At 41.5% G+C, this 72,089-nt stretch overlaps 1 protein-coding gene and 1 non-coding gene across 2 annotated transcripts; one reads left to right on the top strand and one right to left on the bottom strand.

The window, feature by feature from the left end:
* Positions 1 to 2,001: 2,001 nt before the first annotated feature.
* Positions 2,002 to 30,626, bottom strand: LTA4H (leukotriene A4 hydrolase). Its single transcript, XM_029205129.1, has 19 exons — positions 30,306 to 30,626; positions 25,803 to 25,933; positions 24,248 to 24,368; positions 21,873 to 21,941; positions 19,483 to 19,587; positions 17,762 to 17,814; positions 15,022 to 15,094; positions 14,611 to 14,751; positions 13,518 to 13,541; positions 12,955 to 13,025; positions 12,388 to 12,499; positions 11,689 to 11,833; positions 10,621 to 10,724; positions 10,118 to 10,188; positions 8,080 to 8,134; positions 5,757 to 5,852; positions 3,733 to 3,815; positions 2,975 to 3,079; positions 2,002 to 2,294 (listed from the first exon to the last, which is right to left on the bottom strand). Exons 1-19 carry the CDS (start codon positions 30,462 to 30,464, stop codon positions 2,177 to 2,179), a joined length of 1,836 nt encoding a protein of 611 aa, XP_029060962.1. The 5' UTR covers positions 30,465 to 30,626; the 3' UTR covers positions 2,002 to 2,176.
* A 356-nt stretch (positions 30,627 to 30,982) lies between these two features.
* TRNAD-GUC lies at positions 30,983 to 31,054 on the top strand. Its single transcript has one exon. It is a non-coding gene; the product is annotated as a tRNA-Asp (tRNA).
* The last annotated feature ends 41,035 nt before the right edge of the window (positions 31,055 to 72,089 follow it).

A 72,089-nucleotide genomic window follows, 5' to 3' on the forward strand; every position in this document is an offset into this window, starting at 1 on the left:
CCATGAGAAAACCCAAACTACTTGGGCACTCCAGTTGCTGGCCCCAGCTGAGCCCAGTTTGAGTAATCCCAGGCCAGACATCAGACGTGTGAGGGAAGAAGCCACCTGATCATACCAGCTCCCAGCAATTTGAGTCATGCCCAGCTGTTTGAGGATTCCCAGCTCCGGCTCTAGACACCATGGAGCAGAGACAAGCTATTTCCACTGGCTCTGTCCAAATTCATGACACAAAAACCCCATAAGTCAGTACCTTTACTTATGTTATTCTTTCTTCGTCCAGATGGAACACACTTCCAACTTTCTTTGATTGGCTAGATATTTCTTATTCCTTAAGACTCAGTTTAGGCCTTCTCTTCTCCAGGAAGCATTCCCTAAATGCTTCAATTGGGGTAAGTGGCCCTTCTCTGGGGTGCTTTTTCTTTAGCATTATGTATAAATTACTTATTTTTGTTCACCCAGAAATTATGTGTATATCCAGCTTGGTACAAAGACATTCAACATATGCTCATTAGCTGAAGTAAGTGTAGACTCTACTGAGTGGCCCCCAGGTGAATCCCTACAAACGTTTGTCTGTAGCACCTCTTCCTCCTTCACAGCGTCCTTCAAGACCACCCTCAAGCATCCCTTGCCCCAATTCACTTTCAGTATCACTAATCAGTGTAACTGAAAAATGACATTAGCTTAGAGTATGGGGTACACTTATGGGGGGGCAGCCTCCAAAAGCATCATCTGGGTCCATGGATTTGCTAAAGTCTAGTCACTTCGACTGTGATTATATACCAGGGATTTGAGCTGAACTCTCTCCTCTGATATTCCTGGCGTGGAGACAAGTGAGAGCAGAGCCTGAGAAATAGAAGCACACTGCAGTGTAGAAACATGTCCAAAAGGAGAGAACCATTTGGGAGAGTGAGAACAGGGGAGAAGTCAGGATTACAGGAAGGCCAGAGTGTTTCCTCCTATTTAAGACTTTTTTTTTTTTTTTTTTAAATACTACATTAGCACTTCTGGAGGGTATTTAGCGATGATATGCCCCCACCCACATTTATGCTCTAAGACACTATTTCTCTTTGCTAGAGTTTATTTGGCCAGGGGTGGACCAAAGCTAGGTCAGAGCCTCACCTTTGGGAGTTTGGAATTGAGACAGTCTCTCCATGTGGTAAGAACTATTGGCAACAGTAAAGCTGGGGTAGCCAGACTATACAATGTAGACCAGAGAGACAGAAATGGGAGATAAGAGTATGGACGTCTCTGCTGTCCTGGTGTCAGTTCCCTTCTGTCTGTCCTCAGATTCTGGTAACCTCCCCCTCCCCTGTATCCTTAGTATAATCCTCCTTTTCCCTTTCTGACTTCTAGTCATTGGGGTTGCTGTCACTTACAATCAAAGAATCCTAACTAATACAACAGTGGCTCCCAAACTGTGTGCTGAGGCACCCTGGGGCACTGCGTTACATTCATAGGGGTTCTTTGTTACTCTCTCACTTGGATAAAGTTATTGTTATTTTTAACTCTTTCTTTCTTTGTGCTGTATGCTGTTTATGGATGGAGAAAGTTTGCTGACCACTAAGGAGCTGAGGCTGGTTGAACAGACTGTCAGGTATAACTGAGGGGAGAAGCAGTGGTATTCAGGTTGGCCATCTGACCCTAACGGTCAGGAAAACAGGACAGCAGGTGGATCCGGGTATGAGAAGCAGAGCGCTCCCACTAGTTTATACATTTTGGTAAGGGAATTCATCCTATGTCCACCAGCTGGGTGATGAGCAAATCTAACCAAGTATTTATCTTTAAGGTTATTTAAAAAGCAAAATCCTAATTATGTTGAATTTTTGGTGTGCAACGGATGCAAATTAAAGAGCTTAAAATAAGAGGTAAATAATATGTTGACATATCTTGTGACCATAGTGGGAGAAAATGAATATGAAATTAATGAAAAAAATCAACATTTATAAATCAAAAGGTTAAACTTTGCTAAAATTCTCTTTACAAAGAACATGCCACCAGGGGTGGGAGGGGAGATAGATCAGCTTTATTTATGAAAAAAAAAAAAAATCACTGACCAAACAATAAAAAGCCAAAACTAAAAAGACATTTTAAGTTACAATGTGAGCTGAAATTTTGTATTTCTTTATGAATTCAATTTTAAAAAGAGAAATGTCTGAAATCAGCAATGGACAGGTCCTTAATCCACTTTTAAATCTTTCCCCACAAGCATGGCAGTCACAGGGTGCATACACGCCTTGTGCTCTTGGTAGGTACGGATGGCTTGATCGTGGGATTTGTCAAAGGCAGCAAGGTCCCTGCATTAAAAAAAAAAAAAAAAAAAAAAAGAAAGATGGATAATGACTTGACTTATTTCGGCAAATTTTATTATACTTGCAAACAGATTAATAATAGATATTTATGTCTTGGTTATATTTTTTTCAGAATTCCTGCCAAATTCATAGTCAAAACAACTTCACTGAGATATTCTTAAATTGTATCTTGTTGCCAAGATACAACTTTTTTCACTTTTATCAAGCATTCCTTTAATATATGTCAAGCAACCTAGTCTACCTTATTGCAACATTTGAAGCAAAAAGGTTTGGGTTTACCTGTTTGATCCTTCTTGCATTTAACTTCAGACACTTTTTTCTTGTCCTTCCCTACTCATCTTCTACTTGCTTTTAAAGATCTTTTTGTGTATATAAGATTATCTTCGATTTATTTCCTTTTCACCAGGGTCTAACCCTATTTGGCCCATAATAGGTAATCCATATATAATCCTTCTAAAAAACTAACGAAATCATCTCAAACTTTAAATATTTAGAAGTGTTAATTCCTATTCCAAAATTGTATCTATAATCCTTAACAAATTTAAAAATATTATTTTTAGATTGCATTTTTTCAAAGTATTTTAGCAACATCAAAAACATCTGTTTAAGATTTTTCTTCCCCATTCCTTATATAAAGTCAAAGCATAGTGAGACTTGGTTCTTACTTGAATAAGGGTCGTGTAAACTTCATTCTTCCTTGTTCAGTCGCCATTTTTAGAGCCAAAGGAATTGCTTCCTCCCATTTCGATTGAATGCAGAGTCGTAACCATCTAAAAGGAGGGTTTTTAGGGGGTATGGGGTAGGAAATGAGGAGAAAGAAGCAGGATATGACAGGTATATCTGAAAATTACTTTTGTAATGATGAATAATCCCATTATACTTACACTGTACACCACTTTATATTATGTCTTTATTCTGAGAATCTCAAATCCTTATACATACCATTCAATAATTGGAGAAGAGAAAGAAGAATAGTTTGTTCTTGAAAAAGATCATACGTTTTAAAGGGTTTGGATTATGTAGGTGCCTATAGACCTTACGTATGCAATTTCGGAAGGAATAAAACTTTGATTTAAGCTCACGCTACAAATTTGAATTAAAAAAGATGAACAGAATCAAAGATTTCTAACTATTCCCATTTCAGAGCCCAAGAGGAAGAATGCCTATTTACCAATGAATCTTTAATTCTAATTTTTTTAAAGGCAAGAGAAGCTTAGAATAAATTCTAACAAAAAAATTAGTACTGTCATCTTACAGATATTGCAACTACTTCTTAAAGACCATTATAATTATGTATATAGATGCAGTAAATTTGAAAAGGATTTTTCAAGACTCATGTATGTCTCATACGCTGCTTTCCCTTTCTCCACTTTTTAAACTAGTTTTCCACTTTCTTCCACAGAGACAAGTTAAAATGATGTACCTGAATCGTATTTCAGAATTGTTAATGGCATTGAAGTTGTACACCTCTTGCATTCGCTTTATGTGCCCCAATGGAAGAGGTGCCTAGAGCAAAATAAAGAAGTATAATGTATCATTTCAACAGGATTCCTTGGAAGAAAGGAGCTGGAGAGAAATTCTTAGCCAGATTAAAATCCTCAATATTTTATAAAATAGAAATAAGTTAGATAAAAGAAACAAATGCACACTAAAATAAATTTTGTGCAAATTTATTCTGAATAAGGATATTCTACTAGGAGCCAAGGGATAATTTAATTTGCGAGGTACATGGAGAGGTAAATGAGAAGTACTCTCTTCAGACTTTCTGGTATATGTAAAGCACTAACTTTCCGAACCTCTCCAGAGTCTTTCAAGTTCTTCCTTATACCTTAAATATCTTAAATTTATCCTGTTCTCCAGATTCAATCACAGTTAATTTTTTTCCTCACTGATTCCCCCAGCTTTATCTTTGTATGTTTCCTCCGAAATCCCTTTTGAATGATCTATACCCCTACAAAATAGCAGTTTTTAAACTTTTATATTACAGACCCTTTTCAGAATCTGATGCCTAATACGGACCCTTTCCTGAGGCGGGTGGGATACATTTACCGTATAACACCAAGTTGTATGTACAGTTTCAGGGGGTTCATAAACTCCCGTGCCCAGGTTAACCCGCGCTAAAGGGAGCACAAGCTTGGGTGAAGGAGAGAAAGCAGCGCTCAGTTTGGGCAGGCGGAGCGTCGGCGGTGCCCGCGGGATGCAGGCGGAGGAATCACGTGGTAGATGGAAACCTCCCGCTCCAGCCACTTCCGCGTCTTACAGAACGCTCACCCACACTCGGCTCTCACTGACTGCTGGACCCGTCCCAGATTGTTTCGTTTCCACCAATCTCCAAGTCCAGCCGGGTAGGCCGGCTGGTTAAGGTCACCTCCTAGGTCACCTCGTTACTTTCGCGGTGACGGCTTCGTGCCCTAATGGGTTCTCTAAGACTGCGGTTGCTTTAAATTCCTGATCCTCATTTTGCATCAGTTCCATAGGAAATTCTGTTCAAAGTCTTCTTCCATCCCTCCCAAGGTCTTTAGACCTAAGAGCTCCCTGTCATGTAATAGTAAAGACCCCATCACTGTCTCCCTCTCAACATACAGCATCTCCTCTCAGCTTCGCATATTCTTTTAGTCACCTGGCTTTGAAACCTTCAAATCTGCTTGGACTCCTTCCTGTTAACACCCAACCCAGTCAGTCCCCAAACCCCATGCTCCATCCTATGTGTTCTCCCTCTCACTGTCCTGCTCTTTCCCTTCCCGCCAGCTCCCTCCAGCCTGTCCTGTACTCCTCTGAGTCTCCCAACTAACTTCACCCCCAGCGTTCCTCATGTCAATCCAGCCTCTCCAACACCAGAGGAATGGTCTTCGTAATCACCATTTCATCAGATGACTCTCCTGTTAAAAATGTTAAATCCTCTGCGACTGCCTGGAATCAAACCTAACATTCTTAGCTTGGCATTCAAGACACAGCACATCAGATCCCAGCAGTGTTTCTAGCGTTCTCTTCATTAACCTCTTTTCCAGGGCCACGACTTCCTCCTCCTGCCACGCTGTCACTTGCTGCTCCTTCTATCTCCCTGCTGACCCTGCTCTTCTCAAATCAAGCCCCACTCCTCCGAAATCCTTCCTGATTACCCCAGTTGGAAGGGAGTCCTTCTTCGCTTTTTTCTCAAATGACACCTAAAATCCCTCCTTTTATTGCTAAATTTTGCACTTGAGACCTTTCCTACTAGATTATAAACTTTTTGAGGACCCGGCATATTTCTTTCTTACGTATTTTTATATTCAGTACAATACTAAACATAGCAGGCATTCAACAAATGTTTTTAAGTAAACGAATGGATTTTACCAAGCCATTTTTTCTGTTAGTTTCCACATGGATATTTTTTCCAAGTGGGGTTCAACCATAAATGCTGCGCCTTTATGCCCATTTTAATTTCTAATATTTTGAGCTAGTACTTACTTTCTGGAGCATCTGTGCTAAAAATTCATTCACCTGATGAGAAGAGAAGTCTTTTAGGTCTGCTGAGCTGAACGAATTTAAATCATCTTCTTTGCCCTGAAATAAATGTTGCCTGATTACTCTGCCATTCGTGTACGATTCAATAATATGTATTGGTTTATCTGACATAAAAGTAAAAGTTAAGAAAGAGAAATACAAGGATGTATAAGATTATAAAAAATAAATTTGAACGTTAGCTATTTTAATCATTCTGAGATGGCATAACTATAACTTAGAGAGCTGATATGACACCTAAATCTATGTTACTTAAGACAAATTAGACTATTAATAGTAACAGTGGAGGAAACTTTTGACAACGTCTGTACAATTCACGATATATGGATTTCCAAAGCAAAGAAATGCTACAAAAAAGCATGTCAACTGTTTATAGGCCAATTTGAAAATGTGGGTAAATAATCAAATTGCATATTCTTTTAAATATCACACGAATGAACTCGTAAGGCCACAAACAGATCTTTCCCTTCATCTTCACACATTCTATTTTCCCCACTTAATCTTGGAAATCATTTAAGGAAAAAGAAAAGTGGGTCTGTACTTTTCAATTTAGGATTCATTGCAAATTATCTTTGAGGAAATAATTGAGGAACATTAAAAAAAGCTTATCAAAATAAGTATTTTAAAAATCTTTTAAAATAGTTTTAAACTAGGGTTTCTTTTAACTTTAAAAGAAATATATGCAAAGGTTAAAAAAAAATCAAATAGGACCAAATGAAAAATTCCTTTGCTTTTGCTCCCTGTCTCCAAGTCCCACTCCTCAGGAACCTATATTAATATGTATATCCTTCCAGAAAATTTAATGTATGCATATACATCCTTGTAAAGAATCATTATTTTACATCTTCCTCCCCCTTCAAAACACCCTTAAGGACGCGGGTTCGTGCCCCGGTCCGGGAGGATCCCACATGCCGCGGAGCGGCTGGGCCCGTGGGCCATGGCCGCTGGGCCTGCGCGTCCGGAGCCTGTGCTCCGCAATGGGGGAGGCTGCAACGGTGAGAGGCCTGTGTACTGCAAAAAAAAAACAAAAAACAAAAAAACAAACCAAAAAAACCACCCTTAATATCAGAACTTCCTCCCTCTTAAGAACCTCACCTAAATATTAAAACTTACAGATCTCATTCTCTGCTCAAAAACATGCAAATTTAAACTACCTATTGAGGATATATTTATTAGTGGTAAAAACAAAGAGCAGGGGAATGATAAACCAAAATTCATGGTCATGGTTACATGGCAGGGCAAGGTGGGTAGAGAGAAGGATGAGATGGGGAGGGCAAAGTATTGACAGAGGAGGTACATATGTGTACAACCAGCCTACTGCTCTGATAAGAAGTTGTTAGAATTTTTTCTTTTTAGATGTTGGGGGTAGGAGTTTATTAATTTATTTTTGCTGTGTTGGGTCTTCGTTTCTGTGCGAGGGCTTTCTCTAGTTGTGGCAAGCGGGGGCCACTCTTCATCGCGGTGCGCGGGCCTCTCACTATCGCGGACTCGCTTGTTGCGGAGCACAGGCTCCAGATGCGCAGGCTCAGTAGTTGTGGCTCACGGGCCTAGTTGCTCCGCGGCATGTGGGATCCTCCCAGACCAGGGTTCGAACCTGTGTCCCCTGCATTAGCAGGCAGATTCTCAACCGCTGCTCTACCAGGGAAGCCCAGAAGTTGTTAGATTTTATATTTGCTTACAAAAAAATCTTGAACTTAGATCTAAAAAGTCAGTAATGCTCTAACTTTGTTATGATGTTATGAGAATCTCCAAAAAGATGTTTATATTTTATTTAAAATTAGGGTCTCTTTTGCCATGGTTTCTTGTTCCATTTCCCCAATTTGCCTTACTCCTGAGTTGGTTTCTCTTCCTTCCTCTGACCCTTAATGGGTCTCCCAATACCTGGAGCTTTCTACTCCTCTCTCTTATTCTCCACACCCAGACAAACTTTGGTGCAAACTATCATACCTCCCTATCTATTCTTCTAAGAGCCCATTCATCTTTCCTAAAAATCACTTACTCTCCTCTAAGAGGCCTATATTCCCCCACCCCTTTCCCTTTTAAGAGCAAGAAAAATCAGAACTAATACCATCAACATCCATTTGTTTTCCCCCTCAAACCTAACTTTACACATTGAGGGCTGGTATAATATCATTTTGGATAAACTTGACTTAGGAATAGTAACTCCAAATACATGAGTTCATAAGTAAAGCACCACTCCCCACTTCATTGAGTAGAGACACATTTGTACAATTCAAAAAGGAGTCAAAAATCATACATTACTACTCACAGTAATCCATCTTTGACTTAAGGCAATACAAGCATTTGTCAGAGTCATATCATAGCTGCAAAGATTCAGAATATTAGAGATTACATTTTATAAAAAGGCACATGCTTTTGCATCAATGCCATTTTGAAGTTACAGAACATACTTAAATTTCAAAGTTCTTTGAAAATAAAGATAAACAACTCCAGAGTGATGGAAATAGGAAATCTTCTACCTGACTTAAAGATTACTGGTCTCCTCTAAGAACACAGAAATCCAACTGGATACCAAATTAATGAAACCCTGGATTATTCTTTGGAGAGAATGCCAGAACATCTCAGCAGAGACAGTCACATGCTTCTGCAGTATGCTGAAGGGGCTGGGGCTGAGTTGAGCGTATTGTTTCCCGGATGGTAGGAACAGTTCCAGGCACTCAGGACAACGTGGTAAACACCACAAAGTCCTTGCTCTCGTGCCTTTTCCTTTCTGTCGTTCCAACCATCTAAACATCCAACAGATCTGCGAGCAACTGCTATGTGACAGGCACTGTTCTAGACAATGGGGAAATAACGGTGACACCCTTGGGAGACTCCGAAATCATGTGATTTTGATCCTCTCTTTTCAGAAGAAAGCAGAATTCACGAACTCTGACCATTAAGCAAAGCAAGCTGTGCTAAGGTTTATGTGTTCTCAACTTGGAAAACAAGCCATACATTTTGCAGCAATGCAGGAGACCATGTAATGTGTGCAAAATTCTTGTAAAACGTCCTTCTTTGTCCATAAGTCATGCTTACTTGCTGTGAAATGTTCTGGTAGAGAACAGAGGGGTACCTGCCCTGCAGGGCCTAGATGAGGTAAGTTTTGATTAGAAGTGATCACTGAACTTGCTTTCAGAGAGTTTGTGCCCTGGGGGAGATAAGAAAGGGGTCAAAGCAGTGACCTTCTTTGAATCAGCTTCCAGTTTATCTTCATGAAGTGGGCTGTGGACAGTAGGCAAGCCCTTTTGTTTGCCCTCAAGACCAAGTGGGACCAGAGGTCCTTGACTGTGCAGGCAGTTCCTCACCTTCAATTAGAGCATGACAGCACTGATCTCATAAGGAACACCAGGAGAGTAAAAAAAAGACCTTTGGCTGGTCTGTTTCTTGGTGCCCGAAACTTCCTTCTCATTGTAATGAAAAAAATTAAATAAGGATCAGCCCAGGGAAGGGGAAGCAACCCTTACTTAGGGCAGGGTCCTAAGAAAAGTAATGAGTGAATCAGGTATGAGCCCTGTTTCTCATAGTGCTTCAGTGTAGTGAAGGAGAAAGATTTAATACTCACACAAATCTAAGATTACGACTGTGGAGCTGTGAAGAGGCGACACACAGCACCGAGAAACCCGAAACGGGAGACTTGGCCTAGTTAGAGAGGTCAAGGAACGCTTTCGTCAGGAAGTGGTTCTTGAGTTGTGCTTGGAATTAAGTGGGTAAAGGGTGGAGGGAGCAGCAAGTTCCTGGCTGCAACATGGGGTAGTTAGCATCTCCTAATGTGACTCTTGGAAGACCAGGGTTCAGGTCCCTGATTTGAGGAAGGTGTTTAGTTTAAAGGACAGCGTAATGGAGCGTTTACGATGACGAGGATTTGAATCTCAACTCTCATGACTTGCTCTGCAGCATTCAGCAAGACACGTTGCCCTAGCTGAGCCTCATGTGCCTCCTCTGGAAGTGAGGGTGGTAACTTATGACACTGTTGTAATGAGGGACATGATGCTTCTATGTTATTTTTCTTACTGCAAACGTTTTCAAGGAAAGGGCAATATCTTTTTCTTTTCTGTATCTCTCACCATCCTTGTGCAGAAAGGGGGCACTCAATAATTACCTGCAATGAACTGAACTAATTTATATTTATAATATCATGGAAATGACTTTTTGGACCTCAGCGTTAAGGTTCTAACTCCTATGAACTCAACTCTCATCACAAACTAGTAATAGCTTAAGGAAGGCATAAAACCCTTTCAGATATTTTGAGGAGCTCTAGGATTTAGGAGAATGAGAAGGAAAAGCATTAGTAGGTAAGTACTGACTTGGGCTTCACAGGGGGCAGTCCAGGAGAGTACAGCCAGGCGTTCCAATCAACTTGATTTAGAATATCAACCTGAGAACAGAAGGAACACCCAGTTTGCTACAGAACAATCTTTTCTCTTGAAAAAAACAAAAAAATCTAAAACTGACTTTTAGGACCTCAAATCTATAATTTTGTCTACACTGACATGTCAAGATAATTTCTAAGTCTCTTTTCTAAAATAAATTTATGTTAATCAGTAATGTTCTTTTAAATAAAATAGGAAAATTAAGTACACACACAAATTTCTGAAACATACCACTGTAGATTGCTCTGAAATAGGAAAATTCTACACATTAGTTCATACTGTTGAGATCACATTTTAAACAGGAAAATACTGAATGAAAGATTGAATCTTAAATTCTAAACTAATACTACTATTAAGTAATTCAAATCAACCTAACAAATAGCCATTAAATAAAGATATATTGAACATGCACAATAAGAAAGGTTTTAGAATCCAACCTTATCCTTAAAGTGGGAATACAGGAAATCCTTCCAGTCATCAGTGGTTATGCTCTTGTAGGAAAATTTCTCAACATAAGCCTTTAAGAATCCTAGGAAAACCTCTAAGAGTTTTTCAAAAAGAAGAAAAGAAAAAAGAAGTCAATTAATAGAAAGGTAATTAGTTAACACATTCTTTGGTGCCTTGCATTGTACCAAACCATGGAGAACAGAGAACATTCAGAAAATAGGGAAACCAATGAGGACTTGAAGAGTAAAAGAATGTTCAAAAACAGAGGTAGGACTTAAGTTGTACCTTGAAGAACATATGTAATTTGTTGGAAGGCATCAGAGAAATCCTAATTAGAGGTAAGGGGATGACACAAGACACACAAAAGGAATACACAACACAAGTTCCAAGACCAACGATCTTTGTATAACTTGAAAAGAGGAAAATAAGATTGGACAGACAGAATGGATCCAGATGAGGGAGGGCATTCAAAGTCCATTGACTAAGGAGAGTACTTTTAAATGCCCATCAATGGGGAAGGATACGTAAACTCAGCACACATATATAATGAGATACTATGATGGCATTAAAAAGCACAAGATAGATTTGTAAGTTCTGACATGGAAGGATGTATGTAAAATATTGTTGAATTAAAAAATAAATGTAGAAGAAATATATAGTATCCATTTTCTGTAATTAAAGTAACTATATGTATATATATCTATATATATCTGTCCACTTAACTTTGAAAAAGATCTGGAGCCATACACACCAAACTGAAGGACTCTCACTTATGACTCTTACAAATTTCTGTACCACACAAAATTTTTTTCAATGAGCACATACTAGTTTCCTAATTTTTAAAATACTGATGAGCTTTTTATAAGTCAAGCAGCATAATTTAGAATGCAGAGGTTAGTCAAGGTTTTAAGTAGAGAGGAAACATTAGAAAACGATACAGATTTCTTTAGCAGCTACATAAAAAATGAACTGGAAGAATAAAATGGAGCAAAAGCAACAGTTAAAAATTCTTTCTGTTACCCTCAAAACAAAAAAATCAGAAAATGCCAACTGCTTGCCTGGTCCTCCAAGAAGCTGTTCAAGGTAAAAGAGTAAAGCAAAGCCCTTCTCATAGGGAACTGAAGAATAAGCCACATCAGGGTCTACGTTCGTCAGATCAACCACAAGTTTGGTGAAAGGATGTGTCTCTCCAAAAGTCTTTATCTGTGAGACGCAAAATTAGAGGAATGTTCAAATATGAAGTCTGGTTACCACCATGTACACAAGCTACTAAGAAGTGTTACTACACTCCGTGGCATAACTTTAGGGGAATTTAGAACTTAAACTAGAGACTGGAAACTGTAGGATATGTTAGTACACATTTCTGGAAGTCTATTAATGGAATGCCTACTAGCGCAAGGTTCCATGATATTTCTTGCTCAATAAAAGACTAGAAAAATGTTTTAATGCCTGGTTAGCAAATTCAGCTCTCAGGAGAGAGCATTTAAAAATGACATGAATACACCAAATAAAATTCAAACAGAGTCACCAACTATATTATTGCAAAGCCCCAGTGAGGTCCTACTGGTCATGAACATGACCTTACACAGGATAATGACTAACAGGTAACAACAGAACATCATACCAGTATCTGCTTGATTTCCCACACTGGTAAAAATGACTTTCTTACTGCTACTTAGTAAAGCTGCTTTACAAACTGAATTTTTGAACATCTACACAACTTGGGATGAATGCTTTTAAAAGTATGACTCATTTACCGAGTTCTGGAGTTCTCCCCATCCTCCCAGAGCATGAAAATGTCTGAACTTTTCACCAAACAACCGTCCACAAATGTGGCGTTCCAAGTATACAGTATGTCCTTCATTTAACCTGAAAATAATTGAAAAATAAAAACACTGACACAGCTGAGAGAAAAAGGCACTGCAATCAACAAGGTATTTTCTTTTTGGTGTTTCTACAGAGCAAAGCAATTGTAAAGTATGAATACTCAAGTCTAAGCAGACTGCTCTGCGTGGCTTCCTTGCATTCAGTTCAGAACAATGGGAAGCCCAGCCCAGAAGATGGAAGCAGGGGAAATGAAGCCAGGGCTCTGGTTTTATGTGTCCATGTATTAAAATGTGACCATACCAGGAACTAAACAGCATCAAACTGAAAACCTCTATTCTACCTGACATTGTGATAAGTATTACAGAATTTTTAAAAAATCCCTGTCTACCAAAGAGATGATAACAAAGGTATACACACAAACCAATTCAAGGTGGTGGAAGGCAGGGAAAGAAATCAATAACTAGAACCAATAAAGAAATAATAATAATAAATCTTACCAAAAGTGATCCCAAGTTTTGTTGGTCACTAGATTTCCTGTCCAACTATGAGATATTTCATGTGCAATAACCTAAAGGAAATAGTAGAAGTGATTAATGGTGAAATTGATTATCTTAACCTAAAATAACTCATTATGTAAGCATTCTAGTTCTTCCAATTCCACGTTGTTCAATTTATTTTTTTCCACATTGTTCAAGTTTTTTTAACATTAGCTGAGATATTCAAGGAATTATTCAATTAAGCAAAAAAAAAAATCACAATTTAGCCAAAGATAAAAAAAAAGTATAGTATAGTTTACAAAATTAGAAACAAAATATTATTTAGAAAATAATAAATGGATACATCACTGCATTAAAAAATATTTCATAAACATAAGAGATCAAACCATAAAATGTTCTTAAATCTGTTAAATCCTACTGATTATGTAGTAATGTCTTGCAACTAGAATCCCCAAGTTATCTTTTATAATCATGTCTTCAATATAATGACACAATGGATATTTTAAAATCACTTGACTTAAAACTTCTTGAGGATAAGACCATGATAATAAATTTTAACTTACGTTGGAGAGTGACTTGTCACCTGCCTAAAAAAGAAGAAGATTACCTTCATATTTCAGAAATCAAATTACAGACTATATCTAAAAGACTGCCTATGTCAAGACATAGTATTCCAACATTTATGGTCCACTGTATTTCTGCTGTGGCACTCCAAAGAGTTCAAAAGCAACATGTACTGGAGAAATTTTTTAAAATGCAGGATTAAAACACAGCATTATTCTTTCTCTCCCTAATCTTGGGAATTTTTCCAATACCACAGGAGCCAGTATACCTGTCTCTAACTTGCAGGAAACATTTCTTCTCTTCTATTTTTTTTTTTTTTGTGGTACGCGGGCCTCTCACTATTGTGGCCTCTCCCGTTGTGGAGCACAGGCTCCGGACGCGCAGGCTCAGCGGCCACGGCTCACGGGCCCAGCCGCTCCGCGGCATGTGGGATCTTCCCGGACCGGGGCACGAACCCGTGTCCCCTGCATCGGCAGGCGGACTCTCAACCACTGCGCCACCAGGGAAGCCCTCCTCTTCTATTTTTTTATATCCGCTCTTACTCACTCTTAGGTACCTTCATTCACTCCTTATTACCTGCAGCATATTTAAGAAAAGTCTGTAGTGTCCTATAGTGTGTTTTACTTATTTAGTTGCTAATCCATTACTCACTTGGTTCTAGGAAGGGTTTAAAGTAGCGAACAAAGGCATATAAAATATAGCTATATACTGTGGGCTAATTCTTTCCTTGTTATGGTAAACTGAGTTTTGTTTTGTTTTTTAACCAGTACCTATATGCCAAGTGTAAATGGTATAGTTTCTTTGGACACACAATTCATCGATAGACTGTTGTTACATAGCCCTCCTCCCCCAGCATCCTAAAGCACCTTGAACACTATGTTCTTTTCTCCCAAATGGCCAAATTATTTTCTTTAGAAAGTTGAGGTGATGATAATAACCACAATAAGCGTCAAATAAGAAACAAGGGTTACATAAATAAAAGACTTTTATTATTTAAAAAAGTCTTTTTATTATTAGGAGTCTAAGGCTCTTCATATCTAGGTTTATGTTTGAGGAAAAGTCAACTTCAAATGAAGAAAAATTTACACTTACCAGCAGAGTAGGAGTTACAAAAGTGAGGCAAGGATGTTCCATGCCGCCATAAGGGAAGGATGGCGGCAGGACCAATAGGTCATACTGCCCCCAAATATATGGGCCTCCCAGATCTTCTGCAATTTTAAGCATAGATTCAGTCTGGAAAATTAATGTATATATATTTGTATGTCTTACAAATTGCCATAATAAATTTCTTTAAAGTGTACATTGCTTTCTGTGAAGGCTATGAATTAATGATGCTTATTTTAAATGAAAATGATACCCAAAAATGCATCAACTGCAAACACCTAAAATAAGATATACTATTTGATTCTTTTACTACATTACTTAAAAGCACCGCATTTCATACTCAAAATCTTAAATCTACCATCTACCACAGTTGTTAAAAAGGGTAACTTTATGACGAACCTCAGAAAATTCATAAGCAGACTTTTCCACCTGCTCCTTCTCAGACCACACCAATGTCCTTGGGCCAATCTGCCTGCAAAATGGAAAAGCTTAATAAAAATGAAATTCAAAGCAAATTACCTGGTTCTAGGAACGATTTAAACTGTTGTACACGAATCCTTACAGAAGCAGTGTGATGTACTACGTGCTTATGGGGAGGAGGTGAGGCTAAGCGGCTTCTCTGAGGTACAAACCTCCTGTTGTAAACGCGGCAATAAGTCTGCATGTCTATAAGGGGGTGCAGTCTGGGCCACATGAAAACTTGATGTGAAGCGCCCCCAAAGGTTAGCTTACTGGCTCTGGTAAGACCTTTAGGGATCTAGTTTCTTCCCTCAATCTTACAACTATAGAAACCCAGTCACGGCTCAGTAAGAGATTATTCCAGAAGGGGGTGGATGTAAACTCTGTTATGCACTTAAAGGTTGAACACTTTTAAATAAGAAGAAACAAACAGAGAGAGACGGAAATCCTGTCACATGCTGTAACATGGAAGAAACTTAAGGACATTATGCTAAGTGAAATAAGGCAGTTACAGAAGAACAAGTACTCTACGATTCCACTTACGAGGTATATAAAGTAGTCAAACCCAGAGAAACAGAAAATAGAACAATGGTTACCAGGGACTGGAGGGAGGTGGAAAGGGGAGTTGCTGTTTAAAGAGTACAGAGTTTCAGTTTTCCAAGATGAAAAAGTTCTGGAAATCTGTTTCATAACAACATGAATATACTTAACACTAGTGACTACTGAACTGTACATTTAAAACTGGTTGAGACAGTAAATTTTGTGTTTTTTTTTTTAACCACAATAAAAAAAGAAGAAACAAATAGAACTATATATCACTTATATAGGACTAGAACTCAAAAATATTTTTTTCATGTAAATTTCATCTTAAAACTGTTATGCAATGCCAAACCCCAAACAATAAGTCTTTGCCTTGATATCCTGGCCCAGAGAGGCAGTGGATTCTAGGGCAGGGCCTCTCAGACTTCAGTGTGCATACAAACTATCTGGGGGGGTTGTTCAGATACAAATTTTGATTCAGTAGGTCCGGGGTAGGACCCAAGGACTTTCATTTCTAACCAGCTCCCAGGTGATGCCAAAGCTATTGGTTTGTAGACCACAGTGAGTAGCAGTGGTAGCCAGTGCTAGCCAATATAAATGAATGAGAGCCACAAATGTGGGCCACGTGTGTAATTATAAATTGTCCAGTAGCCACATTTTTTAAAAAAGGCAAAGTGAAGCAGATGAAATTAATTTTAATAATATATTTTGTTTAAACCAATATATCCAAAATAGTATCATTTTGACATGTAATCAGCATGAAAGATTATGAATGCAATACTTTGCATTCTTTTTTTTCATATGAAGTCTTTAGAAATCCGGTGTGTATTTTACACTTCCAGCACATCTCAAGCCTCATGTGGTTAGTGGCTGCCACTCCAGACAGCAGAGTTCTATGCCGCATGGGCTCTAAAGTCAGATGGTCTAGGACGGGTCCCGGCTCTGACATTTCCTAGCTCTGTGACTCTGAGCCAGTTATTTAAACTCACCGAACATCAGTTTCTATATTGGTAAAATGAGAAAGAGTAATTGTATCCATTCCACAGAGTTGTGAGAATTCAAGGGCATAATGCCTTGGAGTTGGTACCTAATGAGACCTGGTAACTGTCAGCTGCTGTGACAATTATTATAATTATCATTTGTGAGTGCCTCCTATAGGCCAGGACCTTTACATATGTTAGGTCTGTTAATCCTCACAAAAATCCCTTGAAGTAAACATGATTATTTCCAGTTTTTAGGCGAAGAAGCTTAAACTCAGAGAGGTGAGTTGCCCAAGGATGTAGATAGTTAACTGCTACAGCTGGAACTGGAATCTATATCTATATCTATCTATCTATCTACATATATATATATATATTTTTTTTTTTTTTTTTTTTTGCGGTACACGGGCCTCTCACTGTTGTGGCCTCTCCCGTTGCGGAGCACAGGCTCCGGACGCGCAGGCTCAGCGGCCATGGCTCACGGGCCCAGCCGCTCTGCGGCATGTGGGATCTTCCCAGGCCGGGGCACGAATCCGTGTCCCCTGCATTGGCAGGCGGACTCTCAACCACTGCGCCACCAGGGAAGCCCTGGAATCTATATTTGCCTGATTTGTCCACTGTGTCCCCATCCCTGGCAATTTAAAGAATGTGATTACTATAGCCACTCTTAATTTTCAGTTGTTTAGAAATAAGAACAAACGAAATTAAGAAAGAAGGGCACTCTAGCTGCTGGTAAAATTGTAACAAAATATCTTATATTTCTGTAATATTTATAGGTTTCCAAGTGCTTTAAAATAATTTATCTCATTTGTTGCACATAACCACCCAATGAAGTAGGAAAGGGGATATTATTATTTTAAGGATGAGGAAATGGAGGTTATGAGAAGTGACTTGTTCAAACTTAGATTCCAGATCTATAAAGGTAGGTAAGACCATGCTCACTCTATAATACTTGGAAAGTCTAAGGGGTGAGTGGTAAAGTTTTTTTAATTTAAAATTAATTTGTTGCTTACATTTCATGATTAGATTTGAATGTTTCTAGAGCTGTTGGCTTGATATCTTGAGAAATACAAAAATGACCTACCAATTAATCCGACAGAGGTTCAAGACACCTAAGGTTTAATCTTTTCATAAACTTCAAAATGTGTTCAAAGGCTCACCTGCTTTCTAAAGCTCCAACAACCAAAGCAATCAAGTAGCAGGGGATCGGAACCTAAAGGTGGCAAAAAAACCACACCAAATGCTCGAATTAGTGTTTAAAAATATTACAGAATAAGACAGTTCGTATTCAGAAGTAAGTAAATTTCCTTTCAAATCTCCAAACATTAGTGTGGATTACTTTCCTTTTGTACTTCTCAAATAGTTCTCATTTTTGAGGGGGTCAAATAGTTCAAAACTGCGATATAAAGACATTTCAAAACGTCTATTTCCCTTTCATCCCATTAGCAAGGGAGGATTCTGAAATGTGAAAAACATGATTGCACATAGTATTACAAGGTACATTTTAAGCATTTCACAAAATTAACATATAAAAAGGCAACTATGCTTTTAAGTTTCTTGTCATTTTCTCTTGAATTAAAAAACTTTGTTTTAAATTCCTTCTTAAAACCACTCCTGGTATATTTGAGAGACATACAAAGCAATCCAGCAACGAGAGGGTGCTGAAGGTTTTGGAATCCCAGAAGCTGCGGTAGGGGCAAAATTGTCCACTGTGGCTTAGTTGCCTGTTCTGCTAAGGAGGACGAAAGAAAACCATAATTCAAGAAGAGTCATGCACCCCGATGTTCACCGCAGCTCTATTTACAATAGCCAGGACATGGAAGCAACCTAGATGTCCATCGACAGATGAATGGATAAAGAAGATGTGGCACATATATACAATGGAATATTACTCAGCCATAAAAAGGAACGAAATTAAGTTATTTGTAGTGAGGTGGATGGACCTAGAGTCTGTCATACAGAGTAAAGTAAGTCAGAAAGAGAAAAACAAATACGGTATGCTAACACATATATGTGGAATCTAAAAAAAAAAAAAAAGGTCCTGAAGAACCTAGGGGCAAGATGGGAATAAAGATGCAGACCTACTAGAGAATGGACTTGAGGACACGGGGAGGGGGAAGGGTAAGCTGGGACAAAGTGAGAGAGTAGCACTGACATATAAACACTACCAAATGTCAAATAGATAGTGGGAAGCAGCTACATCGCACAGGGAGATCAGCTCGATGCTTTGTGACGACCTAGAGGGGTGGAATATGGAGGGTGTGAGGAACGCTCAAGAGGGAGGTGATATGGGGATATATGTATACATATAGCTGATTCACTTTGTTGTACAGTAGAAACTAACACAACACTGTAAAGCAATTACACTCCAATAAAAATATATAAAAAAATAAAAAGCATCAGTAAACACACACACACACACACACACACACACATACACAATTCATTACAGGTCAAAGATACAAGTCAAACTACCAGCTACTTAGGAATTTTAACTTAAAAGTACTGTAACAGAGTGCTTTCTGGTCTAGGACAGCTCTTCCATCTGTAAACAATACATCACCACACGCCCGAGCTCTGGTACCAGGGCAGGTCAAAGTGTAACTTAGAAACAGGAAACCTGCTACTGACTGGGATGTAGGGAAATGGGACCAGGCACGCCCCCTGCCATGCCTATCCAGCACCCTCCTACTTCAGTACAACACTGTGAGCAGAACCGAATATTTTAAAAGCGCAAAAGAAAAAGAAATGAAGAAAACAAAAAGCAGGAGCTGCTTTCTAAATTCTGAAATATTTCAAAAGCCATTTTGCTCTCTGGATGGGTAAAAGCTATTTGTAGTTCACCACCAACTAAAACAAAATCTAGACCCTAAGATCTTACTTTTTGGCTGAATCTGTATATCTTCCTGCTCGCGTCTTCTGGGTCAGGTGCTTCTCCATCACGAATGGCACTCATGAGTGCAACCAATTCTTTAGGGACAGACACCTAATTGAGAAGGAAAAGATATAAATAAAGATATACATGAAAAGTTCTATGTAAAATAACCTTTCCCCCCGCTTTTTGACTATCGACACAGTAGACTATGAACCCAATACATTCCTCTGTATCACTTTTATAAATAGAATTGGCAGTATGTAAAACTGGCTTCTTTAAAAATGATGGTGACATATCTACCTATCCATTCATCCATCCATATTAAGAGCATTTGGTAGAAACTAGGTTAAAATCCCAGCTCTGCACTTACTAACTTCATGCACTTGGGCAAATAACTTCCCCGAGCCTCAGTTTCCCCCATCAAATGAGGGTGATACTTCATAGGACTGTTGCAAGGAATAAATAATATAAATGAAGAGCTCAGCACCATGCCTGGCAATGGTAGCCACTGGCCCTGCTCCCCTCCACACCCTCAGAAGAGATTCAAAAGGATGCTATACTCACTTTAGATCAGAGAATACAATTCTGAAAAATTTAGTATTTAAAACATAAACTTGGAGTTACAAATTCTACTTTTTAAGGGTCATGAGTGTGAGAAACTTTTAAACTTATTACTGAGAAATGTGAAATAATTTTCTCTGGAAGTTTGTATGGAAAAGGTCCTTATGGGACAAACTGTATGGTCACTTAAGTGTGTACCGTATCTCCATGATTCTCCAAGTCTTACTTCTAATGAATGCCAGAATAAAGGACCATCACCTGAATATTAATGATCTAGCAAACATCCATTCCAACAGTGCTAGGCTTTCATGTTCTTCCTGCATGGCCCAGTCCTCAAAGCTATTACTGAGGCAGGCACAGAATCAGGACCTCCAGAATCAGTGCTGCAACAACCATAGATCCTAGAGCTAAAAACTATTCAGGAAGTACCTTGGTTCTGCTTCCTCCCTTCATTTAAGCAGTGATAGGTTATACAGATGAGACAACTGAGATTGTGAGGTCATAAGACTTGCCCAAGGTCATGCAGTTATTAAGTGGTGGAGAAGAGTCCAGGGATTCTTTTTAAAAAAATTTTTTTTAACATCTTTATTGGAGTATAATTGCTTTACAATGGTGTGTTAGTTTCTGCTCTGTAACAAAGTGAATCAGCTATACATATACATATATCCCCATATCCCCTCCCTCTTGCGTCTCCCTCCCACCCTCCCTATCCCACCCCTCTAGGTGGTCACAAAGCACCAGAGTCCAGGGATTCTTGGCCTCCAAGTAAAGTTTTCTGCAGCACTATGCTAGGGGTGGTTTGGTTGTGGAACGATATGGGAATCAAGAAGGCCCCATAAATACAGGTTGGTCCTCAATTCTATTTGCCTGGTCTAAGTAAGTCTAGCCTCTGGGATAGTATTTATTTATTAATTATAGTCTACCTTTTCCTAAAAGGATTAGCAGTACCTACAACAAGAATAAGTTGGAAATGTATACAGATAAGTCTGCAATATATGCCCATTAGGATACCTAGATAGATATTTACAAGGCTGTAGAGTACATTTATAGAAACTTTAATCCTACAAATGTCAATTTTTTTAAGTTAAAAAGAGTTGCTCCCAAATTCTTGTTTTTAGGTCCAGAATTCTAAATTCCTTTTAAAATCAGAATGATTTATTTTACTTCATTTCATTTTTGGCTGCGCCATACACCATGTGGGATCTCAGTTCCCCGACCAGGGATCAGACCTGCACCCCCGGCTGCGGAGTCCTAACCATCGGACCGCCAGGGAAGTCCCTGACACCTCTTTTTTTTATACTTATGTTTGCAACTGCCTTTAAAGCAGAGATTCAAAATGGGATCCATAGCCTTTTTCTAACGTATTTCAGGTAGGTAGAATTTAATTAAGTAAAGTATTTCTAGCTATAAAAATTCAATTCTGGGCTTCCCTGGTGGCGCAGTGGTTGAGAGTCCGCCTGCCGATGCAGGGGACACGGGTTCGTGCCCCAGTCCGGGAAGATCCCACATGCCGCGGAGCGGCTGGGCCCGTGAGCCATGGCTGCTGAGCCTGCACGTCCGAAGCCGGTGTTCCGCACGGGAGAGGCCACAACAGTGAGAGGCCCGCGTACCGCAAAAAAAAAAAAAAAAAAATTCAATTCTTATCTCTGCTTATCATTTATACCACATTTACTTATATGGATCATTTTGGAAAGATATCCCGTGTTCATGGATTGGAAGAATTAATATTGTTAAAATGTCCATACTACCCAAAGAAATCCACAGATTTAATGTAATCCCTATTAAAATAATTGTGTGGATCATTTAATTCAGTGAATAATTTCAGTGATGTTTACCTCTGAACTGTAGGTTAATTTCACAGAAGGAGTGTCCTGGCAGGGAAGAACTGCTCTACAATGGATTGCCTGGGAGAGGGAGGGAAAAAAAGAAACAGCTATTTCCCTGTCTCATAAATCAAGTCATTAAGAAATCATTACAATTGCAGCATTGTTCTTAGACACATTCTTTTTAAAGATCAAAATGTCTCACATTTCTTCAGCTCTTTTAAAGTAGCAAAAGTAGATCTGTGGATTAAGAAAATCTGGTTTTCCCTTTTAATGTAATGGTCAACCTTCACATTTCAGCTGACGCATGAAGCAATGTTAGGCAGTGATTCCTGAGTAATAGTAGTGCCCAGTGAGAAGCTGTTAGGAACCCTGACAAAAAAGGGCTCTTTGGTGAAGTAAATTTGAGAACCATGGCATATTGCATGCCTGGGAGAGTCACTAGGAACATTAGCCTCCTGAAGGCTCTGAAAAGACCGATAATAAAGAAACCTGTTCGAATTCTCATACTTATTTCAACACAAAACCCATTTTCCTCTGGTTAATTATTAACGTCTAATGGGGCGCCAGTGTTCTAAGGAACTCTGCTTGGGAAATGTGGTTAGAGTCTTGACATTTTGATCTTGCAGCAAACTTTGAAAGTAAACACTAGGAAGACAAGGAAGGAGAAAGAAAGGTCTCTTTCAATACCATCTAGACATATTCATTCACATAATATGTAGAGTGTTTCTTTGCTTCCGTATCAATCTGTCATAAAGATCAGTTCCATTAAGAATGACCAGAGTACCTATGATTTTATACCCTGGCCTGTTTACAGATAAGTCTGCATCTATTGCTGGTGAGCAAAGGAATCCCAGCCTCACTGAGATGGTCTACTGAGCTTAAAGGAACACTGATACTAACATTTCTCTCTGAAGTTGTTATAAATCCCAGACCTACTTCACGCCTCTGCAAACTTCCTTCTATCCTCAAACTCCAGCCCTTTTCACTTCAAATCTAACAGATTCTCCATAGATAGGAAATCCCAAATGACCTCTAGGTGGATTAAGTAGAACTAGAAGAAACACCTGGTTCTCTCTCCCAAAATAAGTTTCCAAGACCATATGCCTTTAGGGTTCCTTAAAGGTCCCTGGTTATGTGGCTCAGCAATGCCAGGGGTGGGGTTTATACGTATTTCAGTTGATAAGACCAAACCCAGAAAAATATGCATAGAGAACGGCCGTAAGCAAACTCATCACACAAAATCATGTCTACCTGCTTCCTATCAACTATAGTAATTTCTTCATTTAACTGAAATCTCTTTTCTCTGTTTCAAAAACTGTGTCCAACAAGAAATGGAGTAGTATGTTCAAAATTCACATTCTTCTGACTCACAAATCTTGGCATTTCTTGCCAATGGACATTCCATACGAATTACTGATGAAAATCAGATAAGAGACAGAGACTACATAATTGGTACATTCTTGCCTAGAACATGATATCTCTTCCAGATTAGTGAACTATGAGTTTCTTAGAAAAAAAAAAATTTCAATTGGCAATAGAAAGTAAACACGTCTATACAGGTGTCAACATTGCTTCCTTTTTGATAGACTTGTTTTCAAATGTGAGCCTACCATAGTATCTATCACAGAGGAATATTAAAAGGATTAAATATGTGAAGTACCTTACACAGTGCTTGGAAATACAGTCAACGTTTAATGAAGCGAGTTCCTGTAATTGTAAACTATTTGATTACTAAAAGAATTAGTCTTTTTTTTCAGGAGAAAGTTTGATACTTATTATCCTTGTGACAGATTGTCTCTATGTGGTTCTTTATTCTTAGTTGTTAAACAGAAAACAGATGTAGTCTAAATCATATCATATTTTAAAGGTACATTCAATATATTTACATAATATGTACACTTGTAAATGTATAAGAAAAATCTGGAAAGGCTACACGCCAACTCAATGGTTACCTCTGGGCAATGGTGTCTGGAGAGGAATGGGAAATCTGATCTTTCCCTTTCCCCTTCTTTATTGTTAGCAATTTTCATAACCGGTACCTACTTTGTTTAACAGTGTTTTCCTTTCATTTTATGACCATTTATTGAGTTCTCACTCTATGCCAAGTTCTATGCTAGGTGTTGAGGATGTGAATGTAAATATGACCTAGATGGTCCAATCTAGGTAGACATGTTTTCAAATTTGAAGGAAGTTTCTTTTTAAAGGTAATATATGAATGTGTCAATAATGACAGGTATAAAATGAAAATATATGTAGTTTTAATAATATAAGATAAAATAAAGTACTATCTTAGGTAAGACCCATGTATCCATAAGACCACTGTCTACTTTGCTTCATTCAACTGCATGAACTGGGGATAATAAATCATTCCAAGTCCTTTTTACCTGGCACTGACTAAAGAGATAGGGGTGCTCCTTCCCAGAAGTTTGTTCAGGAGTGAGCCACTGAAGAGCAGAAGATTTTGGAGATGTCTCAAAAGAAATTTCTATAACAATTTCTTGATTTCTGTATGAAAGGAACAAATACATTAGTAGAGTACAATTCAATCTAACTAAAATTTGAATTCATAGTACATAAATAACACAAATAATATAAATAATATTTTATGAGGTCTCATCACTGATTGAGAGTAAGTTTTAGGAATGTTTGCCTCACATATTCCTACCTGAATGCCAGCCTGTGGGTTCTTTTCTCTACATGGTAACTACTTATGAAGATGTAACAGGAACTAATATTAGTTGAACACCCCAACTTTTTTTCTGTGATATCATGTAATCTTTTATAGTGGTGGGAAGGTAGAAGGAATAATTTTGGAACTTCAACTACCGCCGTGGTGGGTGCCAGAGCATAACATAGGGCAGTGCTAGTCTGAACACTGTTACTGGACAAGTTAAGTCAAGAACTTGAGAATAAATTCTTAGGTCTGTTGAACCTATAATAAGATATATGTGTTTGTATTTAATCTCTTCTTCCTAGGAATTCATTCTTATTGCATTTCACAAAAGTATCAGCCTGTGGCAGACTGGAACTAACAAAAACTGGTCCTTCACCCCAGATAGATTGGGCAGCACTGTTAATGAGGAAACAGCAAGAGCCCTGGAGACCAGTGGCTGTGCCTGTGCTTGAATCTACCACTAAGTGGTGCCGTGAATTTAGACAACTTATTTGACCTCCCTATGCGGTAGTTGCTTCATCTGTACAATATGGTTAATGATAGATCTCACAAATTATGTGTGAGAGTTTCCTTTCTTTTTCTTAAATGGGAAGAGAATGCATGAAAACACTGACCGCTGAAAGATGGGGTAGATTGACCTTGTTCTAGGCCAATGGTTTCCCACCCTTTTTTCCCTCCCCAGTATATCTTGGAGTGGGATATACTCCCAATATGACAGCTCTGGCTACCACTTTCTTAAATAAGTTACCTTGTCTCTCTGAGGTTCCCTTTCCCCGTCTATAAAATGCAGATCATACCACAAAGGGTTACTATAAGGATTAGATGAAAGAACACATTTCCAGCACTTTTTAAGTACATAGAAATGGTTCTATGTTTGCCACTGTTGTTATTCCACTAATAAAAGTGGCTGGCCTCTGGGAGGTGAAAAGTGTGCAGCTTGTAAAGCCTCCCAGGTGATCCTGAAATGCCTCCTTAAGTGGCATGCTCCCACCATCACTCTAGGTATTACTAAAATGATGAGTAAAGAAGTTAACAGTTATCAAAAGTCCTATTCTGGAGCATCTTATACAATGAATTTCTTTAATAGCTTAAGAACATATAATTTTCACTATAAGCTTCAATCGGAACAGCAGATTGGTAGGAGTGGTGTACCAGTTACTACATACACACAAACTGAAAATAGGAAATGAAAAAAAATCTAAATTAAATAAAAATACGTATCCCCCTTATTTAGCTATAAAAGAGAAAGATGAGAACATTCGTACTTGCACAGAGCAATAGGAAGAGAGATTTCCATTGGTGATCCTTTGTAACTTTGTCTTTCTCCAAGAGCATATTTGACTTCTTGTCCATTGATGACCACTTTTTCTATTGTAAGGTCCTTTGTATCCAGAATCTAGAATTAAATTAATATTTTTATATGATAAGAATATAGTTTTAGGCACCAGAGAAAACTAATATAGCATATAGGCTAACTACAATGACTACAGAGAACTAGTTGCTTAGGGAGAGTAAGATAGTGAAAGACAGGAATTAAAGGAGTTGAAAGTTAGCATAGGTCCCAATTCATGGGACTTTAAACTTCCCTAAATTTTTGGGAGGCTCTAAGATTTGCATATATATCGTTAGGTAATTCTGGGACACTCACACATTTCCAGCTTTAAGTAAAAGTCAGATCTAAATTAAAACGCCTTTGCTTCTGTCTCCTAAAACTTAACTTCTCTACTAGGAAAAAATCCATCTATAACTTGTTTCTTTCATCATGACTCCTCAATATTTCTTACCATATATTTCTACCTGGAATTCATGTAGTCCTACTGCTCTGAACTACTTTCATATATCCCCAAATTAAAACAAACCTTGGAACCTGTTAGGCAAATAAGTAGACTGTACCTCACTGCTGTTGTGTATCTAGAAAAAGCCCAACTTGGTATGGCAACTCTAACCAAATGACCCTATAGAGGAGTGGGAGAGCATTTCTACTTGCTATGGCCGATTAAAGACAACTGCTCTGGGCAGGAAGGGAGGGTCAGCAAGTGTCTGAGGATTTTCCATCCCAATAATCCTCTATCTGTGCCCTAGAAACCATACCCTTTCATTATCTCTCAACTACTTTTCTAGAATCTTCAATCTTCCTACACCACAAGACTGTTTCCAATCAACCTAAACCAGCCTTCCATATTATTTTTAAAACTTCACTCAATCCTTCTGTCACTCTAATTATTCTATTTTTCTCCTTCCTTTCTTAACCTTCAAGGGCAATCTATGGCTGCTATTTCCAATTCCTCATCAATCTCTCCTCCCTTCCCCCTCTTCAATCTGTCTTCTAGCTCCTCTGCCACAGAAAGGGAAGTCCTCCTGAACAACAGGTCTTTTCTGTTCAGTAACCTTGACCTCTGCCGCTCATAGCCCTAATGGACCGCAGCATCTGTTTGAAGCACTCTCCTTGGCTGCTTTGACTTTACACATCAATGGTTCTCCTCCTTGTCTAATGCTTTTTTCCTCCCCCTCCTTTCTAACTCCTAAATATGGATATGTCCCTATGCGCTAGCCTTGGCCTTTTGGTTTTCTTACCATATTCTTCATTCCCTAGTTCTCACTCATGCCCACATCTTCACCTAGAACCTCTGTGCAGATGACTACCCGTCTATTTCATAGCTTCATCCCCTGCCCAGGACTTCAGCAGATATCTCTAACTGCCTGCTTGACATTTCCATGGGAAATGTCATCTCATATTCAATAGGCTTCTAGAAATTCTAAAAACAAAGCCACCACTGTGTCCCCTAAGTTTGCTCTCTCTGCGGATTTCTCTATTTCGTTGATGGAACTCCTCAACTTACCTGAGGTTTGAAACATTCAACTAATCCACAACTGATCCCACTTCCCAATCTCGCATAGCCAGTTAACAAGTTTTTTACACTGTCCTCATACTTTTCCTTTTCTTCTACCACCACCCTAGGTCAGGCCCCGGACTATTAGAACTGCTCACTAACCTTCCTACCTCTGGCATCTTTCCCTTGAAATCTGGCCTGGAATAGCATGAGGAGTTAGACTGCCAAGAAACAGCCACTTTCCAGTCACCTTTCTTTTGTATCAGTTAACTGTGGTGATAAGCTCAGGAAATTTTAACAATTTTATTATCTCTCTAGAGTCAACAATTTTTGGTTGGGAAGAAATTTCCATCCTGCTTGTATTATTCTTTCCCTTTCTTTTTTTTTAAGAGCAGCCAAATTTGTTATGAGTATCATCTGTTTCCCTCCCGATGGGCAATTATTTCTTTTGGGGTACTCTCTTTTTTGGGGGTCCCTCAACTGTTGCCCTTACTCTACATTAGACTGATATATCTTCTTGCACTTGCATATTCAGAAATATTAGATTTTATAGCTTAAGAATAAGTTACTCCTTTGTTATATTTTGGCACCTATTTCTGAATATCTGATTTGTTGTAAAAACTTGGAGTATCTTATGTATATAAACTACTTACGTTTATACTACTCATAACCATAAGGGTGAATTATTTGGGTCATTTCCCAGTGGAACACATTCTATTTTCTGTATTTCCTAAACTTTTTAAATCTGTTCTGAATCAGAAGACTACTATACCTATTTTTTGTGAAACCATTTTCATATTCTCTGTGTTTGTTATAGCAGTTGGCCCGACCCTCTCCAGTAGCACTTACTGTACCACATTATAATGATTTATTTCTCCATTAGACTGAGGGTTCTTAAAAAGAAAAAGTTACTTAGGCTTGCATTCCCAGGGTTTAACACAGTGCCGGAGAAACAGCACGTGCCAAGTAATGCATGACGCAAGTCCTGGACCAAGAGAAAATAGAAAATGCAATGTTTAAGCTGTATATCTCAAGTCCTGACCTCAGGTATCACTCCCAAATTACTTAAGAAATTTCCCTTCAAATTTCACTGATAAATGTTGTTAAGCAATTGATCAATAATAGTAATAAGAAAGAAAAACAAAGGAAACTGGATAGTTGACAAGTTGGAATTAGTAATTTAAAAATCTTCTCTTGAGATTTGGGGAATGCAAAAACAGGCAGGTTTTTAGACTGGGACACTGAAGGGACATTCTTTTCAAAATTTAAGCGCCCTGACTCTTGCTTACTCATGGAACAGAGGTAAAGGTTTTACTTTTATAAATAAGTGAGAGTGCAAGGTCATATTAAGCAGTGATAAACTATCAAAATTCACTTTCTTGTAATAAAAAGAAATATTGCATTGAAACAGGACTTCAGTTCAGCTGATCCTGCCGGGGCAAAGCTGTCTGCAATAAACGATAGCCTGGCACTTGAAGCAGACCAAAGTACAGCCTATAGGGAAATAGTTATCATCTTGCTTATAATGCTTTAATTATTTATTTTCCTTATAGTACTTGTGGTGACTGCAAATCAATACATAGAGGAGTCAACCTATTTTTCGAATCATAATTAGTCTAGCAAATTGCTAAATCACAAAGTAAGAAAGCTACATGCTATATTAGTTCATATTAATGAACTCAAAATACAGGCCTATTATTCAAGCAGGAATAAATCATGAAAACCACCAACTCTTATCTAAACTTACTACGCCCAATTAACTGACCCTATTCATTTCCCTCCATCAAGTCTACAACATACCTTATCTGATTGCTTATTGCTGGGCTTTGGTAGCTATCGCCATACTACTCTATGCAAAATACACTGTGACTGGCCTTTTCTTGTTCCTCTTATTTCTAAAATACTTATCTATGGAATTCTTCAGGTGATAGGTACAATCCAAATACTATCAGACAATTTGAGTAAGAACACTGAAAACAGGTTATGTTGTACAGATAAAATAATTTAATAACATTCCACAAATCTAAACAAGTTTTTCGTCATTCAAGTGGCTAGAGAGCTTGTAGAAGTCATTTTCTAAGAAGCGCAATATTATTTGCTTCTGGGAACCAACTATTAATAAATTGTATTGAGACATCCTTAGGAAGCTTGAAGAGCTTAAATTATTAGAAGAGAAGAGTGATAAGAATCAAAGGTAGGAAGGACCATGTACCCGGAGAGAGGTGCATCTGGAGTTAGAAAGTAGAGACTGCAAGTATCAAAGCATGGCTGGGAATTCTCTAGGGCGGTTGAGAACTGGCAGGGAGACGGTGATCGGTCGTATCCGCCAGACCTGAGAGTTGAAATAAAGGGGCCTGGGAGGGAAAGGTGGGACTGAGAATCGGCAGGATATAGGGCCCGAGACTTAGCTGAGACTGTGGACTGAGGAAGGTGCACTGGGGACTGGAAGAATTCTGGGGCCTGAGGAGGGAGTTCTGGGCTGCAGGCCGAGGATATGGGGAGACCACAGGGGGCATTAGCGCTGGGAACTAGGATTAGCGGGGGAAGAGGGATTCGTGCTAAAATGAAACTTGAGCGCTGGGTGAGAAGCGGGGCGTGGAATGGGCCCTGGGATGTGTCCAGGGACTGGGAAGGAGGCTTGTGGGGGAAGGGGTGGAGGAGAAGGCAGGTATACGTAGTGGGTGAGGAAGGACTGCAGAGACTCAAGTTGGGTTGGGAGGGATCGATATGGGGTGCGTGGGGGCTGAAGAAGGGGACGCTGAGAAATGAGTGTGGGCTGAAGAGGAGGTGCAGAACACGGGTTGCGGGCTGCGGAGGAGCACCGAGGGATGCGCAAAGCAGGCGGGGGTGTGGGACCGGGAAGGGGCCGAAGCGGGGTGAGAGGCGAGAGGCAGGTGGCCGGGGAGAGGCGGGCACTGGGAGCCTGTCCCACCGTACCAGGCTGCGCAGATTGTCCTCCTGGGACTGGACGGTGAGTGCGGCGGTCCCGGTCAGTACCCGGCGAGTAAAATCGACGCTGCAGCGCAGGTGCAGGTGCTTGGTCCGGCAGACGGACGCCGGGGAGGCCAAGGAGCACGTATCCACTACCTCGGGCATGGCTGTGCGGAGTCCCGCTGCACGCGATCAGCACCCCAACACTCCGCTGCCAGACTGACTACTCGACTGAGAGCGAGAGAAGGCGGGAGGGAGGTAAAGCAGAGAAGGAGGGGTTCGCGGCGCCCGCCGGGAAATGAAGTTCCTTAAAGTCGGAGGAGAGTGCGGTACGGCATGGATGGAACTACAAGTCCCGTGGTGCAGCGCGACAAGGCGTGCGCTTTGCTCTCTGGGAGTGTGTGTGTTGAGGGGTGCAGAGGTGGGTTGATATTGCTCCCGAAGGGGGAGGAAGAGGAGGGGGAGGAAAAGGAAGGGAGTAGAAGTTAGAGGAAGGGTAAGCCGATGGAATTAAGTGCGGCGGGGAGATCAAACTGAACGCTTCCATTTTAGTTCCATTCAACTTCTCTGGAAATTGCAATAGCAGTAGAAGAATATCAGGCCTACTGGTAGTTGCAAATGGCAAGGAAGGGGCGGGGTAAAAAGGGATAAGAGCCCTCCCAGAAAACCAGCCTTCGTGCAGTTCCTCGTTAGTATAGTGGTGAGTATCCCCGCCTGTCACGCGGGAGACCGGGGTTCGATTCCCCGACGGGGAGGCACGGAAGTGTTCTTTTTTTTTTTCCCCTCGCTAATAAAACGAAAATGTTCATACAAACATTTCAAAAGCAATTGTGAAAGAAAGAGTCAACGTCAAGATTGAGATTTTAAAGCTGTTTTGTTACCGCTTCCATGTTGGCAACCCAGTACAAGTGAGCTCAGTTCTGTCATTCAACAAGTATTTATTTAGTGCCCATTATGTACATTTCCAGGCCCTGGAGATCTAAAATGGAAATCAGCCACATTCCCGCCTTAGAAACTTAGAAGGATTACCTCAGTATACTGTAATGAGAGAATTCTATGATATGAGTGTGCAGTGGCCGCAAGGGGAGTGCAGAGCTGGGACATCCTGGAAGTGAGGAAGTGTTGAAGGACGACTTGCCTAAAAAATGGGACCTCAGAGTTGAAACTGGCAAAATTGGAAAAGCACGCGTGTCAAAGGACCTTAAACCGCTGGACCTTTAATCTTGAATGCATGAATGGGGGATTCATTGAAGAATTCTAAGCAGGGGAGTGACATGGTCAGATTCATGTTATCAAAGGAACAGTGGTAGTGTTCAAAGAATGGGTATGAGGTATCAAAACCAGAGTCAGGAGAGTTGGGAAACCACTGTTAAAATAGTCCAGGAAGAAGATGCTGGGGGCCTGACATAGGTAATATGTAATATGTAATAAGTACAGATAGAGAGGAAGGAATGGAGGGAATACTTAAGAGATAAGTGATTTCACATTAAGAAGGAGCCTAAGATGATTTCTCAGATTCTTGGCTTCAGTGGCTGGATAATCATTAAACAAAGGAAAAGACTACATGAAGAGGACAGATTTAGGTGGGAAAGCTCTAAGTTTAATTTGGGACAAATGGAGTTTGAGAATGTATGGGAGTCAGAGTGGAGATGTCCTTGAGACACTTGGGTATTTAAGTCAGTAGCTCTGGGGAAGTTTCAGGTAGATATGAGAGTATCACATAATGTGGTGGGTGAAACTATGACAGTGGGTAAACTCAGCCCAAGGACAGTGTGTAAAAAGAGCAGTGAAAACAGGTGGGAAGCTGGGAGAACACCAGAATTTAAGAAAAAAAGGCTAGAGGATGGGAAAAATCCTTTCACAATGTATACGTATAACAAGTCACCACGACGCGCACTTTAAATACCTTAACATTTTATTTGTCATTTATACCGCAATAAAGCTGAAATTTTATTTAAAAGGGGGGTGGGTGGTGCTAGAGTAAGAGGAACTCATGAGATAAACTAGAAAGAACCAAGCAGCAATGTCAAATACAGCCTAGAGGGCTATTACAATAAGAAGTAAAAAGTCTTCCTTGGATTTGGCAGTGGGATGGAGGTGGGAAGACGGTGGTTTTGTTGACTTTTGTGGTTTAGTTGAAGGTGGGCGCCACAGAAGAGTGACTGAGCAATAAAAGAGCAGAGAGGAAATAGGGCAGAGGCTGTTCTCTCAAGACGTGTGGCCAGTGTGAGAAGGGAAGAAAAAAAGAGGAATAGGGAGGAGTATGGTGCTGAGAAAGCATTTTTTATGTTTTTAGGGAGAGGGAAACTTTAACATGTTTAGAGGTGAAAGATTTCTAGAGAAGATGAATTGAGCAGTTGGAAAGTGCTGCGTCACTCCATTCTGTATCAAAGTGATCTAACAATTAAATTTGACCTCAGCAACAGAAAGAGAGGCTATACATTTGAGTATCCTTGTGTTGGCCCCTGTAAGCCAGAGGAAAACAAAATAAAAACATCCTAAATTATGACATGGAATACCTTACACGTGCATAAATCCTAATTCCATAGGGCCTAAGAATCCATGGCATGATTGATGTTAGCAAACACTTTTTGAGGCCTAAAAGTGTTCCTGGTGTCACCAAATCTAGGGTGACAAATATGATGCAGTAGAATTGATTTAGTAGAAGAATACACAATCAAATTATCTTCCTACTGGAGAAAGTATAGTTTGTTTGTTTTAATAAAAGAATGTCAATATCATCATCTTCCATTATTGATTACCAGTAACCCACGGAGTTTACGCCTCTGTGTTCCAGAAGAGAGATCCACAGACAACCACAAATGAATTCCTCAAATTGATTAATAGATGAATCAAAAGATAGATATGCAATAGGAATTGTTTTCTAAGATGCCACTGACTCCCAAATATAGAGTGTACAAAATTGACAGTTCACACACGATAGGAGGGTTATTCATATCCAATGGTGGGTTGAGTTTTTAAAATGAAGCTTTCCATGCTTCTATAAAATAAAGATAATATCAGGGTGTATATACAAAAGGAGATTTTAATTTTATAGAAGTATAGTTGATTGACAATGTTGTGTTAATTTCTTCTGTACAGCAAAGTGACTTAGTTTTATATATATATTCTTTTTCATATTCGTTTCCATTACGGTTTGTCACAGGATACTGAATATAGTTCCCTGTGCTATACAGTAGGACTTTGTTGTTTATCCATCCTGTATATAATAGTTTGCCTCTGCTAATCCCAAACTCCCATCAAAAGGAGATTTTATTAAGGATGAAAAAGATGAGTTACGTAAAGTTTTATGAAAAGAAATGCACATGTATTTACAGAGCCATATGAGCAGGAGGTATTTCAGCTCTATTGCCCTGCGACTCTACCTTGAAAAGTTACTTAATCCCTCTAGGCCTCAGTCCCCTCAGGACAACTGAGATACCTCTGCCTTATGGGGTTGTTGAAAGGATGAAATGAGATCATGTCTGTGAAATGCTCAGCACTGTGCTTGGCCTAGAATGATCCTTTGTTATGTGTTAGCTAGTAGCATTATTTCGGCTGGCTTTTATTTTGTCTATTTTGATCATTTTAATACATATTTTCCCCTTGTTTTGTTAGCATGAGTTTTTAGGAAGACCTGGGAAATGAGAAGCAAATCACACTAAATTAGGCCTCTAAAAAGAGTCTGCAACATTAGCAATGATCATATGTTTTGAAATGCATCTACATTCAGGAAATTCAGGGAATTGCAATTGGTGCATTAACACTTTCCTTAAAAGAGTATAAAGACTTCTCATTCTTTTCCCCCTTACTTCACATAGACCTTTCCCTTCCTTAAATAGTCAGTACAGTTTGCAGGTATTAAGTGTGTTCTACTACACTGTGCTACCGAGAATAGAGTGAGGGGAGGTTCTGTCCTACGGGCTGGAGAATTTACACTCTGTTATAAGCTATGCCAATGACCTAAGATAGCATGATGTTGAGATGAAGGCCAAGGCCCAAGGAGAACTATAAATGAAGTTCTAGAGGGACAGGTTCTTCCCCTTTAGGGAAGGTCAAGAATAACAACATGGATGGTGTCACATTTGAGATGAGGCTTGAAGGACAAGCAGGATTTTAATAGGAAAAGTGGTACGGGCTGTAGGATTGAGCATGGGGAATGGGAGGTGGGCAGCTTTCCAGGTAGAAATAGTAGCAAGAATCAAGGCATGGCCCTCGCGCCTCAACTACCGAAGCCCACACGCTTAGAGCCCGTGCTCCGCAACAAGAGGAGACACGGCAATGAGAAGCCCGCGCACCGCAACGAAGAATAGCCCCCGCTCGCCGCAACTAGAGAAAGCCCGCACGCAACAACGAAGATCCAACGCAGCCAAAAATTAATTAATTAATTAAAAAAACCGAATCAAGTCATGGGGCAAAAAGCAGAGATGTGTTTGGGAAAGAACAATTCTGGGGGTAGAGAATCTAAAATCCAGGTAATACATCTGACATGGTAGAGACCATTAGCTGTTCCCCAATAGATATATTTCTTTTCATTTTTAGTAGTAAAACCTTCAATGTTTAGCTGGATACGTGGCCTCCCAGAGGACTACGTTTCCCAGACTTCTTTGAAGTTATGGCCATATAACTAAGTTCTGGCCAATGGAAGGTAAGCAGAATTGTCAGTTATGACTTTTAGGAAGTGTCCTTAACAGGGATTTCTTTAATAAACGCTTTGCCTATTCTGCTATCTGGAATGCAGACTTTATGGCTAAAGCTCTAACTATCACGTTGTATCATGAGGTTGGAACCATTGCGAGGATGGTGAAGTAGCAGCATAGAAGGAGCTATGGGCTGGAGGTAGCCAGGTCTCTGGTGATCGTGGAAGGCCCCTGTGAACTGGATTTCCTCTCCTTAAGAGAAAAATAACTTCCACTTGGTTTAAGACAGTTATTTTGGGTTTTCTATCATCTCCTGGGAACTCAGCCTTTACCAAGACACCTGGTCTCTGTTGGATGGGTTTATCAGTTTTGCCCCAGATACTTACTTTTGTCCGTCCATTTGTCACCACCTTATTGTGGACTATCGCATAAGTTTGAAAAAAGTTATCAGATCAGCTTTCTTCCCCCTGTCTTGTGTTTTCTGCTAGAGCATTCTTTCTAATCACCTCACTACCCTGCTTAAAAGCCTTCAAGGTGCCATCAATATTTGCACTAGATATTCTCTACCTTTTGGGTAGACGTGGCTGCCTAGGGGTGGTTTAGTGAAGCGTGGCAAGGTGCAGACACCAGAGGTGTGAGAGACCATGAAGAGGTAGAGGCAGTGGGTTAGAGTTCCTGGCGGGCCAGAGGACGGCTGGAATCAGGGTCCATAACTGGAAAGATAAGGGCTTGTGTGTGGTCAGGGAGTCCGACAGAATAAGATTATGGATGACTGCCTATTTTTATATAAAAGGGAGAAGGAGAATGTATGTAAAGTTTGCTCATACCTATGTAAAATATTCCGGAAGGAATCTCAAAAAACTCATGGTATAGTTTGCCTGTGGGGAGGGGAAGTGACGTGGCTAAGAAGCAGAGGTGAGAGGGAGATATTTCAACCAAGTAACCTGTTAAGCCTTTTGAATTTTGATGTATGTGAACATATTACCTATTCAAAAAAAGTGATTTGTGGATATTTAAAAAAAAATAATGTCACCAGACCCAAAACCTGCAAGCAGAACCCAAAACAGCCATCTGTGACTTCACATTACGTGAAGCTCCCTGGCTCTGGAGCCCTGCAGTCAGCTCCACCTGCCGCGCTTCAGCCGTGCTGAACACAACTTGCCCGAGATCTCTGCTCTCCCTTGCTCTCCCTTGATCTGGAAGCCTCTTCACGCTGCCCGGCACCCCGCTGCTCCACGGCAAGGCCCTCCTCTGCCTCCTCAGGACGCTTCCTCCCTTCCCTCCAGCCTGGGTCTGGGTGGGAGTCTAGTAGGATCTCTTTCCCTAATGGAACGAGGTATATGTGATGCCCTTCACATCCTCCTTCCAGTGGGTGAGAAAACAGAAGGTTTCAGCCACCTCTTTTTATATTTAGCTCCCCAAAGGGTTGAGGCAGCCCTGACTCGTTTCTGCATTTTTCTGTCAAATCTGGTTTTGCTTGCGCAGCCTTCTGTAAGAATTTTAGATTTACATTCACATCCCCAGTCTCTTCTTCCTGTCAAGAAAAGGTTTGGGCAGCTGGGGAGGCAGAAATGAAAGGAACATGAGACAAAGTCCTTCCAGTTTCGTAAAACACCCACCCTTCCACCTGCCCCCTCTCCTTGCACCGCCTCTCTCTCTCCGTCCCTCACACGGTTGACAGCAGGCAGGGTCAGGAGAGCCTCATCCGTTACCTGGTCTCCCGCCACGGCCTGTCTTGTTTCTCTGCCTGTGCCCTCGGGAGAGACCAGCCTGAACAAGAGAGATTGTCAAGCTGTCCTGGGTTCGAGCCCCCAAAAAATCACTCTGGTCACGTGACAGTCTCTGGTAACCCACACAGAGTGGTTCCAGCACCAGCAGCTGTCAGCCCCGCCCCCATCCCGGACCTGGGGGACCACAATCGGCATTCCCAGGTGATTCATGTGCACATTAAATTAAACCACTGCCTTATAGGCTCAAAGGATACTTTGGAAGTTGGAGGAAATTCAGTTCCAGAGTTAATCAGACTTGGCAGGACTCCTTCTCTTGGAGTTCACAGCCCTGGACCCTCAAATCAGTACTCCCATAACACCTTAATGCCATCCCCAGCACAGCACTCGACTGCACTGTGCATAACTGTCAGTAAATATAAGTCCCAGACGTATATTTTCTCTCTCAAAGCATGTTTGTAGCATGAATGAACGAATGTGTAAATGAATGAATGAGATTTCATATGAGGTTCCAGGCTTCCTTGTACTCGGTGCGTTGCTCTGTGTTGACTATGGGGCAGAGAGAAAACTACCCTCTCAGCACTTCCTTGTCCTCTGATGTCACCAGGCAATACGTTTGCTTGCAACAGGGAATGCGCTTACCACCCTCTTGCTAATGGTATACACTTTAAAAACATTTTTCTTGAAGCAAACTATCCATTCATAAAATTGCACCTAACATAAGTGTATAACTCTCTGAACTTTATGAATTGAACACACCGGTGCAAGCAGTAGCCAGATGAGACACAGAACATGACCACCACCCCACTAGATGCCCCGTCAAATTCCCTTCCAGTCCCTATAAATCTCACTCCCTAGGGGTAACTACTGCCTGACTTGCAGTAACTTATTACTTCAACCTGTTCTGCTCTTTATATTTCCTTTATATAAATGGAAACGTGCAGGAGGTCCACTCATGCCTGACTTCTTTAGCTCGTGATGTTTGTGGACCCTCCGTATTGTTGTGTGCAGTTCCAGGTTGTGCATTCTCATTACTGTGTAGTATGACACGTGTGGACAGACCACAATTTATTTATCCATTCTACTGTGGATGGACATCAGAGTGATTTTCAGTTCTGGGAATAACACTGCTATGGACATTCCAGAACATGTCTTTGGTGAACATATTGTAGCCAGGTTTTGACGTGCTGCTTTGAAGTTTGGACAGCGTTTTTCCAGGAAATTTCCCGTGGGACCCCTGCACCAAGCGAAAAATCAGTCACTGGGGCAACACAGGATTTCTAGTCATGGACACAAACCCAACAACCCTCCAACTTGTGAAGGTGGATCAGGCAGGGAGGGAAGTTGTTTTCAAGTTATAAGAATAAAATTCTTCACAAGTACTGGTTTAGATCATACTTTATTTCCCCCTCGGTCACTTCTGTTTCTTTTCTAGGTGTGACTGATTGCAAGGTTTAGCTCTACCGGGTTTTTTCCTGACTCAGAGATTCCAGCTCTACTTACATTTTTCCTACAAAGAGGCCAGTGGTATTTCATCAGAACAGGTACTTCTACCTTTTGTTCTAAAGCATGAGTTGGATTTGACAAGTGTCTACCGGGTTGCGTTTTCAAAAGCAAAATTTCTGTCTGACATTGGATGGCTTTGAGCCCAATTTCTCTTGTTTTGCCAACAGAGCCTGTTATTACTACTTGCTGGTGAAATATGTTTTCAGCAAAGACCCCCCACCCCCAATGGCTTTCCTCCTAAACAGTCTTCTCATCTACAAATCCGTGTTTGAGGAACTAACTATTATTCTGTCATTTCTTATCAAAGGCCCCTCTTACTTAGTATTTGGAGTTGAGCAACTCGTGTAAGAAGCTCACAGTTTTGACAGTCTTCACCTTCTCCCGCAGACGTGTCTCGGTATTTCTCAAGCTGAGGCACATTCTTCCTCTTCCACCTGGTTCCCACCGCCCTTCCAAGCTGCTTCCTCTTGGCTCCCAAGCGCAGCCAACTTCTCCAGTCAAACCCCACTTCCTTTCCCACAGACACACCTCACCGTGCTCAGCTGTACTCGTCCAGGTCCCTGCTAGAAGACCCCCTTCTCTCACCTCTGTTCACCGCCCCCTTTCTCCATGAATATTTTCCTAATGTATTTTCCTTTCCCTTTGGGTCCTTAAATTTTCTCAGTGCAAATGTTACACACACACACATACACACACACACACACACATCAACCCTCATTGGTCGCAGACTTCATATTTGTGAGTTTGCCTACTTGCTAAAATTTATTTTCTGCCCCCAAATCAATACTTGCGGTCATCTGTGCACACAAACAGAGCTGTAAAAATTTCGACTTGCACAGCTGAGGTTGAGCTCAGCTTTCTTGTTTCTGCTTCTTATACTGTGAATACTTGTCATTTTTGTGGTTTATTTAGTCTCACGTTTTTCACATTTTCGCGCTTATTGTTGGTGATTTCGCTGTTTAAAATATCCTCCAAGCCAATGCTGGAGTGCTGTCTCGTGTTCCTAAGCGCGAGAAGGCTGCGATGTGCCCCATGGGGAACTCACGTGTGTTATAGATGAACTTTGTACAGGTGTGAGTTCAAGTGCTGTTGGCCGTGAGTTCAATGTTAATGAATCAACTGTATAGTAGTGACTTTAGACAGAAACACACATGAAACAAGGTTATATATTCACTGGCTGATGAAAATGTTATGATCAGAGGCTCTCAGAAACCTGCTATATTTCCCCAGGGAGCCATGGTTCAGAATTCACTAATCCAGTGTTCAAGGTGACTTTATGAAACATAATTGCTACGGATAAGGAGAATCAATCATCTGTATATACTGCTCGTAGTTCAGTTAGTTTGTATTTGTTTTGTTTTTGTTTTTGCGGTACTCGGGCCTCTCCCGTTGCGGAGGGCAGGCTCCGGACGCGCAGGCTCAGCGGCCATGGCTCACGGGCCCAGCTGCTCCGCGGCATGTGGGATCTTCCCAGACCGGGGCACGAACCCGTGTCGCTCACATCGGTAGGCTGACTCTCAACCACTGCGCCACCAGGGAAGCCCTAGTTTGCATTTGTTTGTTGCAACTTCTCTCCCTCTGTTCCCAGAGGGGTTAGCTGGTAGGCTTCTTCCAAGCCTACCTTAACTGTCTCACAGCACCCAGCTCAGCACAAACAACGTGGTGGGTCCTCAGTGGATGTGGAAGGAGAAACAGAAGGGAGGGGAGGGGGGGAGGAACAAAGGAAGGAGAAGGACGGAAAGAAAAGCCCTAATCAAGGAAGCTGAAGTTATTGCTTTGTCTAAGACGCTTTGGGTCCCCAGAATTTCTCAGTCTCTCAGTCCTCAAATGCTTCCTCTTTATTTCTGAGCAGTCATTAAACTAGAATAATATAAAATTGGAAATTAAGTGATATTTTGTGATAGATTTGACTTTTATTTCTGTTCTTGAAGGAATCAAACAGAGCAAATCTTCCAGATTCTTTTGAGTTTTTCTATTTTCCTTCTCCTCACCTCCCTGCCCCCCCGCGCCGCCCCCCAACCTTGGTCTTCACTTGGAGAGAGAGAACCACAGAACTTCCAAACTTAGGTACTCACAGCAGGCATAACCACAACTTGGCAGCAACATAAGATACCTTTCGTGGGCACCAGGCAGCATGGATGCCTGCTTGTCCCTGGGAAGTTCATAAACCTATTGGGAAAATGGAGACCATAAAGTGAAACCGCTAAAGATCAGTGTGGGAGACTGAATAATTAACGGGCATTCAGGTGGACCAGTCTGCAAATGCTGTAGGAATTCAATAGAGAGATCAGTGGGCGTCTTCCTGGAAGCAGTGAGGCTTGCATTGAACCATAACGCAGGGGTCTCTAAATTTTTTAATTGCTAACTAATATCAGTAAAATTTGGGGCACACCCTCAATACATGTTTGCTCATTTATAACTTCTCTACATGTGTTAATATAATTAATGACTAAGGCACAGAATACACTGAGGGCAAAGTTCATTGTCAGGGATCGTGAATATAAACATTTATTTTAAATAACCATCTTGATAATATTGATTTGGCATGGGGGGGTTGCATACCTTCTTGTCAGATCTGATTTTGATCATCGTTTTGTTTTGTTCCTTAAGTCAATGTGCCTACTTCATCTTGGAGTAGGAGAATCTTTAGTTCTGTCATTTTCTTGTGGCTCATTTATGCTACATTCTACCTTCTGCTTTGAGTCTGCAGTTTGTGAAACGTGACCTTAGAACTTTGAGTGACCTGAGTGTCCAGAAGAGTCAGGAGTCTGCAGGAGGTTTCAACCAGGGGCAGGGGAGACATTACGCACTGAGAGAAGTTAAAGAAACAGTAGAACAGAATGTTGTTGTATATGATTACATCTCAGAAGTCATGCTTATGAAACAGAGCAGAGACATAAATAATATTAGAGATTTAATATTTCCTGCCCACACCCAAATGATTGCCATGTGTATGTGTTCAGCCCACTCTGGAAACCCTTTCTGGATGAATGTGTAAAGTTTGGATGGGTAATTGAAAGGGAAAGTACTCCCAGTGAGGTTGATGGTTAAGAGGAAAGTCAGATACCAAAGGCAAATTCAGAAAAATAACACACTTCTTGAACCTCCAGATGTATTTCCAAAGGATAGCTCCACTGCATTTTACACGAGATGACTATGTGCCCTGGGACTGTCCACTTCACCCTGTCTTGCTGATCAGGGCAGGGATTCATTGAGGTTTCCTGTCCCCTAGAAGAGGAGAAGTTAGCGGCCACTGGAAAGCTATCTTTCCTGATTTAAGCTATCATCGTTGAGCCTTGAAAGTGACATACCATCACTCTGCAATGTTCTGTTGGTCACATAAAAAACCCCTGGAAGAAAAAAAAAAAAAAAAAACCCTGGAAGGAAGGAACTACAGAAAGCCACAAATACCTAGGAGGTGGGGATCGTTGCGGGCCTTTTTGGGGGCTGGCTACTACCATGAGGTTAGCATTATTATCACCCTCAGTTTATGGAGGAGGAAACCGAGGCTCTGATAAATAATTTGCTCGAGTCACTCAGTTTGCAACAGGCAGAGCTGGGGTTCAAACCCAGGCAGTGTGACCCCAGAGCACATCCTTTTTTGAGCACAACCCAATACTCTGGCCTCACCACAAGCCTTTTTCTAACTTCCTTTCTTTCCCCCACTGCATCAAACCTTGGGAATAAGGTATGTTTCCTTTTGCTTAGACCATTTTGAAAGTCATTGTTTCTTCAGGGTGGAGGTTGGAGGGTTTCCAAAGAATGAAATATAATGAAAACATCTGGCCAAAGTCACTAATGTGTACACATTTATTAATTAAGAAGATGTAACACACAGACGACAAATAACAAGATCATTGGCCCAATTTCAGAGCCTATCATTTACAAAACGTATACATGCAGAAAGTCGGTTGTGTGTACATTCTGTTAAACTCCTTTTCTTCATGGTTGTTTGGGTTAGATTGTTGTCTCATGTGGCTGGGTGGGCTCAACTGAGCAACATTTTGCTAAAAAAAGTCTGCAAGATTAGACCTTAGGAGACAAAAGCCGGAAAGAGAAACTACATTTCCTATAAAATGCGGAACCGTGGGATAACAGCTTTGACAAACAGTATGACTGGATAGAGGCCAATTCTTATATGAGAAGGAATGGGATTATATACAATATATAATGTCACCTGTATAAATGATCACGTGAAAGATAAAGTTTTGTCGTTCTTTTGTTGTGATCTTTTTTAAACCAAATTTGTGCTGCATTACACATTCCCACCGTAAGCCTGAGGCTGCTGGCTGCCTTCTTGTCATCCTGCTGTGCTTGAGAATGACACAAAATAAAGAGAGCGAGAAAGAAATGAGAGCGTGGGAGTCTCCTGGTGACATTGTTAGAACCTCTGGATCACACCCCACCTAAATCCAATATATACTCTTGGACTTTATGAGCCAATGAATTCCCCTTTTCAGCTTATGCCAGCTGGAGTTTTCTATCATTTGCAACCAAAGGAATACTAACCAACAGATATATTCCACTATATATCTATATGTCCATATCTATTTCATTATATCAATATGTCTCCCTACCTGACCATAATTCTTTGAGGGCAGTAGATGCTCAATGAGTATTTGTTGAATGAATTTAGTTGAAGAGTGTTTTGAAGGGGACTGAGCCTAGAGCAAGGACATCTTTTTTTCTTTTAAGTGAAGTGTAGTTGATTTACAATGTTTCAGGTGTACAGCAAAGTGATTCAATTATATACAGATAACTGAATATATATATATATATATATTCTTTTTCAGATTCCTTTCCGTTATAGGCTCTTACAAGATAGCTCTAGAGCAGGGTCATCGTTTTTTAAAATAATTAATTAATTAATTAATCTATTTTTGGCTACATTGGGTCTTTGTTGCTGCGTGCGGGCTTTCTCTAGTTGCGGCGAGTGGGAGCTAATCTTCACTGCAGTGCACAGGCTTCTCATTGCGTTGGCTTCCCTTGTTGTGGAGCGCGGGCTTAGTTGCTCCATGCCATGTGGGATCTTCCCGGCCCAGGGCTCTAACCCGTGTCCCCTGCATTGGCAGGCATATTCTTAACTACCGCGCCACCAGGGAAGCCCAAGAGCACACACATCTTTAGGGAGGATAAGGAACTTGGTGCAAGATGTGATCAAGGGAGTCAATTAGGTTGGAGTGGGATTGAAAGGGAAGGGACAGATACTAGATAAGGAATTCTCAAGGCAATGATACAGAGTGGGGTGGAACAATAGTTAGCTTAGGTGCTACCCCATTTGGTGTGTTTGTGTCTGTGTTGTTTTAGTAAGCTTTTTTCTGGCCTAAATTAACATTGAGTTTTACTAGCCTGTCTAAAACACGCATCTCTGCCAGTTTATCGCAAGTGGAAAAATAAATGTTGGAGAATCAGAGGCTCGCTTATGAGCAAATAAGCCTGATGGTCACAAAAAAAGAGCTTTTACTAAACAGACACCTTCAGGTCTTCATAAAGGCAGGGCCAGGAGCTCAGAGGCCTGCAGAACTCAGTTTGCAGTGACAGGCAGCTCCTGGACAATTTAATGGAGCATCAACTACAAGCAAAGGCCATGAGTGAAATGGAGATTGGGAGGTGAGGTTGCCCTTGCTTTCTCTATCCACCAGCCAAGAAGGAGACCCATGAAAGCTATGAATAACAACACCCTCCAACCACCTCCAGGATCCAGTGGAAAGGAGGAACAAGGCCCCTCTTTCTTCCATCCCATCACCTTAAAAAGGAGCTGAATATACCCTGAGAAAACTATAATTCAAAAAGATACATGTACCGCAATGTTCATTGCAGCTCTATTTACAATAGCCAGGACATGGAAGCAACCTAAGTGTCCATCATTGGATGAATGGATAAAGAAGATGTGGCACATATATACAATGGAATATTACTCAGCCATAAAAAGGAATGAAACTGAGTTACTTGTAATGAGGTGGATGGACCTAGAGTCTGTCATACAGAGTGAAGTAAGCCAGAAAGAGAAAAACATACCGTATGCTAATGTACATATATGGAATCTAAAAAAGCAGTACTGATAAACGTAGTGGCAGGGCAGGAATAAAGACGCAGACATAGAGAACGGACTTGAGGACACAGGGGTTGGGGGAGAGGAAGCTGGGATGAAGGGAGAGAGTAGCATTGACATATATACACTACCAAATGTAAAATAGATAGCTAGTGGGAAGCAGCTGCATAGCACAGGGAGATCAGCTCGGTGCTTTGTGTCCACCTAGAGGGGTGGGATAGGGAGGGTGGGAGGGAGGCTCAAGAGGGAGGGGATATGGGGATATATGTATACATATAGCTGATTCACTTTGTTATACAGCAGACACTAATACACCATTGTAAAGCAATTATACTCCAATAAAGATATTGGAAAAAAAAAAAAAGGGAGCTGAATCCTATTGAGACTCAACATGTTCACTTTCAGTCCAACCCTAGGACAGGTCAGCAGGATGCAGAGGCACTGTCTATTTTGCTTTGGGATTATTGCACTTCTGCTCTCCGACTGTGTCACTGATCTGCAGACTCCCAGCTGTGAGTTCTTTTTGTGACCCATGCATGGATCGGCCATGGGGAAGACCCCACTCTCCAGGACAAGGGAGCTACAGCAGAATTGTCCAATGGGAACTTTCTGTGATGATGGAAATGCTCTATATTTATGCAGTTCACTATGGCAGCGTCGGCCACATGTGTCTACTGAGCACCTGAGACGTGATTAGTGCAGGTGAAGAACTGAATTTTTAATTCAGTCTAATTTAATTAGTTAAAATTTAAGCAGTGACTAGTGGCTGCCCTGTTGGATAATTCAGCTCTCTAGTTTCTTTCTCTCTCTCTCTCCCTTCTACTTATATTCCGGCCCATCCGTCTCCCTCTTGCTAAAATAGCTCCTGTGGAATGCGGACTTTCTATTTTTTAAAACCCTTCCAGTCTGGGCCAGTGCCCTAAACCAGTGGATGTACAATGAGTCAGTTAAGTGTGACCTCTTTTAGTGAAGAGGATTCCTGATGGTGAACCAAAAACAGAATCTGTAATAAAACAATATGCTGACATTTTAAATTATTAGTATATTACACAACTCCTTTAAACTGGTTGTTTATCTCTCATTAAGAAGAAACTGTACGGGCAGAGAACATGTCTGTAAAGAGTTCTGGAGCCAGACTCCCTTGTTCAAGATGACTGTCTCACTTATTAGCTGTAGGTTCTTGGGCAAGTTATCGAATTTCTCAGTACTTCAGTTTCCTCCTCTGTGAAACAGAGATAACAATACCCTGAGGGTTGTAATGAAGTTTAAATCATTTTTCTGTGTAAATCAATGAGACAGAGCTTGGCACATAGTAGGTGTTGATCAGTATTTACTAATATTCCCTATGCTTATCACCCTTCCTTGCACGGAGCAGGTGTTCAATAGATATTTGCTGAGTGAATGAATGACTGGATTAAGTATGTTGCCACCAGGTGGCAGTAGTGCCTCACTAATAGAGATTGAACCAAAACCCAGGGACTGTGCTTGGAGAGATTCATTGAAACTCCCTCCGGAAGTCCCAGATGCACAGTATGAAGAAAAGAACCGAACTTCTTCTTTCTCCTGCCCCTCCTTTTTCTCTAATCTCTGCTCTCTCTCTGCTCTGATGAACCTTTTCTCTTTTTCCTACTGTATTACTCCGCTCGGGCTACCATAACAAAAGACTAGGTAGCTTGAGTGACAGACATCTATTTTCTCATAGTTCTAGAGGATACAAGTTCAAGATCAAGGTGTCTACAGGGTTGGTTTCCAGTGGGTCCTCTCTCTTGGCTTGTAGATGGTCTCTTCTCTGTGCATGCACACAGGGAGAGATCCTTGGTATCTTTCCTCTTCTTATAAAGTCACCAGTCATGTTAGATTTGGCCCCTACCTTTATGACCTGATTTAACTTTAATTACCTCCCTAAGGGCCATATCTCCTTATGTCCCCAAATACAGTCAACATGTGAATTTGGGGGGGGGACACAGTTCAGTCCATAACATCATGTTTATTTCTAATCTCTATTTTTGTACTTCTTACCAATGTGACTTTTCTTTCTTATTTCCTATCCTCATCCCCATCCCTCAAAGTTTGTATGGCTTTTCTAGGACTGGTTGTACAGGTTGTAAACTGAACAACTCTGGGGGGCACCATTCATATCATACTCAGCATATATTCGTATATTATGACCGTGCTGAGATAAATGGCAGTAACATGTCTTGACGAAGGGAAGTCCTTTTCTTTTCTTTTTTTTTTTTTTTTTTTGCGGTACGCGGGCCTCTCACTGTTGTGGCCTCTCCCATTGCAGAGCACAGGCTCCGGACGTGCAGGCTCAGCGGCCATGGCTCACGGGCCCAGCCGCTCCGTGGCATGTGGGATCTTCCCGGACCGGGGCACAAACCCGCATCCCCTGCATCGGCAGGCGGACTTTCAACCACTGAGCCACCAGGGAAGCCCGGGAAGTCTTTTTCTAATTCACATGAAGTGTTGGCCTCCCTCATTTCCCTCCATTGTCTTCCTTCCCTTCCTCCCCATCACTTTCTTTCTTTGGCTTCTCTCCTGCTTTACTCTCCTCTTCAGGCTGAACCTGCTCCATGTTCATAAAGAGATGATGTAATTCATGACACCATATGTTGGCTCAGTACCTTGGGGGAGCCAGGCTCTGTGTGAGCGCCAGAGGGTGCACCCTATCCTTGCATCTTTAAACCAGCCAGTCCTTCCACATCCAAGAGACCGATACTCAATGGAATGAGCCTCCAACATCCTTGGATCATTCATGGTCTACACTTACCTTGGAGCAGACATTAGAACCCAAGCATGGAGGGGGAGAAAGGAGGCGTATAGTATTATGATATAAGCTAGCATTTACTAAACACCTACTATGTGCTGCACACACTTCTAGACCCTCTCTATGTATTACATTTACTCATTAAAACCACGCTCTCATTTTGTAGTTGAGAAAACTAAGCTGCAGAGAATGTGGGAGAGACTCCTAACTGTTACCTAATTTTCATTTTCTCTTCCTTTCTTTAAATAATAGAAGCCCATGAATTTCAACCAGGTCCAGGGCTGCCCAAGAATAGTCACATTTCTCAGCCTCCCTTGCAGTTTGATGTGGCCATGTGACTAAATTCTGGCCGATTGGATGTGAGTAGAAATGACATTTATGAGTTTAGGGTTCCATTCTTCAAAGAAGCTGGTTGTTCTCTGCGTCCTCTTTTCTTTGTCCCCAGGCTTGGACAAGGATGGGGCAGTAGTGAGCCAGCTTTGCCCATGAGAGCAAGGCTGGGAAGAGCATAAAAGGAACCTGGTCCCTGGGTGAGTTTATGGGACAAAGCCACATGCCTACCCTAAAGCTACCTTTAGATTATTATGTGAATGAGAAATAACCTTCTATCTTACTTGAACCAATGTATTTGGGGTGTCTTCATTACAGCAGCTTAGCCTATATTGTAACTAATATGGAGAGGTTAAGAAACATGCCCAAGACCACACAGCTAGTAAGTGGCAATAAAAGGATTTAAACTCAGGTAGGATTTGAATCCAGAGCCCAAACTCCTAAGCAGTAACTGGACAATAATGTCATATTCCTGCAAAAGTTCATAATCTCCAGGAAGACAGCATCCTATGTTGGGCTTTGAAGGAGAGTCAAGTGGGCTCTAAAACACCATTTGTATAATCTCCTCGCTGACTACCTGAAAGCCCCATTATTGTTCTCTTCATTGAGGCATTAAGACACGGGACAGATAAAATTTGGTGGAATGCTGTGAGGGAGATAGGTAAAATAGAGTATGGGGGAACAGATTACTGGGAAAGAAAACAGAGAGAACCTTTACCTTGAAGGAAGATGTGATAGATAGAATCATATTGCTCCCACCCCAAAGATGGCAATGTCCTAATCCCCAGACTGTGAATATGTTACTTGACATGACAAAAGAGACTTTGCAGATTAAGGATCTTGAGATGGGGTGACTATCCTGGATTATTTGGACAGACTCAACCTAATCTCAGGGAGCCTTATTGTCACCAGCAGAACGGCGATTCCTTGGCTCTTGTCCTCTCAAAGAGAAAGAATTCAGTAGAGAGACATAGAGCAGTTTTAAGTAGCAAGAGTTTTATTAAGCAGAGCAAAAGTACACTCCTGAGAAAGGATGAGAGTGAGCTGTCTGGAAACCAGAAGTAGCCCTGCAATGGGGTAGAGTTGGGTTTTTCAGAGTGGTGGTCCCTCCCTGTATCCTGCGTCATTTGACTGACAAGTTGATTGACAGCTTTAAGTTATGTAACTTTTCTCCTAGTGCACAGGCGCTCATCCATAAGCATCCAAGTGAAACCCACGGGGGTGGGAGGCACATAACTGCAATGCTAATTTATTATAATTACGGCATAATGAACCCCGGGTCACTGTGAGTCACGTTTTAGGTCTTGATGCGCCTGCACCAACCTGTGCTGGCGGTTTTACCTTGCTTGGTGCTGATACGGCTGGAAACCTAGCGGTGGTCCTTGACTACAAGAGGGAGGATCTCTGGGCATGTTCTGATCACCAGTGTCCAGGTGGGGGAGGGAAAGATGATCCCATCCAGGATGGGGCGGGCAGGACACACTCATGTCTGATTAGCTACGTAACATTATAAGGGAAAGAGGAAAGCAGAAGAATGGGAGTCAGAGAAGGCAATATGACAACAGAAGCAGACGTCAAGAGAGAGAGGGAGAGAGATTTGAAGATGCTACACTGCTGTTTGAAAAGGGAGGAATGGGCCGTGAGGTGAGGATGTGGGCAGTCTCTGGAAGCTGGAAAAGGCAAGGAAATAGATTCTCCCTTAGATCCTCCAGAGGAATAAAACACCTTGATTTTAACCCAGTCAAACCCATTTTGGACTTATGACCTCCAGAACTGTAAGATAATAAATACCACCAACTTTATGGTTGTGATATTGAGATTTACAAGAAAAATGTATATGTGGTCATTCAGATCAGCAAAATATATTTCTCACATACTTTTGGTCTTCCTCCACAGTTCCTGGCTCACAGCTCCCCAAACCCTAGGAATTTCCCAAGTGTTGCGATAAAGGTGTTTTTTGTTATGTTAATGAGCGGCTTTCTACCTGTGGATGAGCCAGTGGTGCCAATCCTGTGATCAGAGGGTGAGAACTTTCAGTCCCACCCTACCTCTGGGGAGGGGAGAGGAGCTGGAGGGTGAATGAATCACCAATAGCAAATGGTTTAATCAATCACAACTATGTAATGAAGCCTCCATAAAAATCCAAAAGGCTGTGATTCAGAGAGCTTCTGGGTTGGTGAACGTGTGGGAGACTGAGGAGGGCAGTGTGCTTGCAGAGGGCATGGAAGTTCCACCCTTTCCCCATGCCTGACCCCATGCATCTCTTCCATCTAGCTGTTCCTGTGTTATATCTTTTTATAATAAACCTGTGATGTAGTAAGAAAAATGTTTCTCTGAGTTCTGTGAGCCTCTCTAGCAAATTAATCAAATCCAAGAAGGGAGCCGTTGGAATCTCTAATTTGTAGCCAGTGGGTCAGAAGCACAGGTGATAACCTGAGCTTGCCACTGGTATCTGAAGAGGGGTGGTCAGTATTGTGGGACTGAGCCCTTAACCTGTGGGACCTGATTCTATTTCTGGGTAGATAGTGTCAGAATTGAGTTGAATTGTAGGACACCCAGCAGGTGTCTGGAGAATTCTTGTTGGTGTGGGAGAATGACCCTCCCTCCGGTATACACACAATGAAATTGGGTCCAGGAACCCAAAAGAGTGGGAATTTGTTAGAACAGCAGTAGGAAATACTACAAGGAATGTGGTTGTCAGAGTCCCTGCTGGAAACAAGTGGCATACATATAGGGCTTAAGTAACAAAAGTTTAAAGATTATATTTTATGTTGGTATGGGCAGGGGTAAGAGCACAAAAAAGGGATGAGGACGCTTTAAGGGATTAATAATAGCAGGAAGCTGGTACCATCGTGAGGCCTGAAGGACAAGGTGTCACTGGAGACCACTGAGAGCTGGGGTCACAAAGAGGCCGCCCAACAGAAGCTGTGGCCACAAAGGTGGGGCTACAGGTGGCAAATCCTCCAAAGGTTTCTGTTATATATAATAATCTCAGATGGTGAAGAATTCTTCATAAAAGACTTCTGTCCCAGAGATTCACAATGAATTCCTAACTCATCCTCTGAGGCCCAACCAGATAATGTTAACAGTTGACTTAATGAGGAAGGAACTCCATTAGACTTGTTTATTTGTGTGACTTTAACCCTTGATCTAGCTTTTACTTTGTTTTGAATATGTAAAAAACTCTTAGTGATTACGATTTATGCTTCTTCTTTCAACAGATCTTTTTAATGGAAAAAAACATATATAAATGGAGCATAGGGCATAAAAAAGAAATGCAGTTATTCATGCATGCAAAAACCCATCTAATTGGCAGAAGCTATAAACTGACCACTGCCGTACGCCTCGGGACAGTGACCCATATTTCAGGCAAAGTAGCAAGGGGAAAATTCAAAGTTCCTCTAGTTTTAATATAGTAGTGGTTACCCTAATCTCACAAATCATACCCAGAATCAACTGGGAGAATGTGCAAGGGGGAATGGGTGCTTTGATCTTTTCATAGTTTCCTTCTCGGTAAATAAACTTATATTTTCAAGCCAAATCTCATCTTGCAATTTCCTGCCAACTTTAGTTCTCTGTATAGCTTACCTTTACTTTTTCCACTTCTGGCCTTGGGCATTCAACAACACTTTACTTTTTTATTTTCCCAGATTTAAATTCAACATTTTAGAGAAACAAGGCATGTGATAATAGTCCCTGCAGCCCTCCCCTACAGCATGACATTAATTTGGGCCTCTGTTTTCTCTCAAACTTTCAATTGCCCCCTGATTTATATTAAATACAGCTACATTTGAAGATTTAGAGGTAACTTAAGTGGAAACAGCTTGATTCTCTAAAAAAAATATATAGTAAAAGTCAGAATAACATAATTACAAGGAAATTGGGAGAACAGACTCAATTTTGTCACCAATAATTTTTAGAATTTGTTAGACTGTCATTTGTTATTACTCTGCTTCCACTTTTTCAGCCAAAACAAGTTCTAACAAATTTGACTCTGTTTTTGTAGATGAAATCAATGAATTTAACATAACTTTAAAGAAACTTAAAACACAGAAAAATTACCTAGTGGAATCCTGTTCATTTGGAGCCTACCTATATTTGCCATGATTTGGATATTAATTGGTTCAAAGTTTTCTTTTCCAGTCCATGGGGGAATGAGTTTAGTAGGAAAATAATGTAAATAAGATTTCAATCTATTTAAGAAGTCAAACGGCTTCCAAGCACTTGAAGAAACTTTGATAGTGTTAATTTGCATATAAAGCAATTATTTTGATAATGACAAATGATTATCAGTGTTCCTGACTTCACTGACATTTACATAGGATTTTGTAGTTCAAAACATTTTTGTGAGTCAGAATTTTTATTCTCACTATATAGAGACATTCATTCAACAAATATTTTATTGAGCATCTACTATGTGCCAGGCATCGATCCAAAAGCTGAAAAGAAAACTGTAGGCTTAAACCAGGACTTGTACCCAGGTTATATTCATCTTCCCACTCCCCCCCACCGCACCCCAGGGCCACCCTTTTTTTTTTTTTTTTTTTTTTTTTTGCGGTACGCGGGCCTCTCACTGTTGTGGCCTCTTCTGTTGTGGAGCACAGGATCCGGACGCGCAGGCTCAGCGGCCATGGCTCACGGGCCTAGCCGCTCCGCGGCATGTGGGATCTTCCCGGACCGGGGCACGAACCCGTGTCCCCTGCATCGGCAGGCAGACTCTCAACCACTGCGCCACCAGGGAAGCCCAGGGCCACCCTTTTGAACTTGTCCCTTTAAGGACAGAGTGTATGTCTTAGTTATCTGACTCTCCAGAATGCCCAGTATCTAGAACTGAGCTTGGCACATAGTATATGCGCAACGAATGTTTGTTGAATGAAAAACTTCTGACTCCCTGTCCAGCGCTTTTTGCTGTAACACAGCTAACACTTATTTAGAGACACTTATGTGTTTGGTGTGTAGCTAAGGAGTATACCTCATTTAATCCTCAAAATAACCCTAAGAGGTGGATAGTATTAATAGCTTCACTTAATAGATAAGAAAAATGAAACTCAGAGGGTTGAAAGTAACTTGCCCAGGGTTACATACCTAATAAGTGACATAACAAGAATTTGGGTCATCCCAGATTAGAGGGTGCCCACACAGCGTCTAAAACCAGTTATTTCCATTTACTTTGCTGCCACTAAAGCCTCACCCATAGCCCGTCATTTGCACTGCCTGGACACTCCCTGAAGCCACTACGTTTATACTAACAGGTTTGCGAGGTGGGCAAACTCCTTAGATGATATTGAAAGGAGAGCAAAGGCTGTTCCCTGGAGGGGAAGGCAACTCTCTTTGCTCCCCTCTGGACAGATGATTTAGAGAAAGGCCTCTGCTCTCTCCCCAGGGGTTCTGCTTTTCACCATCTGTGCACCAACCACTGAAGGGCAAGTGCGGAGGTGAAGTTCCATTCACTTCCTGCCAGCTGCTGGCTCCTCCTTTTGGACTCATCTCGAATTGTTTGCCAGACCAGCCAATTAGTCTCCTTACCCTTCCTGAAACTTTTCAGGGAAGCAATGTCACAACCAGTGACCCCCTCATTATCCCACTTCTTCTAAACTCTGTGATTCTAAGTGCCCGCCTGGGGGAGAAGCTAATTTGCACATGACTCTTTAACCCTTCCTTGAAAGACTTCCATTACACACACACACACACACACACACACACTCACTCATACACACACACCCCATTTACAACCTGATCCAAGAGAGGAAACAAGGTGAGAGGATGCAGTATTCAAGAATGCACTTAAAAGTGAGACATAATTTCAGATGGATTCTAATTTAAAGAGAACACAATTCTATTTAAGTACAGCGTGAAAGGAAAAACACAGTACCTATATTTCCTGATCCTCACTGCAGGACACAATAAAGACTTTTTTATAATTTACGGATTTGTTAGGATGAAAGAAATCTCATGAGCATAAAATCAAATTGTTAAGTTAACCAATTGTTAATTTAACAAATTATCTTTATTAGAAAGGAGTATAATTACATTGTGAGATCCTTCATCCCCCAAACCCAGGATGAATGATTACCTTCCAGGCTGGGCCAGTTCTGTTTATGGAAACACAACCTTGTGATTTGTACTAGGGTTTTTCACCTTTACATCTGCCTGCTGGCCGAAGTAGATGTATTTGTTCAGGATATCCATTTGAATGCTGTGTCTTCTCTGATACCTGAGCAAAATGTCCATAGCATAGGCTGGGCCGAGTGGACAGATGCTCCAACTCCGTGGACCCTGTGGGCAATGGAGAGGTGTTTGGAGGGTGAAGGTTTCTGTGGGGCGGGCTCTGTGCACAGAGTGGTGAGTGTATTTGTGTTTCACCACTTTTCTGCTGTCATGACCACAACTTCTTTGCATTCTATGATTAGTGTTTACGGGGAAGAGTGAAGGGAGGAGGTTGAATTCCCCTTGATGATTATGTTACCGAGCAGAGCAGCAGCTCGTGTGCCGAGGCTCAGAAAGCCAAACTCTGACAGCGGGTGTTTGCAGCAAAGTTAAGGTTTATTTGCAGGGCACCAAACGGAGAATGGGCAGCTCATGCTTAAAAGACCTGAACTTCTTGATGGCTTTCAGGCAAGGGTTTGTAAAGACAGTTTTAGGATGAGTGATCAATTCGTGGACCTTCTTCTGATGGGTTGGTGGGGAGGTAACAGGGTGATGTTTCTGGGAATCTCAATCATCAGCCTTCTGGTTCCAACCAGTCTGGGGTCTACAGGCTTGTGGTCAGCATGTTGTCACCATCCTCCACCTGAGGGGCGGTGGTGGTGAGGGGGTCTTAGTTTCTGCAGAACAACTCAGAGATGTGCATCCAATTGTCATCTATATCCCTGCAGGAGGAATTAGGAGTCCCGTGACTCTATTGTCCTAATCATTAAGTGCTTGAACCTGTGCTTTGCAACGCAGGGAAGGCCTAGGAGACTAAAGCCTTTTTTTTCTGAAAACAAGAAATGGGGAACACGGAGGTGCTTTTGTACCCAGGAAGGCCCCATAGGGTCCTGTTGGGTTTCAAAACCCCGTTTTCTTTGATGCTTCTCAATCCTGAGGGGAACGGGGGTGGGGCAAGAAAGGGAATAAAGTTTGGGGTAGAGAGATTAATCATAAACTCAGTAAGGGAACTTGGTTCTGGGGGGGACTCGGCTTCAGTTGGGGTGGTGGATTAGACCTGGACCCAGGATGAACCACACTGTAGACAAGTCCACCCTGAGGCAAGCCCATTTTCACACAAATAAAATCTCAGGACTGTTGTACTTCAGTGAGTTAGTAAAAGTGAGGCCATTAAAACAGTGCCTGGTACATAGGATGCGATGCCCAAAGCTCAGCGGTTACCACCTGCATTCTAGTGCAGTGCCTCCTTGCAAACACGCACTCAATGCACATTTGCTGAATGAGTGACTGTTAAACTCTGCGCCACACTGGCAGCTCCAACAGTCTCAGCAGGATCTTCCTTATTCATTCTTTTTCTTGCCTCCTTTACTGTAAGGGGCATTAGCTCAACACCTGACCCCCAAATCTTGAACAAAGGGGCCAACCCTCCCACCTCTGTTCAAAGCTGGGAAGCTTCTAGTTTAGCGGTGAGCTGGGGACCCCTGTTGGCAGCAAAAGAATAAAGGAAGCGGGAACCAGCTGGAAAATAAAACTGCCGCAAGTCTCTGCAGGAAATAGCAGCTGTCTCCAAAAATGCAGTTGCACCAGATTTTCTAAACAATAAGGAGGGTCAGTCCCTCTAGAGAGGAGAGTCAAGGGTTCCTCTGAGAAGGAACTAACTCCCTCTGTAAATCAGGAAACCTCAAAGCAGTCACTGGCCAAGGGGAGGCCCAGTACCTCGCCAGAGTGATTTATTTGCTCCCACTGAACCCGGAAGGTAGGCACCTTCCTGGGAGCCCTTCCCTTCCTCTTCTCCCCAAGAAGCATGTCTACACCTTTCGCAAGACACCCATTGGTGCCCGGTGACTCCTTTCCCGATTGATTCACAGCCTGGCAGCTCCTGCCTCCTACCTGGTGAGCCCTGGCCTAATGTGCACCCTCCTCCATCACCTGAGACACATTCATCCTCACAGCTGTCTCTCTAGAGCCCTTTAATTGTGAAGCCTTCCATTGCGCAAGCCAATTAAAGGCGTGCGAGGAGGCTTGTAAGCCGGTTCTGTGCACGGCTCTCGCATTTCCCTCCTTCCCCTCACCCCAGCCTCACTGGGGAAGCGCACCGTTTTTGAAGAGACCAAAAGTAAGTTGCCAAGGTTGTTTAACGGGTTTGGGGTTTCCTTTGGGGGTGATGAAAATGCTTTGGAGCCAGATAGAGGTGGTGGTTGCAGAGTACTGTGAATATACTAAATACCACCGAGTTGTACACTTTAAAAAGTCTGGTTTTATGTTATGTGAATTTCACCTCAATAAAAAATTAAATTGCTTCACCCACCAAATATTGGCCCAGATTCTCAGGCAAACAGGTTCAGGGAAATACTGTAAATGGAGGAACGGGAAGCTAGTGGGGCTTGCCCTTCTCAGGCTCCAAGGCAGAGGCTAAGAGGGCAAGGAAAGCAGAGAAAACACAGCCGGCTGCCTGCCAGGCATACGTATAACCCCGTGGTGTAGGAAGGGCTGGGCTGGGCTGGGCTGTGTGTTTCATCACTAAGGCATCAGCTTGCTGTTGAGATAATGTTACCTGAAGGTTTCATCATTATAGAATGACAACAGCATTTCTTTTTTGTGAAGAGTCCCTTTGAGTTGGTGATAACCAGCCATTAGGGTTCCCTGCATTAAGTCGTTCATCCCATAAACAAATACTTCCGGGGTCTGAGAACCAGCCCCTAGAAGAGTTTAAAGGCTGATTATCAAATAAAGAAAGCAGAATTCACAGAGGATTGCCTTCCACTTCTGCCTTCAGTGGAAGCTTCTGGAAGTATCCTGCATCTGGTTCAAGTTGCCAGAGAAGATACAGGGTGTCCGTCAAATTTGAATTTCAGGTCAAGAAAAAATACTTTTTAAGTGTAAGTATCTCCAGTGCAGTATTTGGGACATAATTATATTTTTTAAAAAAAAGGTGCTCATTATTTATTTGAATTTCAAATTTAATGGGACGTTCTGCAGTTTTATTTGCTAAATCTGCTAAATCCAACTGATGGGATTACAGACGACCCAGGCTGTGTGTTCAGAAAATGGACAGTCTCCTCCAGGGACACGCAATCTCCCCACCAGCTCAGGCTCCCCAGTGATTATGCAGCTTCAAGTACCACAAGCCTCAAATTTGTAACAAGTGGCTGGCAGCAATAGCGCCTACGATTTGCACCAGGTGGAAGCCGCCTGCAGCAACGAACCTTCCAAATGGAAATAAGCTGTGATCAGGTGGAATGTGAAGGGGGTCAAGCTCAACCCACTTCTAAGCAGCAACGCAGCTCTGTAAGAAGTGCTCTGTGCTAGCCCAACCAGTTTCCGGTGGAAAACTTCCCAGAAAGTTGCTGCAACTTGGGCACCCTGGATTTTGACACTCTCCTGCTTTTGTCCTCCTTGGTTATGCTTAGGCCATGAGTGCTAGGTGATGTCAGGAAGAAGTCTAACCACGCTGGAAAGTTCTTATAAATAACTAGGAACTCAGCACAGCCTGGTGACGCTCCCCTGACTGCAAGCTGGACAGCCATTATGAAGGCCCAGTTGCCTCGGCTCAGACCTAGACCCCAGTACCAGACACTAGCAAGAGAAGAAATCTCTGTCGGCTTCTAACCCCTGCAAATGGCTGGCAAGACTGGTAATAAACAGCACCCTCCCACTTCATCAAGTCCATCATTCAGCCCCGGTGCTTCATTTGCTTGAAGATTGAAGGAGAAAAAAAAAAAAAAGGCTTGGCTCTCATGATGGAGCTCACACCCGTGCCCAGCCTCCCCTGCGAAGTTCAAGCAGCAGCCTGGGGCAGCAGTCTTGTCATGGATGTCTCCCTCATGGAGGCAGTTGGCCAGACCCCCGAAACACACAATGCTTTGGCCCTGGCTCAAAAAACACCCACCAACATTCGCTGCCGACAATGTCCCCACCCACCACCCGTCCCCACCCGCCCCTTCCTGGAAAGTGTGACGCAGGAGTGGTGGTGGGCGAACTCCAACACCACCTGGGCCTCAGGAGCAGACCTGGACGCTGGCCCGGAAGCGGCCCCGGCCAGGTGCACAGGCAGCTCCTCCGGTCCGTGCACGGGGGCGGCCCAGCCTTACGCTCACAGCTTTCGCTTCCTGTGAGGCTGTGCAGTCATGTCTGTTGGCTGGGGTCTCTCTGACCTCAGATAATATGGAAAACGGGGGCCAGTGGGTGAAATTGGGAGGCCGAGTTGTGATATGCCACCATCCGGCTTAGGGTGGGACACTTTGTCCCCAAAGAGGGAGGGTGACTTCCCACCACACCCAGGCCCAGCACAGCACTTCCAGGGCCAACAGCCGTGCCTTCTCTCCACGTAGCTCTGAAAATACAGGCCACAGACTGTGACCCAGTCGCCGTCATAGGTAATCCGAACCTGGCCTAGCGGTTCCTAACACTCAATGCTTTGTCTCCTGCTTCAGGAAGTCTTAACTCCCTTTAGGATAAATGAGTTTTGGAGACTTTTGAGGGGGATGGGTGGAAAGTATAAAAGCATACTTTCAGAGGTTTGCTCACAGAACGGTGTTATGCTGAAAACTCACAGTGATTCCAACAGCACCGACTGAAATCCTACTCTTGCATCGATTTCCACTAATCCAGAAATCTCTTCAATACAACATGTTTTTCTCAAATGTTTCAAACTGGAAGTGACTCTATCACATCTGCTCAGTCAGACACAACACCCGTAGGCCTCAGCCAGATCCCGAGGGGAGAAGAGTGTAAGTGAAATTTGACTCACTCAACATGGTCCTTAAAACGACTACACAAAACAACCCCTTAAATAGTAGGAGAACCTGATGATAAGAAAGACCTTCCTTCTTTCAGAGGCTCCACTGGACTAACTGAATTTCCTACTCAACACAATTCAGATTTCTGAAGTGATACAAGAGAGACTATTTCTTCTCAGGTTTTCTCTAGCCAGCCTTTGTGGAGGGTGTTTTATGTGCCTCTTGTCAAGTTTCTCCTCAGCCTGGGGCTCCCTATCTGTCATTCCCCTGCCCAGGAAGGCTCCAGCCTGGAGGATTTTCAGGCTTCAGTTTAAGTGTTCCTTCCTCAGAAATTTTTGTTGACCACCTCCTTCAACCTTAGCTCAGCTTCTCCTGTTAGAATTTCTTTTTTTTTCTTAGGAGTTGATTTCTTTCTTTTTTAAAAATTAATTTATTTATTTTCGGCTGCATTGAGTCTTCCTTGCTGTGCGCGGGCTTTCTCTGGTTGCGGCGAGCGGGGGTTGCTTTTCGTTGCAGTGCGGGGGCTTCTCAGTGTGGTGGCTTCTCTTGTGGAGCACGGGCTCTAGGCACGCTGGCTTCAGTAGTTGTGGCACGTGGGCTCAGTAGTTGTGGCTCACGGGCTCTAGAGCACAGGTTCAGTAGTTGTGACACACGGGCTTAGTTGCTCCACGGCATGTGGGATCTTCCCAGACCAGGGCTTGAACCTGTGTCCCCTGCATTGACAGGCGGATTCTTAACCACTGCGCCACCAGGGAAGCCCTAGAATTTCTTATTATTCTTGTTACCATTAGAACATTTACCACAAATGGTATTTTCATACTTAATTGTATGATGATACATTTACCATACAGCTCCTTCCTAAGCGATAATCTCCATAAAAGCAATGTTATGGGTTGAATTGTGTTGTTGTTATTATTATGGATTGAGCGATGTCCCCCCAAATATGTTCCATCTGAATTCTTTTTTTAAGATATTTGTTTATTTATTTATTTATTTAACATCTTTATTGGAGTATAATTGCTTTACAATTGTGTATTACTTTCTGCTTTATAACAAAGTGAATCAGCTATACATATACATATATCCCCATATCTCCTCCCTCTTGCATCTCCCTCTCACCCTCCCTATCCCACCCCTCTAGGTGGTCACAAAGCACCGGGCTGATCTCCCTGTGCTATGCGGCTGCTTCCCACTAGCCATCTATTTTACATTTGGTAGTGTATATATGCCCATGCCACTCTCTCACTTCATCCCAGCTTACCCTTCCCCTCCCCATGTCCTCAAGTCCATTCTCTATGTCTGAGTCTTTATTCCTGTCCTCCCTCTAGGTTCTTCAGAACCTTTTTTTTTTTTTTTTTTTAGATTCCATATATATGTGTTAGCATACGGTATTTGTTTTTCTCTTTCTGACTTATTTCACTTTGTATGACAGACTCTAGGTCCATCCACCTCACTACAAATAACTCAGTTTTGTTTCTTGTTATGGTTGAGTAATATTCCATTGTATATATGTGCCACATCTTCTTTATCCATTCATCTGTCAGTGGACACTTAGGTTGCTTCCATGTCCTAGCTATTGTAAATAGAGCTGCAATGAACATTGTGGTACATGACTCTTTTTGAATTATGGTTTTCTCAGGGTATATGCCCAGTAGTGGGATTGCTGGGTTGTATGGTAGTTCTGTTTTTAGTTTTTTAAGGAGCCGTCATACTGTTCTCCATAGTGGCTGTATCAATTTACATTCCCACCAACAGTGCAAGAGGGTTCTCTTTTCTCCACACCCTCTCCAGCATTTATTGTTTGTAGATTTTTTGATGATGGCCATTCTGACTGGTGTGAGGTGAAACCTCATTGCAGTTTTGATTTGCATTTCTCTAATGATTAGTGATGTTGAGCATCCTTTCATGTGTTTGTTGGCAATCTGTATATCTTCTTTGGAGAAATGTCTATTTAGGTCTTCTGGCCATTTTTGGATTGGGTTGTTTGTTTTTTGTTGTTGTTTGTTTGTTTTTTTGACATTGAGCTGCATGTAAATTTTGGAGATTAATCCTTTGTCAGTTGCTTCATTTGCAAATATTTTCTCCCATTGTGAGGGTTGTCTTTTCATCTTGTTTATGGTTTCCTTTGCTGTGCAAAAGCTTTTAAGTTTCCTTAGGTCCCATTTGTTTATTTTTTATTTTATTTCCATTACACTAGGAGGTGGGTCAAAAAGGATCTTGCTGTGATTTATGTCATAGAGTGTTCTGCCTATGTTTTCCTCTAAGAGTTTTATAGTGTCTGGCCTATAAAGCTTTAATTTTAGATCTTTAATCCATTTTGAGTTTATTTTTGTGTATGGTGTTAGGGAGTGTTCTAATTTCATTCTTTTATGTGTAGCTGTCCAGTTTTCCCAGCACCACTTATTGGAGAGGGTATCTTTTCTCCATTGTATATTCTTTCCTCCTTTATCAAAAATAAGGTGACCATATGTGTGTGGGTTTACCTCTGGGCTTTCTATCCTATTCCATTGATCTATATTTCTGTTTTTGTGCCAGTACCATCCTGTCTTGATTACTATAGCTTTGTAGTACAGTCTGAAGTCAGGGAGGCTGATTCCTCCAGGTCTGTTTTTCTTTCTCAAGATTGCTTTGGCTATTCGGGGTCTTTTGTGTTTCCATACAAATTGTGAAAATTTTTGTTGTAGTTCTGTGAAAAATGCCATTGGCAGTTTGATAGGGATTGCATTGAATATGTAGATTACTTTGGGTAGTATAGTCATTTTCACAATGTTGATTCTTCCAATCTAAGAACATAGTATATCTCTCCATCTGTTTGTATTTTTAATTTCTTTCATCAGTGTCTTATAGCTTTCTGCATACAGGTCTTTTGTCTCCTTAGGTAGGTTTATTCCTAGGTATTTTATTCTTTTTGTTGCAGTGGTAAATGGGAGTGTTTCCTTAATTTCTCTTTCAGATTATTCATCATTAGTGTATAGGAGTGCAAGAGATTTCTGTGCATTAATTTTGTATCCTGCTACTTTACCAAATTCATTGATTAGCTCTAGTAGTTTTCTGGTAGCATCTTTAGGATTCTCTATGTATGGTATCATGTCATCTGTAAACAGTGACTGCTTTACTTCTTCTTTTCTGATTTGGATTCCTTTTATTTCTTTTTCTTCTCTGATTGCTGTGGCTAAAACTTCCAAAACTATGTTGAATAATAGTGGTGAGAGTGGGCAACCTTGTCTTGTTCCTGATCTTAGTGGAAATGGTTTCAGTTTTTCACCATTGAGAACGATGTTGGTTGTGGGTATGTCATATATGGTCTTTATTATGTTTATTATGTTGAGGTAAGTTCCCATTAAGTTCCCATAAATGGGTGTTGAATTTTGTCAAAAGCTTTTTCTGCATCTACTGAGATGATCATATGGCCATCTGAATTCTTGCAACATGTGAACACTACATGGCAAAAGGGACTTTGCCGGTGTGATTAAGGTCTTACAATGAGGACATTTTCCTGGGTTATCCAGTTTGGCTCAGTGTTATCATAAGGGTTCATATGAGTGAAAGAAGGAGGCAGAGGCAGAGGCAGATGTGATGATGGAAACAGAGGTTGGAATGCTGGGATCACTGGCTTTGAAGGTGGAGAAAGGGGCCATGAGCCAGGGAATGCAGGCGACCTCTAGACACTGGAAAAGGACAGGCAAGAGATTCTCCTCTGGAGCCTCCAGAGGGAACAGAGCCCCATTAAACCTTGATTTTAGCCCAGTGAGACTCGTGTCTGATTTCTGACCTACAGTACTGCAAGAGAATAAATCTGGGTTGTTTTACACCACTAATTTGACTTATATGGTACTTTGTTATGGCTGCAATAGGAGACCAATACATTTATTATTATTGTTTAATATTTGTATGCTGTTGATTGCAAAACTTGACCTGAGGAGGTTGCAGACTCCATCAGTCTTGTCTGCCCACCCAACTTCATCACCTGACCTTTCCCTCTCACTTACTTTGGGTCTTCTTTCTTCCTTAAACTTCTTCAGGCTTTTAATTTGCCATTCCCTCTGCCTGAAATGCTCTTTGCCCCACACTTCACATAACCAGCTTATCTGAAGCATTCGGGTCTTGGCATAAATGTTACCTCCTTAGAGATTTTCTTGGACCATCTTTCTAAAGTCACCCTCCTACCCTCCTCTCTCCCATTACCCTATTTTATTTACATATAGCCTTTATTACTTTAAAAGAAAACTTTATTTTTTAGGATAGTTTTAGATTTACAGAAAAATTCCAAAGATAGTACAAAGAGTTCCCCTTACTCCTGCTCCTGTCCCCAATTTCCCATATTATTAACATCTTTCGTGTAGAACATTTGTTATGATAAATGGACCAGTATTGATACATCTTAAAACTAATGTCCTTTTTCTGTTCCAGGATTCAATCCAGGATACCACAGTACATTTAGTTCTCTTCTTGGCTGTGATAATGTTTTTGATGACCTTGACAGTTGTTTTTTTTTTGTTCTGTTTTTTTACGTTGACAGTTTTGAGGAGTACACATCAGGTATTATGTAGAATGTTCCTCAATTGAGATTTGTCTGGTGTTTTTCTCACGATCATTCTGGGGTTCTGGATTTTGGGGAGAAAGACCATGGAGGTAAGTGTCATTTTCATTACATTATGACTTATGATCTGATTTGATTTATGAATGTTGATGTTGACTTTGATCACCTGCCTGAGGTAGTGCTTGTCAGGTTCTCTGTAAAATTACTCATTTCCCCTCATTTTGATAGGAATGGAAGGAAGTCATCATGCACAGCCCACACTTAAGGAGTGGGGCGTCATGCCCTTGTTGTTTTTTAAGTTGTTGTATTTATTTATTCAATTTTGCATTTTGGATGACACCATTCTGGGCTATCCCACAGCCACTCTCAGCCTCGTTGTTACTTGCTGCTTCCAGGCAGATGCAGGAATGTCAGAGGCCTATTTTCCTGTCTCCCTCGTAGCAATGAAACAGAAGGAAGTCTGGTATGTTTGGGGGAAGGTGTTTGCTTTCCTCACAAGAGAGATAGACACTGTTGTTCTATTGTTTCCTTCTTCTTTCTACCTTGAAAGTGGAATCCTGGAGCTGCTGTGGCCTCTCATGACAATGAGTGACAAGCACAGTATTAAAAAGTCAACATGCTAAAGTTGCCAGAGCAGAAGAATAGAAAGAGCTTGGGTCCTTGGTGGCAACTGATGCCAACAACTGCCTATCTTTGGACTTCCTGTCATGTGAGAAGAGTTTAAGCCATACCTAGTGGGGTTTCCAGTGCTTGTAGCTCAAAATATTCTTAACTGATAAGGTAATTCTTTCATATCTTCTTCTAAAGATGATTTTCTATAAGGACAGAGACCTTGTCTGTCTTGTTCATGATTATGTTTCCAGGGGTTGAATACTGTGTAGATACTCAGTGTGTTCTTATTGTATGAAGAGATGGAGGATAGTTTAAGGGAGAGGTAGGATCTCAGGGGGATTTTTTTAAGAATTAGGGACACTAGAGAATAGTTGTAGGATAATGAGACGGCACCAGAAGAAAGAAAGAGGGTATAAAAGGGAGAGAGAGGAGAGAGAGAAGATAATTCATGAAGGATGGTTTCAGAAAAGGGAGAGGGGATGAGATGCCATGGCCTGGTGGAAGTGTGTGTTGGATTATGAAAGGTGAAAAAATCAAATAGAGGCTCTTAATCTCTTCAATCTGGGTGCGTCTGAGAATCAGCCAGGAAGCTATGGAGACTATCCCCAGAAAAAAGCATGTAGCTACACAACCATCATTTTACATTTAGTTTCATGAGGTTCGCAGATACTGACCCCCTGTATTCATCCATGGCTCCCTAACTTTTGAATTTCAGTATCAGTGCAATTAAAAATTGAATGGAAAGAATTGACATCAGGTTATCAACTTTTAATTGTCCTAACTAAAGATATTAAAAAATGAAAGTTACTATTTATAATCTCCATCTTTTCATTAAAGAATGGTTATTTTAATCTCAAAAAGGCAGGAAGGAGCTGATCTCAAATAGTATAGTACTTATTATTTATATTGAATAAGTTTAGTATCACAGATAACTCACTGCATCTTCCTTCATACAACAATAATGCAGGTTTTAGGGTCAAACAATCTGAGCTTAGCTCTGCCTCTTACATGCTGTGTGATCTTGGGGAAGTTTCTAAACCTCTCTTTGGTTTCCTTAACAGCAAAAGAGGAGAACATAGAACCTAACTCATAGAGTTGTAGTGAGAATTAAATAAGGTAATATCAATGAGCCTCTCCTAACACCCAAGGATAACCAGTTAACTTTTGGGGAACATCCTTCTAAATATGGATATGAAGATTATTAACCTATAGCTAGAAACACACACACAATCACACATACAAATCAGATACTTATGTGCATCTCTTTTTACTCTGCTTTCTCCCTCTCTTAGTAATGTACCATGAACATCTTTCTGGTCACTGCGTGTTCTACTACAACATTATTCTGAGTGGTTGCATGGTAGTCTGTAAAATGACATAGCTTCATTTATTTATTTGATCTTGTTGGACATTTAATTTAGAGGGATACCTTGTTTTATTGTGCTTTGTTTTATTGAGCTTCACAGATACTTCTTTTTTTATTTTTACAAATTAAAAGTTTTTGGCAACCCTGCATCAAACAAGTTTATCAATGTCATTTTTCCATGTCATTATCAATGTCATTTGCTCATATCTCGTCTCTGTGTCACATTTTGGTAATTCTCACAATATTTCAAACTTTTTCATTATTGTATTTGTTATGGTGATCTGTGATCAGTGATCTTTGATATTACTATTGCAAGAAGATTATAACTCGCTAAAGGCTCAGATGATGGTTAGAATTTTTTAGCAATAAAGTATTTTTTAATTAAGGTATGTACATTTTTTAAAACAGTGCTGTTGCATACATAATAGACTACAATATAGTGTAAACATAACTTTTATATGCACTGAGAAACCAAAAAATTCATGTGACTCACTTTATTGCGATATTTGCTTTATTGTGGTGGTCTGGAACTGAACCTGCAATATCTCTGAGGTGTACCTATATTTCCAACTTTTAACAAAGATAAACAACTCTGCAATAACCCTCTTTCTAACTAAAGTTTTCTCATAGCCATGACTGTTTCCTAGAAAAAAATTCTTAGGTGAAGAAAAGTTATGTCATAGACATGTGCTATTTAAATTCATTTGCTTTATATAGCCACATTGACCTCTAAAAATTTTGTGCTAACTTATATTTCTTCCGCAATCTATAAAAGTGCCCATTTCTGAACTCCCTCATAGTACTGTATATTTTCCTCTTCTAAATTTTTTCTTTTTGAGAGGAGAAAGATCATATCTGTTATTTTAACTTTAGTATGATTACCAGTAAAGGCAATTTTTTTCAAATGTTTATTCACTAATTGTGTTAATTGTTTTGTGAATTTGCTGTTTGTGTCTTTTACATATTTTAGGAATATTTTCATTTTCTTATTGATTAGTAGAAATTCTTTAGTAAGGCTAGTAATCTTTTGTCATTCAATTATGTTGCAAAGGACTAGGTCATTTATATTTCTGAAACCTAAACAGGAGAAGAGGGCAATGAATGACTTTGACTGTTACTTGAATTGGGAAGAGGAGTGTGGTAGGAAGTCAAAGGGTCATGATGTTTTGAAGTGGTGCTCATCTCTGACCTTGAAATCCTAACTGGAAAGGGCAGTAAATAAACCAGACCAGAGCTGATGGCTGGGTGAATCAGGAGAGGTTGTCCAAAGACCTACAGAAGGCCTTGGATGCTGACAATAATCTTGTCCTTTCGTAGAACTGGAGTCTTTAAGTTAATACCTTGGGGTCTGATTATTCAAATAATTTTAGATCCACAAATAGCTGTCATTGGTTGATAAGACCACAGGACTTTAACATTGTTCTTGTTTCTTATGCCACTAGTTTCTTCCTTTTGTAATGGTTCCCTTTCTGCTTATTCACATGGTACAACATTCCTTATAGCACTTGTAAGCATATTGTATATTAAAAACAATATATTCTGTAATTATTATGACATTTTGCAGAAATGCATAAGAACAGCCATGCACATACTAGGCCCTTAATATGTAAGTATCTGTCAAACTGAATGAAATGAAACTTCTCAAAATATCACAAAGCTACAAATTCTGATATGAAATAGCAAGTTTTACCTTAAAAACTTGTTTCAGAATGTAAGCAAAATGTGTCAATAATTGACTTTCCTTTTAGAATGTGTTCAAAGAAATTATAGCACGCCTTACCTTTTTTCTTAGATTGGTAAGGGACCAAACTCAGCAAGTTCAGCAGCTACAGGTAGAAATGGATTTCCATTTTCTGCTGCAGTGGCAGGCAGTATTGAAAGTGTTCACCTTTCTTTTAGTTCTATGAAGTTAAGTGCTTGAACTTACCTGGATATTTGCATAACACACATTGTCCTGGGTTTGTTTGAGGGATTCTAAAGTAAATAGTTTTTTGGCTTTCAAACTTACATGGCACTACAGGAGTGGAAATTAGGGTTGGCTCATGAGATGGATTAGACTAGGTATTGTAAATACCCGAATGTGCCCCCAGATTAGGGTCTGGCTCTTATAGACTCCAAGACTTTCCACTTAAAGCTGGAATACTATGCTGAATTATGTTGCTTTCCATTGCTGCTGCTGCTCTTTGCCAAGCTATAGTCCATGACAAATTTTTGCCTGTTCTCAAGTGAATGAGAGTAGCCAAGACTTATATAGCACCCTTTTTCATATGTTTGGCACCAGGCACCATTTTTTTTTTTTTTTTTTTTTTTTTGCGGTACGCAGGCCTCTCACTGTTGTGACCTCTACCATTGCGGAGCACAGGCTCCGGACGCGCAGGCTCAGCGGCCATAGCTCACGGGCCCAGCCGCTACGCGGCATGTGGGATCTTCCCAGACCGGGGCACGAACCCGTGCCCCCTGCGATGGCAGGCGGACTCTCAACCACTGCGCCACCAGGGAAGCCCACCATTTTTCATATTAACTCACTCAATCCTGATAACAAATCTATAAGATAAGTTGTATGAGGACAATGATAGTTTCTGTAACAAAGAAACCCTAACATTTTACTTGCTTAATCCAAGAGATGGTTATTTCTCATCCCATATAACTCCTCTGCAGGTGTTTGGTAGGAGGTTCAGGGACCCAAACTCCTTTCATCTTGCAGCTTTCCGATACCCTAGGAGCCACAAAGTCCTTCTCTTCCAGCCAGCAACTGGAAAACAAAAAAACGAGGATTTTCCATTTTCCGTTGGTGAGGCCGGAAAGCAGTGCACATCTTCTGCCATGACATTTGGCAGAATTCAGACACGTGGCCTCATCTAACTGCAAGTGTTTAAGAAATACGGTCTGGCTGTATTTCTAGGTAAAACAGGAAATAGTTTTGGTGAACTGTATATCTGCCACAGTTGCCCTTCGGTTACCAAATAACCTCATTCACCTAACCCTTCTTCCCACACAGATGAAACACTCATCCCTTCCCCAAAGGAGACAACCCAATGTCCTTTACAGTTATCACATTCAGCTAAAAATCCAGGATTTCTGGGCGATACGGGGCTTTTTCCATCAAGATTGGGGTGTTCGTCTCATTGTCCACTGACCTCTGAATTGAAAGGACAAGCTGCCATCTCTACTCCATTCATACCCAATATAAGGTGTTGGGCAAGGATGGGATAAAGTGATTCACACGCCCATTTGGAAAGGGAAGAATGGAGACACACAGCACACATACCTGGCCAATGGTGGAGTCCTGATGGGACGATGTTATGTGATGACCCTGTCCTAGGAGTAGGAGTAAGTTCCTTGGCTGCACCCTTCTTATTGCGCCCTGATTTGTCCCTCCAGGAAGAGTTTCCTGTCCTTTACTGTCTGTGGTCCACCTCTGCACTCTGGAAGGCTCTTCGTTAACTCTTATCCTCCGTGACCACCTATGAGCCTGTGGGGCACTGGGGAGCCCGTTCTCTTAGAGGGCTGCACGGCTTTTGAAGCCCGCTTCCTCCTTGAGCAAGTCTGGAGACTCAAGGTTTGGTTCCAGGTTCTAACTGTCAAAAGCCTTTAAATCTAGGCTCATGTTTTCTTTGGCAATATAATTCCCTAAAAACTTAGAAAGCTCTACTCTTTACTTCTCAGCAATTCCATGAGCAGAGGTTCATCCCCAAAGCTGTTTCCTACACATAATTTTCAAGTTTCGTCTGTTTATTTGCTTTCTCATGCATGCCTCTCTCCTGATTGCCTGTCTCGAGAGCATCTGAAATAGGCAAATGGGAAAGTCACATTCTTACTCAGATCTTTGTTAGCAGGTCTGAGTCAGAAAGGGCCTTTGCCTCTCAAATAATCTTACCATGTGGGACCCAGAAGTAGTAGTAGGCTTTTATAACCCTTGCGATCCTGTGTTTCTGGATTCTCAAGCCTCTTTTACTTCTTTTGAAAACCAGCCAGTATTTCCTGAACTCACCTCTTCCCCGTAATTCCTTGCTGAGAGCAGAGTCGTGCAAGTAGCTGCCTCCTTAATCTTGGGCCTTAGGTGCCTCACTCACCTCACTGCAGTCCCCACCCTGGGAAGGGTCGACACACCCTATTGCTCTGACTCTTCCTAACGGCCTCCCCTGAAACTAAAGGCTCAGTGGGCATGCTGTCTGCCACTGAAGACAACAGTTTTACCAGATGTTTTGCCACTTTATAGAAACAAGTCTCCTTCTTCCCAGCAGTTTATTATCACTTTCCTCACCAATTACCACTGAACTGCTAAGCCAATGCCACATTATTTTAGGTTTTTGTTATGGCAGTATGCCACTTATAGGTGCCAATTGTGCATTGGTTGGCATAACTAGATGCTGTAACAAACCCTGGAATTTCAGTAGCTTAATCCAATGCAAGTTATTTCTTCTCACAGTCAAGCCAGTGTAGGCACCCTCTACATGACGCTTCAGGCTCTCAGGCTAATGCCAACTGGAGTCCTGCCATGCCCTGGGGGCACGGAGTCCTTTACTTCCAGTCAGTAGATCAGTAAAGACACAGAGGATGGGAGGGTTTTAATGGCCAGTCCTGGAAGTGACACTCATCACTTCTGTTCACATTCCACTGGACATAGCTCAGTCACGTGACATCTAACAGAGGTGGCTGAGGGATATAATCTAGCCATGGGCTCAGTGAGAAGGACCGGGCTTTGGTGAACACATGACCGCCTCTTTGATGAACACACACAACACCAAGAAAACCGAGCCACAAACTAGGAAGTCCTTTGCGTCTTCATAGCATGATGGTCTCCATAAGGTACAGACGTGTCCTTACAGAGGCCTAAGTGCTTGATCACACCTGAGAGAGAGAGTAAGGTGTTTTTGTGTGGGTTGTTTTAATTTTATTTTTTAAATGGTAGGTCACTGCAACCATTTCCTGGGGGCAATTTCTATAAGGATAGAGGCCAACCTAGGGTAAACTCGACATGTACCTCCTGCCTCCACTTTTCGTCTCTGCAGATAACCCAAGGATTCCTTGCTCCCACCCCCCGCCCATTGGTGTGTCTGGCGCCAGGGAGCTGGTGCTGATAGACCACAGGGAAGGAGTGTCAGGATGCGAGGCGTTTCCGGCTTTGTCAGACTAAGGGGCTGGGCAGCCATTCCTTCAGAAATGTTGAGTGGTGGTGGTTTCCCCCATAGCAGGACTTGAGTGCATATGTAGCTTTGGGGGAGTGATCCAGGAGGCACACTGAAGGAAGTAGGGGAGGTAGGTCAGAGAACAGAGAAAACCCAGAAGTAGGTTCCTGTCAGGGGCAGCTTAACCCCAGTGGGGACCTTCTGAGAAACAAGGTGGAACATGCTTCAGAACTGTCCCTCTGGAAGTCAAGGAGGCTGGGGCATCTTCCCAACAACCCCCATCTGTGTTGGTTGATGGTTGGCCCCAGGAGCATCAAGCACCCTCTCCCCAACCTATGGGCTGTATTTACAAATAGCCTAGCAAGCTCCTGTTGACAGGCATAGAAGAAGACATCCGTAGGCACTTGAGATGGGAAGCTGTCAGCTGGCCCAGGAACTGTCCACAGCTGCCGGGGAACTTGGGTGACCCAGGGAAGCTGGGGTACCTGCTACAGGTGAGAAGAGGCACAAGGAGTGAGAAATAAGGACCCAGACATATCACAGCCTCTCAAAACCCACCTAGTGGACCTCAAATATCGTATCTCTCCTCTGGGTGGGACCAAACTCTGCCTTCCTCGTGTACAAACTAGTATTAGCAGCCAGCATTGCCTGAACATGCGTCCTGTGTCAGGAACTGTAATAAGGGCTTGATGTAAATTATCTCACTGAATATTCATCGACCATCTTCCATGTTCCATGGGAGAAGCAAGAGGCAAGTAAGGCTTACTCCCTGCCCTTAATTTAAACTCTGGCAGGAAGGATAACGTGAGTCCAAGATTTTACACAGCACAGGCTGTAATGGGGGCAGAAGGGTTACAAATAATGATGAGGTCTCTGGAACATGAAACTAACTTCTGAATGGTGGAAGTTGGAAGGAAGGTGGAGCTTCCTTGAGGAAGAAGGAGGTATTTGAACCTACTCTGGAAGGATGGGCATATTAGGGGAAGTACATTTGTGGACAGAGCTATGGAGTGTTTGGGAAGGTGGAGGGGAGGGAGACAGGACAGAAGGTGAAAGGAGGACAAGATGGGCGTTACCAGGAAGCTGTCACAATATGATCATACCCAGGAGTGAGACAAATCCGTAACCCAGATGTGATGCCAAGGTTGAAGGAAGCCAGATCAAGCATTAAACTGACGGATGGAGAAAGTACCCAGTGGAAAGCACGTGGGAGAGGAGAAGTTTGGGGGAGGAGTGAGATACAGGGGCGTGGAGGCCAGTGATTCATCCAGGAACAGTGCTGTGATTGCTAAGCGTCTGTAGCAATCCATTCAACTGCTCAATGTATACCCCTCATTCATTATTTTCATGCATTCAGCAAATATTTATTAAACACCGACGATGTTTCAGATACCCATTTATATAATGGGGATATAGTAGAGTAAAAATCTCTGACGTCATGGAGAAGACACAGACAATATCATATAAGTAAAATACCTAGTATGTCAGGTGATAAGTGGTATGGAGAAAACTACGTGGCGGGGAGGGGGCGGACAGGAGTGCTGTGTGGGGAGAGAGGTTGGTATTTGAAAGAGGGTGGTCAGGGATGGTCTTCATTGAGAGACAGACCCTTGAGCAAAAACCTGAAGGAGTGAGGGAGTGAGCCACGAGGCTCCCTGAAGAAAGAGTGCAATGGCAAAGACCTCAGATGGAAACATGGCTTGCACGGTCTGGAAACAGTAGGGAGAACAAGCATGGCTGGAGCAGAGTGAGTGAAGTGCACGATAGTTGGTGCTGAGTTCAGAGACCAGACGGTGAAGGTCACTGGTTTTCAGTGGGGTGGTACCATCTCATAGTGAATGTTTTTTGTAATTCATGGAGATGTTTTTGACTTCCACTGTAGTTGTGCCTGAATGTTAAAATACATATTTTCTTATGGATTACCTTCTCTTAATTTGTACCTTATTTATTTATTTATATTGAGATATAGTTGACCTACAATATTATGTTAGTTTCAGGTGTACTACTTGGTGATTAGATATTTGCATACATTATGAAATGCTCTCTATGATAAGTCTAGTAACCATACGAAGTCTAGTAACCCCATACAAAGCTGTTACAATATTATTGACCATATTCCTTATGCTGTATATTACATTCTCAAGGCTTATTTATTTTATAACTGGAGGTTTGTACCTCTTAATCCCCTTTACCTATTTAGCTCTCACTCCTTTCCTCTGGCAACCACCAATTTTT

Source organism: Monodon monoceros, unplaced genomic scaffold (genome assembly GCF_005190385.1).
Source record: "Monodon monoceros isolate NGI ecotype Baffin Bay Population unplaced genomic scaffold, NGI_Narwhal_1 Super_Scaffold_6, whole genome shotgun sequence".
NCBI lineage: Eukaryota > Metazoa > Chordata > Mammalia > Artiodactyla > Monodontidae > Monodon > Monodon monoceros.

Excerpts from the sequence above, each read along its gene's own strand:
- LTA4H (XM_029205129.1), bottom strand. The coding sequence starts at position 30,464 with ATGCCCGAGGTAGTGGATACGTGCTCCTTGGCCTCCCCGGCGTCCGTC. Across the intron at positions 13,026-13,517 it reads GTGACAAGTCACTCTCCAAC|GTTATTGCACATGAAATATC; the intron begins GTAAGTTAAAAT and ends TATTTCCTTTAG. Across the intron at positions 3,080-3,732 it reads AATTCTGAAATACGATTCAG|ATGGTTACGACTCTGCATTC; the intron begins GTACATCATTTT and ends CCCTCCTTTTAG.